The 66,523-nt window shown below is 39.6% G+C and overlaps 2 protein-coding genes across 5 annotated transcripts; one reads left to right on the plus strand and one right to left on the minus strand.

Annotated features, from left to right (window-relative positions):
* Positions 1 to 12,181: 12,181 nt before the first annotated feature.
* Positions 12,182 to 20,121, plus strand: LOC108712690. 2 transcript variants are annotated; one of them, XM_018255029.2, is made up of 2 exons: positions 12,182 to 12,277; positions 19,290 to 20,121. In XM_018255029.2, the coding sequence occupies exon 2, from the start codon at positions 19,369 to 19,371 to the stop codon at positions 20,077 to 20,079; it is 711 nt and encodes a 236-aa protein (XP_018110518.1). In that variant the 5' UTR covers positions 12,182 to 12,277; positions 19,290 to 19,368; the 3' UTR covers positions 20,080 to 20,121. The 2 variants fall into 2 exon arrangements, with proteins under 2 accessions (XP_018110518.1, XP_018110520.1); XM_018255031.2 differs by having other exon boundaries at positions 19,293 to 20,121.
* Positions 20,122 to 22,285: 2,164 nt separating this feature from the next.
* Positions 22,286 to 43,960, minus strand: gpat4.S (glycerol-3-phosphate acyltransferase 4 S homeolog). Of its 3 annotated transcripts, XM_018254478.2 has the most exons (13): positions 43,644 to 43,958; positions 37,197 to 37,967; positions 37,007 to 37,076; positions 35,198 to 35,489; positions 32,509 to 32,583; positions 31,524 to 31,613; positions 30,547 to 30,640; positions 30,349 to 30,464; positions 29,536 to 29,591; positions 29,321 to 29,406; positions 28,786 to 28,914; positions 23,374 to 23,453; positions 22,286 to 23,290 (listed from the first exon to the last, which is right to left on the minus strand). In XM_018254478.2, the coding sequence occupies exons 2-13, from the start codon at positions 37,359 to 37,361 to the stop codon at positions 23,182 to 23,184; spliced, it is 1,362 nt and encodes a 453-aa protein (XP_018109967.1). In that variant the 5' UTR covers positions 37,362 to 37,967; positions 43,644 to 43,958; the 3' UTR covers positions 22,286 to 23,181.
* Positions 43,961 to 66,523: the final 22,563 nt, after the last annotated feature.

Consider the following 66,523-nt stretch of genomic DNA (forward strand, 5'->3'; position numbering starts at 1 on the left):
GATGAGGATGTTGTGGTAAAGTTAGAAACGGTAGAGGATGGGGTGTGCTGTGTAAGCCAGTCAACTACCTCTTCAGCATTTTGGGAGTTCAGGGTCATTGCCTTTTTAAAACTGGGCAATTTCCTAGGGCCACAGGATAGCATAGCAGCACAGCCCCTAGTGCCTCTGCGTGGCGGCCTGCCTTTGCCTGGCATTATTTTTCAAACAACAACAACAACAACTCAGGTGGTGTTTCTGGAGACGGTATTATTATTGATATTTAGACAGATTGTGAAAAAGCTCACACAGCTAGATGGCAGTTGTTTGAAAATGAAGAACACACTGGGCAAACAAATTGAAACAATGCCTGCAAGGTCAACGTATACACTACTACAGCAGGGGATATGGAATATATTATTGCTGCTTGAAAAACGTCACTCAGGTGGTGGTTCTGGAGACGGTATTATTATTGATATTTAGACAGAATGTGAAAAAGCTCACACAGCTAGATGGCAGTTGTTTGAAGAACACACTGGGCAAACAAATTGAAACAATGCCTGCAAGGTCAACGTATACACTACTACAGCAGTGGATACGGAATATATTATTGCTGCTTGAAAAACGTCACTCGGGTGGTGGTTCTGGAGACGGTATTATTATTGATATTTAGACAGAATGTGAAAAAGCTCACACAGCTAGATGGCAGTTGTTTGAAGAACACACTGGGCAAACAATGCCTACAAGGTCAACGTATACACTACTACAGCAGTGGATACGGAATATATTATTGCTGCTTGAAAAACGTCACTCGGGTGGTGGTTCTGGAGACGGTATTATTATTGATATTTAGACAGAATGTGAAAAAGCTCACACAGCTAGATGGCAGTTGTTTGAAGAACACACTGGGCAAACAAATTGAAACAATGCCTGCAAGGTCAACGTATACACTACTACAGCAGTGGATACGGAATATATTATTGCTGCTTGAAAAACGTCACTCGGGTGGTGGTTCTGGAGACGGTATTATTATTGATATTTAGACAGAATGTGAAAAAGCTCACACAGCTAGATGGCAGTTGTTTGAAGAACACACTGGGCAAACAAATTGAAACAATGCCTGCAAGGTCAACATATACACTACTACAGCAGTGGATACGGAATATATTATTGCCTGCTTGAAAAACGTCACTCGGGTGGTGGTTCTGGAGATGGTATTATTATTGATATTTAGACAGAATGTGATAAAGCTCACACAGCTAGATGGCAGTTGTTTGAAGAACACACTGGGCAAACAAATTGAAACAATGCCTGCAAGGTCAACGTATACACTACTACAGCAGTGGATACGGAATATATTATTGCTGCTTGAAAAACGTCACTCGGGTGGTGGTTCTGGAGACGGTATTATTATTGATATTTAGACAGAATGTGAAAAAGCTCACACAGCTAGATGGCAGTTGTTTGAAGAACACACTGGGCAAACAATGCCTACAAGGTCAACGTATACACTACTACAGCAGTGGATACGGAATATATTATTGCTGCTTGAAAAACGTCACTCGGGTGGTGTTTCTGGAGACGGTATTATTATTGATATTTAGACAGAATGTGAAAAAGCTCACACAGCTAGATGGCAGTTGTTTGAAGAACACACTGGGCAAACAATGCCTACAAGGTCAACGTATACACTACTACAGCAGTGGATACGGAATATATTATTGCTGCTTGAAAAACGTCACTCGGGTGGTGTTTCTGGAGACGGTATTATTATTGATATTTAGACAGAATGTGAAAAAGCTCACACAGCTAGATGGCAGTTGTTTGAAGAACACACTGGGCAAACAATGCCTACAAGGTCAACGTATACACTACTACAGCAGTGGATACAGAATATATTATTGCTGCTTGAAAAACGTCACTCGGGTGGTGTTTCTGGAGACGGTATTATTATTGATATTTAGACAGAATGTGAAAAAGCTCACACAGCTAGATGGCAGTTGTTTGAAGAACACACTGGGCAAACAATGCCTACAAGGTCAACGTATACACTACTACAGCAGTGGATACGGAATATATTATTGCTGCTTGAAAAACGTCACTCGGGTGGTGGTTCTGGAGACGGTATTATTATTGATATTTAGACAGAATGTGAAAAAGCTCACACAGCTAGATGGCAGTTGTTTGAAGAACACACTGGGCAAACAAATTGAAACAATGCCTGCAAGGTCAACGTATACACTACTACAGCAGTGGATACGGAATATATTATTGCTGCTTGAAAAACGTCACTCGGGTGGTGGTTCTGGAGACGGTATTATTATTGATATTTAGACAGAATGTGAAAAAGCTCACACAGCTAGATGGCAGTTGTTTGAAGAACACACTGGGCAAACAAATTGAAACAATGCCTGCAAGGTCAACATATACACTACTACAGCAGTGGATACGGAATATATTATTGCTGCTTGAAAAACGTCACTCGGGTGGTGGTTCTGGAGATGGTATTATTATTGATATTTAGACAGAATGTGATAAAGCTCACACAGCTAGATGGCAGTTGTTTGAAGAACACACTGGGCAAACAAATTGAAACAATGCCTGCAAGGTCAACGTATACACTACTACAGCAGTGGATACGGAATATATTATTGCTGCTTGAAAAACGTCACTCGGGTGGTGGTTCTGGAGACGGTATTATTATTGATATTTAGACAGAATGTGAAAAAGCTCACACAGCTAGATGGCAGTTGTTTGAAGAACACACTGGGCAAACAATGCCTACAAGGTCAACGTATACACTACTACAGCAGTGGATACGGAATATATTATTGCTGCTTGAAAAACGTCACTCGGGTGGTGTTTCTGGAGACGGTATTATTATTGATATTTAGACAGAATGTGAAAAAGCTCACACAGCTAGATGGCAGTTGTTTGAAGAACACACTGGGCAAACAATGCCTACAAGGTCAACGTATACACTACTACAGCAGTGGATACGGAATATATTATTGCTGCTTGAAAAACGTCACTCGGGTGGTGTTTCTGGAGACGGTATTATTATTGATATTTAGACAGAATGTGAAAAAGCTCACACAGCTAGATGGCAGTTGTTTGAAGAACACACTGGGCAAACAATGCCTACAAGGTCAACGTATACACTACTACAGCAGTGGATACGGAATATATTATTGCTGCTTGAAAAACGTCACTCGGGTGGTGGTTCTGGAGACGGTATTATTATTGATATTTAGACAGAATGTGAAAAAGCTCACACAACTAGATGGCAGTTGTTTGAAGAACACACTGGGCAAACAATGCCTACAAGGTCAACGTATACACTACTACAGCAGTGGATACGGAATATATTATTGCTGCTTGAAAAACGTCACTCGGGTGGTGGTTCTGGAGACGGTATTATTATTGATATTTAGACAGAATGTGAAAAAGCTCACACAGCTAGATGGCAGTTGTTTGAAGAACACACTGGGCAAACAATGCCTACAAGGTCAACGTATACACTACTACAGCAGTGGATACGGAATATATTATTGCTGCTTGAAAAACGTCACTCGGGTGGTGGTTCTGGAGACGGTATTATTATTGATATTTAGACAGAATGTGAAAAAGCTCACACAGCTAGATGGCAGTTGTTTGAAGAACACACTGGGCAAACAATGCCTACAAGGTCAACGTATACACTACTACAGCAGTGGATACGGAATATATTATTGCTGCTTGAAAAACGTCACTCGGGTGGTGTTTCTGGAGACGGTATTATTATTGATATTTAGACAGAATGTGAAAAAGCTCACACAGCTAGATGGCAGTTGTTTGAAGAACACACTGGGCAAACAATGCCTACAAGGTCAACGTATACACTACTACAGCAGTGGATACGGAATATATTATTGCTGCTTGAAAAACGTCACTCGGGTGGTGTTTCTGGAGACGGTATTATTATTGATATTTAGACAGAATGTGAAAAAGCTCACACAGCTAGATGGCAGTTGTTTGAAGAACACACTGGGCAAACAATGCCTACAAGGTCAACGTATACACTACTACAGCAGTGGATACGGAATATATTATTGCTGCTTGAAAAACGTCACTCGGGTGGTGTTTCTGGAGACGGTATTATTATTGATATTTAGACAGAATGTGAAAAAGCTCACACAGCTAGATGGCAGTTGTTTGAAGAACACACTGGGCAAACAATGCCTACAAGGTCAACGTATACACTACTACAGCAGTGGATACGGAATATATTATTGCTGCTTGAAAAACGTCACTCGGGTGGTGGTTCTGGAGACGGTATTATTATTGATATTTAGACAGAATGTGAAAAAGCTCACACAGCTAGATGGCAGTTGTTTGAAGAACACACTGGGCAAATAATGCCTGCAAGTGCACTACTATTGGTGCACTACTATGAAGAACAGCAAACAGCACTGGACACGTTAAAGAACAGTAAGATAAGTAAAATAAAAAAAATATATATGTATATTAAAAAAAAAAATTACTCGGGTTGGTGCTGCTGAACTACTAGGAGCAGCACAGTAGCACACCAGTCCCACTCCCCAACACAGCTAGACTAATAGCACTGGGCTCTTATAGTAGCAAAGTAAAAAAACAAAAAAGAAAATAAAAGCAGTCCTTACAAGGACTATTGGGTTATTACAGCAGTCAGCAGATGAGATCAGAAGAGATCAGTGCCCACAGCAGCTACATACAGAGCACTGCAGTAGAAGGTAGATTACTAGCCAGCAAAGCTACCTAACCTAAAATGTCCCTCAAATCCCTGCAGAGTTCTGTCCCTCCAATACAGAGCAGTATCAAGTAGATTACTAGCCAGCAAACTTACTATCAACTGTCCCTCAAATCACTAACAGCTCTCTCCCTACACTAGCTCTTCCAAGCACACACAGGCAGAATGAAAAAACGCTGCAGGGCTTCAGTTTATATATGGAAGGGGAGTGGTCCAGGGGGTGTGGGGGTGGTCCAGGAGGGAGAGCTTCCTGATTGGCTGCCATGTATCTGCTGGTCTGGGGTGAGAGAACCCAAAATGGCGAACGTCGCGCGACGTTCGCGAACATTCGGCGAGCACGACAAGTTCGCCGGCGAACAGTCCGCGACATCCCTAGTAATGGAGGCAACTGAAATAGATATAAATGGCACAGGTAAAATAGCAGATAACAGCTGAGCTCTATGGAACACCATTCTATTCGAAAGAGCTTATCTGCTATGTAATGAGTTTATTGGAAGCAAAACAATCCAATTGGGTAATTAATATTTAAATACATTTTCAAAATAATTATGGTATGGAGATCCATATTACCAGGGTCGGGGGGGCACCGGGTTACTAACCTCCGGACCCCCCCCGCGTGCATGCGCAAACACCGGTGTGCACGCCGGCGCATATGCGCCCTAAATGTTTCCTAAATGTTGGGAGGTATGAAATTAGAATTTGCTTGGGCCGGGCACAAGGATTTGGATGAATCCTGCTGAAAAAGAACAAATCCTGGTCAAATCCCAAACCGAATCCTGAATTTGGTGCATCCCTAGTTTTCTGCCTATGGATTGTAAGGAACCATACATGTTATGGGGATACCGGTAGTCTCTCTTACCTTAAACAGTTCATGGAATCAGTTCTTCTGCATGTCTCCTGGCTGTTCAAATAAAGGAATATTATTATAAAATGAAGGACCGGCATACAATAGAGATATATACAGTAAAGCAAGTTATTCTGATACAAATGCTCTAAGCAGAGCTGCCATCAGAAATCACGGGGCCCAGGACAACAAAATTTTATGGGCCCCCTGGTCTCTGACCCAGCGCGATCCAAAGCCCCACCCCTGATCCCGCCAACCCCACACCACAGTAAAAAAGCCACACATTCAAACAGTAAAAACATCCCTCCCCCACAAGTTAGAAAAAGCCATTGGTAGTCAAGGCATCCCTTCAGGTTAAAAAAATGAATTGGTGGCCAACCCCCTATCAGTTTAAAAAAAAAAAACAATTGGTGGCCAGGCCCCCCTTCCAGTTATGTTATAAAAAAAATGTTGGTGGCCATAGGCCCCAACAAGTTAAATACCATTGGTAGCCAGACCCCTCACACACAAGTTAAAATAAGCAATTGCTGGCCAAGGCCCCCCCCCATTGTCATAGTGAAATATGATTGGTCAGATATAATGGGGGGCAGGGGCTGTGAGCAAAGAGAGTTTTCCATGTTCAAGTGAATGAATTTTTGTAACATTAAACAACATGTGATGTCAAAATATGCTGTAGGGCCATTACATGTAATAGACAAGGCAACTCATTCACTGCCATACTTTCTTCGCTACATCACTCTCCCAGAAAATCCGCCACATGGCAGGCATTGCCCTAGTGTTGGAATTGTTGTCATAGCTAGATAGATAGATCCCGTCTGCCCCCATGTAGATGAACCCACTGTGCGATACCGTTCAGTTCCTTCCAAGCCCTCAGCTTCTTACCATGCCCACTTTCTGCATCATCTTATCACACGCGCTCCTGGGAAACCTGACCGAATGGAATGCGCCGTAAGCTCTTCCTTCAGGATGGCATGCTCGCAATTAAAATAAAGCTCTAATCGCAGGCACAGCTGCCAGCGTTGCTTGAAGCAATGGTTTATAACCTGTATCAGGTCCATTCAGCGGCGACACCTTTTGATTAATCGCAAAGGGGGCCATCAAATCCAGGAAGTTAACACCGCCGGGACCCCTTCGCACTTCAAAAGCCACCAGGCCCGGTACAGCTGTGCCCCCTGGCTCTAAGCATACAGAGACAGGGGCACAACTACAGAGGAAGCAGATCCTGCGGCTGCAGGGGGCCCATGAGTTATAGGGAGCCATGTGAGGCCCAATTAATTGGCAATTTCAACATATATTGATAAAATAGGGCAACCTCTGGATATGTTGGGGGCCCTAAAATTAATTTGCTATGGGGCCCAGTAATATCTAGTTACCCCACTGTTCAGAGACTTCTTCATGCCCGTGTTTGTTACTATATTGGCAAGGGAGAGTGTAGAAATATCCACTCTGGGGCAGTTTTATTACCCGGGAGTAAAGAGGGCTGTCATTTTGTGTTTTTAGTTTATTCTGGTCCCTGGAAACATGGGAAATACTGGATACTGTTCCTGTAGTGATGTTGTGTCTGCATTCTCTGCATTCATACATTCCAGTGTGATTTGGACAGGAACCCTCTTAGTTCATAATATATTTACAGATATAGGGCAACGTCAATGTATCAGCCATTCACTCATAGTTCAAGGAGTTTCCAGAACAGCAAATACAGTTGTGTTCAGAATAATAGCAGTGTGTTTAAAAGTGAATAAAGCTTAAAATCCTTATTATAACTTTTATTTGCATATACACAAATGCATTGGGAATCAAAACATGAGGAAATATGCATCACATTTGTGTTATTCTTTTACAGAAAGTGAAGAAAAGTGAATATTAGGCACAGTGGCGTAACTAGTTGTTACTGGGCCCCATAGCAAATTAAATTTAGGGCCCCAAATTATTTATAAGTTGGCCTATTTTACCAAGATATATTAAAATTGCTAATTAATTAGGGTCTCACTGGGCCCCCTATACTCCTGGGCCCCCCTGCAACCGCAGGGTCTGCTTCCTCTATAGTTACGCCTCTGATTAGGCTGTTCCAAGAAATAGCAGTGTCTGCATTCTTCTTTATAAACTCAAGCATTCACTGTATAAACTGAAAAATGTTTTTGCTTTCCTTTGAATGACTGAACTAATATTTAGTTGTATAAGCAGTGTTTCTGAGAACTGCTGCACATCTGTGTTGCATGGAGTCCACCAACTTCTGGTCCCTCTTACATTCCACAATTCTTCTGCATTTCTTGCTTTTGCCTCACAAGCAGCACTTTTGATGTCACCCCACAAGTTTTCTATTGGATTAAGGTCCAGGGATTGGGATGGCCACTCCATAACGTCAATCTTGTTGGTCTGGATTCTGGAACCAAGATGTTGCTCATTTACTGGTGTGTTTGGGGCTGTTGTCTTGTTGGAACCCCCATTTCAAGGGCATGTCCTCTTTGGCATTAGGCAACATGACCTCTTCAAGTATTTTAATGTATTGAAACTGATCCATGATCCCTGGTATGTGATAAGCTTACTTCCCAGCTATGCAGAACTCAAACAGCTTTGTTTATGACGATCCCTAAGCAGCCCAGACCACACTGAGCATGTGCACAGTCTTAGTCTTGGAAAGATGTTTAACAAAGTTACAAGATGGTGACCCCCTGGAGCGAACTTTGAATTTGTTTGATTAGGCTTGTGGTGCAGTAAGTTCATGTTTATATTTAGTATACAAAATACAGCATTTCTAGTCTTATTCTATTTTAGACTTTACATGCCCTTTAATAGAAAGATGAGAAATGAAAATTAGCAATAACAATAAATTTGTAGCCTTACAGAGCATTTGCTTTTTAGATGGGGTTAGCAACACCAATTGAAAGCTGGAAAGTGTCAGAAGAAAAAGGCAAATAATGATAAAACTATATATATAAAAAAAAAAAAACAATAATGAAAACCAATGGAAAAGTTGCTTAGAATTGGCCTTTCTATTACATACTAAAAGTTTACTTAAAGGTGAACCACCCCTTTAAATAAGGGCCTGAATTGAAAATTCTGTTTATTCACAGAATGAATGAGCTTACTAATTGAACTCCACAAGCTATTATGTGGAACACTGCTATTATTTTAAACAAGTCTCAATGAATGGTCCAAGGACACAGAATCAGCAGCATGTCATGACTGTTGGGTCTGTTGGGTTTCTATTACTCTACTACACCTACTAGTAAATTATTTGCCATGCAGAAATACAATATCTACCAAAACAGTGATTAATCAGGTTAGTGATGTCGGACTGCTATTATTCTGAACACAGCTGTGTTTGTGCTGAAACTTACCCTAACTGACCTCTTAAGCAGTGGTTTTCAGGAGTATCTCGGGACAAAGTAAACATTTGGATTTGGTGCCACAGCCTGGGATCAACTGTCCCCAACTTCACTTAAAGGGGTAGTTCACCCTCAAGTTAACTTTCAATACATTATAAAATATAATGTTCTTAGTTTTCGATTGGTCTTCATTTTTTTTTGTAGTTCAAATATTTTCTTTCTTCTTCGGGCTCTTTCTTTCTATTTGACTGACCTCGACAGCAAAACAACTATTATCTAGGGATGCATTTCTTTATACTTTTCTTTCTGTTTAGGCTCTATTCCATCTATTCTATTCCATGTTCTGGCCCTCATTCAAATCACTGCCTGGTTGCTAGGGTATATTCCAAACTGCTGAGGGCTGATAAATCATTCAGGGCGCAATCGGATCAGTCCAAAAAATTATTTCAGAGAAGTTGTTTTGCTAAAGCAAACCAATAATTTTAGTGCCCCCTAACATACACGGAGCAGAACATTACAGAAGGGCTATAGAAGTATATAAGAAAATTGGTATGAAAACAATGGAGTCTCTGGCAGGACTGGAACTGGAACTGCTAGGAAGGTCAGTAGAGTGATCCCTCCAAATCCAGGCTGTGGCCTGGGCCCATTGGCAGATGGAAGATTCGCCTGGCTGCAAGCAAACATTCTTTGCATGATCATTTACCTTAGCACATGTAGTTGTATAGGAGACCCACTCAAATAAATCTATTTTTGCAGAATAACACATGCTCTGATGTTTTGCAGATCAATCACAGCTGGACAGTGATTCTAATTTCCAAATCTCTCCATTTCTAGATATCAGGGGAGACTTTTCAGCAATCGAAGCTGTGCTGTGCTGTGACAGGTGACGCTCTCATAAAAAAGAGCAGTTCAGGTTATCTGCCATCTGCTTTATATCAAAGCAAATCGATTTTCAACACATTTAAGTATACTTTGTTTTTGAAACATTTAGTCCGTGTTGACAGCTGTTGGCAGTATGTTCCCGTGACAGAGCCACTCACAGCTTGTTTAGACTTGTGATACTCAAGTAGACATTAAGGGGGTTATTTATTAAAGTCGGAATGCTAAAAACTTGAAAAAAACTTTTTTTTCCATTATAAAATCCAAAAAAAAACCCTCGCATTTTTTGAGATTTATTATACTCCAAAGATGGAAAAAGTGTGAATCCGAAAATATGCCACCTTAGACCTGCCAAGATTATATATAAGTCAATGGGATTTTACTTTTCCCCCCGATCTGATTAATTTGAGCATTTTTAACAATAAATAAGATCAAATCGTGGATTCTAGTGTGGTCAGACTTTTTTATTTAAAAAAATCTGTATAATTTGGATTTTGTTATACCCAATGGTATAGTAGAGAAGCTGAGGTTAGACTAAATACATCCATCAGCTCTTCACCCATATCATTCCTACTTATTTTCTGTGTGACCACAAGTAAGGAAAAAATACCCCTCTCTAAGTTGCCAGAAAAAATAAAATTAAGTTTTCTGAATCAACACTGTAGTATTATAAGTAGCCTTGTAGCTTTCCACTTTCACAAAGGCATCCAATCCTTTCTTGTTTCTATTTATTGTAACTGCCTGTACAGTCTGATTATAACTTGGACCGCTATTTCTCCTTATGCTTGTACAGGTATGGGATCCATTATCCAGAAAGCTCCAAATCATGGAAAGGCCGTCTCCCATAGACTCCATTTTATCAAAATAATTAAAATTTTAAAAATGGATTTCCTTTTTTCTCTGTAATAATAAAACAGTGGCTTGTACTCGATCCAAACTAAGATATAATTAATCCTTATTGGAAGCAAAACCAGCCTATTGGGTTTATTTGATGTTTGCATGAATAGCAGGTGTGAAGATCCAAATTACGGAAAGATTGTTGTCAGAAACCCCCAGGTCCCAAGTATTCTGGATAACAGGTCCCATACCTGTATATGCTATCTGAAAGACATATATGGGACCTGTTATCCAGAATGCTCAGGTACGGAATCGGTTATCCAAAAAGCTTGGAATTTCAGAAAGCCCATCTCCCAAATTCTCCATTTTATCCAAATAATCCAAATTTTTAAAAATGATTTCCTTTTTCTCTGTAATAATATAACAGTAGCTTATACTTGATCCCAACTAAGATTTGATTAGCCCTTATTGGAGGCAAAACCAGCCTGTTGGGTTTATTTAAGGTTTACATGATTCTCTAGTAGACTGAAGTTATGGAGATCCAAATTATAGAAAGAATTTACCCGGAAAACCCAAGGTTCCAAGCATTCTGGATAACAGGTCCCATACCTGTATATGCTATCTGAAAGACAGATATGGGACCTGTTATCCAGAATGCTCAAGGGGTTTTCCTGATAAGGAGTCTTTCTGTAATTTGTATCACCATAGTTTGAGTCTACTAAACAATCATTTAATCCTTAAATAGAATTGTTTAAACCCAATAGGCTGATTTTGCTTCCAATAAGGATTAATTATATCTTAGGTTGGATCAAGTGCAAGCTACTGTTTTATTATTACAGAGGGAAAAAAAAAGGAAGACAATTTTGGGAGATGGCCTTCCCGTAATTTGGAAATTTCTGGATAATAGGTTTCCCCCGAGATCCCATACCTGTATCATAAGATGTACAAATGCTTTCCATAATGTATACTATACATCAGCTGAAAAGAGGTAGAATAACAAAGTATATCATTCAAAAACATAAAAAAGGTGAAATGAAAATTTGAATGGACAATCTTTTATGGAACAGAATCACCATAAAATTAAGTGAAGGCAACGGAAATAGGATTAAATGGCACTGGTTAAATAGCAGATAAACAGATAAACTCTGTAGAACAACATTATATTCTATTGAGCTTATCTGCTATGTAACCTGATACTTTTCTTTTTTGAATGGCTGCCTCCATGGCTACATAGCAGCTTATTTATATCAACTATCGCGTCTTTCTGCAATAGGATTGTTTGAAACCAATAGGCTGGTTTTGCTTCCAATAAGGTTTAATTATATCTTCGTTGGGATCAACTACAAGGTACTGTTTTATTATTACAGAGGAAAACAAGGAAATCATTTTTAAAAATTTTAATTATTTGATTAAAAAGCAGTCTATGGGAGACTGGTGGCAACTTCACAGCTAGCATCGCAGCTACTCAGAATGTATGGATGGTGTTAGAACAACCAAGCCTCTTTATTGGCCAGTGAGGCTGTCAATCATAATATGGGCATAGCCAACTGTCAATGCATGAGAAAACACCATGATTTGCCAAACATTTCAACAGCCTATATCTGTGGATGTACTGATCATTTAGAAATGCAGTTTTGGCTGAAGGTAACCTCTGATTATGTTTTATTATTTTCATCCAATAGTCAGTTTGCATTGACCAGGTTAAGCTCTTTCGATGTGATTTCTGCTACACAGACCTTCTCATAGACAGCCTTTTGAATGCCATATGGTGAGAGAGAAATTGTATTGATTTCATTTATCCAGACACTAGATGGCATTAAGTGACATGTCAGGATCACGCCACATAAATAATAAGTTAAATCTTAATTGAATTACATTCTCTGGGATTTGCACCTAGTTTTCCATCCCATTTTGTTAAGTTTGGTCTTTGTTGATAAGCGATTTCTTGAGGGACTAGATAGTACTGCTACCTGCAGTGAAAAGCTTCAGGCTGGGTTGGTTGCTTTCAAGAAATTAGTTCTGGCTTGTTATAGAAGAGTAACTGAACTGCAGCAGTCACTTACAGTTTGAGACTACAATGGTATGACCCTGGGACAGTGGTATGAACCCGGGACAGTGGTATGACCCTGGGACAGTGGTATGAACCCGGGACAGTGGTGTGACCCTGGGACAGTGGTATGAACCCGGGACAGTGGTATGACCCTTGCAAAATGACAAGTACATAACATTTAATTAATTTTGAGAGCTGGCAATCTTTCAGATATATTGATGGTTGTACAAAGGGGATCGTTTGAGTAATAAAAAGTAGCAAATAACAATATTTGTTTTTTTAGATAGGGTCAGTGACCCCCATTTGAAAGCTGCAAAGAGTCAGAAGAAAAAGGCAAATCATTCAAAAACTATAATAGATACATGAGTTAGAGGGAAGAATAAACACTACTCAAATCCTATTGTACGTAAATTCTTTATTGACTGATCAAATGGATAAACATATCGAAATATGGTCCCTATGGCAGAATTATTGCAAATCCAAACAGTAAATGGCTAGCATAAAAGAAATGTACCAGTAATCTTCTTTCTTTTCCATACTTTTAAGGTAGTTTTTTTTTTTTTTCCCCTTTCTTTATTCTGTTTTAATATACTAAACTTCCACTCCCCCCCAAATTGCAATGTTAAAGTTGTAACTCGAAGGGTCATCTTAAACTTATCTACCATCATATTAAAACTGTTTAAAAAAAAAATTAAGGCTAATTGAAAACTTGCTTAGACTTAACCATTATATAAAATACTAAAAGTTGAACCACCCCCTTAAGAATGGATCCTGCACTGCATTGGGTGAACCTAAAGCTTCAGAATCACTTGGCCCATGCATAAGGCCCTTATTAATTTTTGGGGTATGTGATAGTTCAGAAAAGAACAGGATGCCAATCCAAAAGCCTAAAATCTCTGGTAAGTGTTGCTGTTCTACTATATTGTACCGCCTAGGCTGCTATACAATATGGAAAATTGCCGGGGTCACTGTCCTTGCTACAGTGACCCCGGCAATGCAGTTCCCCATTCAGCGAATGACAATTGGTTTAAATCGGTTTCAGGCGTGAGCTGGGATTATTAAACTACAAATCCAATAATAAAGGTGCTGATGGCACTAATTGTCAGAGGCTAAAACATTAGACAGATATTTGCATTACTCGTAGCCAGTGTGTCCACATGTGTAAACAATGCAAATCTATGACTGGAACTGTGGGAGGGGGCAAACAAATAATACCTGTAAGTCTGATGGGTTTGATGCCAATTAAACAACATGGGCACTGGAGCACAGCCTAAAAGAGATCATCTCGCAAGTCTGTTGCACTCTATTCTGCATTTGATACAGGCTTGGCTGCATTTGCTTCTAAACAGTGGTTCATTCCAACAGTCAGGGCAAATACAGGGTGGTAATATAGACAAATAGGAAAGTATATCATTCAAAAACATAAAAAAGGTGAAATGAAAAGTTGCTTAACAGTGGACTTATTTTATGGAACATTAACACCAAAAAATGTAACTTAAAGGGGAAGGAAACCTAGTCGGCGCAAACCCCCACCCCCCCTCCCGTTTGTTGCCCACCCTCCCTCCTCCCCCCTGGCCTACCCGTCACGCTGGGCAAATGCCCCTAACTTGTTACTTACCCTTCTGCGCAGGTCCAGTCCAGGGAGTTCACAGACGACATCTTCTTCCACGCGATCTACTTCCAGCTGTGAACGGCGTTTTGGCGCATGCGCAGTAGGATCATTTCGCCGGTACGGATCTACTGCGCATGCGCCAAAAGTCACGCGCATGCGCAGTAGATCGTACCGGCGAAATGATTCTGCTGCGCATGCGCCGTTCAAAGCAGGAAGAAGATCGCGTGGAAGAAGATGTCGTCTGTGAACTCCCTGGACTGGACCTGCGCAGAAGGGTAAGTAACAAGTTAGGGGCATTTGCCCAGCGGGACGGGTAGGCCAGGGGGGGAGGAGGGAGGGTGGGCAACAAACGGGAGGGGGGGTGGGGGGTTTGCGCCGACTAGGTTTACTTCCCCGACCCCTTTAAGTGAAGGCAACTGAAACAGGAGTAAATGGCACTGGTTTAATAGCAGATAATCGAATAAGCTTTGTAGAATACCATTATAGTCTACAGAGCCTATCTACTATGTAACCTGATACTTTTCTCCTTTGAATGGCTGTCCCCATGGCTACACAGCAGCTAATTTATATAAACGATGGCAGTGTTCCTGCAGTAAACACATCAGTACCAGTGTAGGGCGACAGCACATTACATTTTAATTATTTACTGGTGTTATTGTTCCTAAAGGACATGTAAAGCCTACATTTTCCTACCTTGTATATAAGTTGGGCATATCTTACCCACCCAAGCCACATCATTTGTACTGCATATACCTCCTCCATTTGCCAGCACCACCACATTTTCCTAAAACAAATAGCAGCTCTCACCAGGTGGCCATTTTCCCTCTGACACATCATCAGTAACATTGACATGTGCAAACATGACATGTATGCATACACAGGCACAAAATACTTTGATAAAAAGTTCTGCTGGGGTTGAGCACTGTAATGGTTAAGCTGAGCTCAGGAGAGGTGGTTAGGAAAAAAAATAGGATCAGACAGCTAGAGTTTCTATGGGAACCAGCAATGCTATCTCTTCATTGGCTGTTAGACTGGAGGGTGTGTTTAGTGATCTAAACTGAGAAGAACTGAGCATGCTCATAAGTCAACAGCCAAAGTAAATTCCTAATGGAGGGGGCAGAGTGGGTTAGAGGAGGAGAAGGAATTCTATGTGATTAAGGGGATGCTGCAGCCTTACTGTTAACCTTTTAACAACCAGAGTGGCAGGTATCTAAAGATTTCAAAGCGGCTGTTTACTGATTTAATTTTTGTGGAGGGGGTTTACATGTCCTTTAATATAATTTCCGCTCAAGAATAATGGTTTCTTTAGGTCAGTAATAGTCTTGCGGCCTTCCACATGTTGTTAACCTGCCCAGAGTGCCCAACAACAGCTAAGGAATGCTCTTAAGTTCCCTGTCCTTGCTCTGTGCTGATAAATATGTGACTCCAGAGTTAATTGACTAACATCTATGTGATTACATTAAAATCAGATTTCGAATTTGACTATTTCCAAGGCAGCCATGAGTATACAATGCATGCACGGAGAAAGAGCACCATGTAGGGATTAAAAGAGTTAATAGGCAGGGATTTGAGTCTCTGACTATTACAAAGGGGGAGACAAATGTACAGGGGGTCTAATGTCTAATGATGCTGTTAGAGCGTAACTCACCTGGTCAGATAGACATCCAATGTTGGCTGTTATGAACATGACTCTCGGTCTCTCCATGTCCCCTAGTCACTGGTCAGGGCAAATGGACACAATGAACGAAGAACTGCAACAGAAACAGAACATCATGACTAACACAGATATATAATATATTTGTGTGTGTATATATGTGTATATTTATATATATATATATATATATATATATATATATATATATATATATATATATATATATATATATATATATATATATATATATATATATAGATATATATATATATATTGACAAGGAGCACAACCTAAACTTATATAGCAACTTGCCTGGGGTGCTGGTAAATAAAGTGACATAGTACCACACTCAACAGGAATACACCCGTTGAGTGTGGTACTATGTGACTTTATCTATATATTTTTATCTATATATATATATGGTTTTAAAAATAGTGGTGAGCACAAATTTCCCTTGTTTGTTATAGTTTATACAGGAGCAGTGACCAGCTCCATGTTGTAGCTCCCACCCTTCCCAACTATAGTCAGGTGATCCCACTGGTGTCTAATAAAAGGGCAGCCAAGTATGGAGGTTTACTTTGAAAGCAGCTAGTAAGTTGCAGGTAAAACCTAGTCCCTTTGTAAAATGTATAATGAAGCAATAGAATTCTTAATGAATCAGATGAAAATTAATCGTAGGACTGGCCAGATATGGGATGACTTTGACGTAGTTGGCCAGCTTAAATATATTGCAATATATGGACAAACAATCCCTGTTTTGTTTAAAGGGTAAGGCATTTTTTAGTAGCAGTATACACAAAATGTCGCTGTCTTTAATATATTGATAATGGGTTGAGTGCAGAGGACTCTTGTGTTTGACTATATATATATATATATATATATATATATATATATATATATATATATATATATATATATATATATATATATATATATATATGTGTGTGTGTCAAGGCAGAGTCCTATCCTAAGTGAGAAACAAGTATTATATATATATATATATATATATATATATATATATATATATATATATATATATATATATATATATATATACACATACAACCTCCATGTTGCCAGCACTCTCGACCCAGGTTTACTTGCATGGGTGCAGTGTCCCACGTATTTATCCAAACAAAAATGCAATAAGATCTGCACTCTCAGGACTTCTTAAAAGGAAAAAATTATTTATTGTAGTTAAAGTTACAGACTGACATTTCGGCCTGGTCCCAGGCCGAAATAATTTTTTCCTTTTAAGAAGTCCTGAGAGTGTGGACCTTATTGCATTTTGGTATATATTTATATATATATATATATATATATATATATATATATATATATATATATATATATATATATATATACACACAGGTATAGGATCCCTTATCCGGAAACCCTATATCCAGAAAGCTCCGAATTACGGAATGGCCGTCTCCCATAGACTCCATTTTATCCAATTAATCCAAATTTTTAAAAATGGTTTCCTTTTTCTCTGTAATAATAAAACAATAGCTTGTACTTGATCCCAACTAAGATATAATTTATCCTTATTGGAAGCAAAACCAGCCTATTGGGTTTATTTAATGTTTAAATGATTTTCTAGTAGACTTAAGACTTGAAGACCCAAATTACGGAAAGATCCGTTATCCGGAAAACCCCAGGTCCCGAGCATTCTGGATAACAGATCCCATACCTGTATATTTATTTACACACACGGGTATGGTATCCGTAGTGTCCATGCGTCAGGCCTATCCTAAGTGAGAAACAAGTATTTTATATATATATATGTAGTTACACACACAGGTATCCGCACTTATGGAAGTCTTGCCGCCAAAAATTACAACCATGGACTCTATTGGGTGAAAAGAAATGATGCACAATTTGTTGCATGTCAAAAAAAAAATGTTGTTGCAAAATGGTTCAGATTCACCATCAATAATTATAATCCAAATTGTAATCCACTTGGGGATGTTAACGATGTTCAGACACCTTCAAAGGTGCACAATCAAAATTTCAGTCCTTTCCAATCGACAAGACTTCTTACTGATCTTGGTCCCCTTGTCTCCCATCATACGCACTGATTAGTGTAGGAAAGATCTTTCCTACAATAATATTGGTGTGTCTATGGCCACCTTTAGGGGAAGAACACAAGACAAACAGATAATTAAGGCACAATGAAAGCAATATCCAAAGCAGAGGGACAAAGATATTTTATATGCAGCCGGGGTAAACTGAACACACTGGATAAAGGACACCGGTAACAGTTATGAGCTACAAAGCCAAGAAATGGTAACAAATAATATTCCTAGAGGCTGGAACAAGCACGAGGGCAGCGGAACTCACACAAGTGATCCAAGAGCAGCAGTCACGTCTCTTGGTCGGGAAACTCTCTGATTTCCTTGGAATATGGAAATCCCAGGATATCACTGCACTCATTTTTATGCCTGTTGCTCTCCTGTCAGCCCATTGATCCCTTCCTGAATCAGGTATTTCTGCCCCTCCCAGCCCAGGTGCCTCCAGTCTCAGGTGTCTTACTGCTTCCCTCTCCCTCAGTTACCCTGTGTATCAATGTCACTGCAGCGGACAACTAAATCTCTCTCTCTATCTTACATGAGCCCTATGCTTTTTCACAATGCAGAAGGGTGTGTGGTACATAAGTAAATGGCAGAACTATGTCACCCCTTGCTTCTTCTATTTCTATTTTATGAGGCTAGTATACTGTACATTGCTTTTCTTTTTTGTACCCAAGACTCTATTGTCATATAAAGGAGTGTCTGGTGATTGAGGAACAGAGGATAACTAGATCTATGCACATCTAAACACATACACTAACACAGGAGTGCCAATACATTGCTAATGTGAGGTCTACTTTTAGTGAGGTTGTCCCATTATAATCCCAAATACATCCATAATAGCATTTTTAGCATTTTGTATTGCTTAAATATTATATTGATTTATGGGTAAAATTATATTGCTATATTTAAGAATTGTATTATTTATTATGCATTATTATATTATTGATGATTTAATTGTAATATTATAATAATCATTTATTATTATTAACTATTTCCTATGTAACCTTAGAATAAATATCTGAATTAAACAGATAGGTGGTTTAGACAAGCTGAAGGTCTCAAGACTAGACAGTGCCTTGAGATCTACTGATCACCAGCTAAAGGTCTACTGGTAGATCCCGATCTACGTTTTGGGCACCCCTGCACTAACACAACTTCCTTAAAGCTCACAGTAGTAACTATTGTACATAGGATTTCTTGGTTTGGCTACTAGTTACACACTGTCATTACATACCTCACTAACTGCCAGTTTCATTCTTTTATAGCAGCTGAGTGCCAAGAAGGTGATGTAACAAACGATAAGAAGCAACTGCCCGCTGCTTCAGAGAGAAGAACAACATCAGGATGGCAGTCAAAGATACTGATGCAGAAACTGACACGCAAACTATTCAGGTAAAGTTTCAGGCCACAGGTTCAGGTTTAACCACAGAGGTTACTGTGAATACTCATCATGGACCAGGATATGCTGAAAACAAGATAAGAATCACATTGTCCTCTGCAAAAACATCACTACAATTCACCACCATGGAAGGTCCAGAGTGCAACATCGCCCCTTTGGGGAATGCCAGGAAGAGGAAAGCCTGTCAGATATCTCAAGCAGAAGAGCCTACATTCAGCTCCACACAGAACTTCCAGCCTGAATGCTATATACAGAAAAATGAGAAGTGTCACGGCTTTTTGCACAAATCCAAATCCCAGGGTTCCCCGCACCCTCTTGCTGATCAGCAAAGGGCCTCCTCTTCCACTGTTAAGACTCTCTGTAAAAATAAGAAGTCTTGGACAGAACAACATGCTAAAAAACCTTCAAATGTTCAAAAGGGAAAGCAGGGTAAGCAGACCAGGCCAAGAGTTACAAAGATGAAGGCTTCCTCGGCCAAGACCATCAATGAAGATGCATCGGAAGTGAGAAATAAAGATAATCCCGCTCCAGTAGAAGAACAAGTTACACCTGTACAGCAACACCCCACTGAGACATGCACTCACTTCCACTGCACTTATGAATATTCCAGCAATGCTTGGGGGCTGACTTGGTTCCTAAAACTCTTCTCTCGTTAAACCTTCCAGTTCCAGCTCATGCAATAAACACGGCAACAAGCACTTCTGAGTCAGAGTTTTTCTCAAACGCTTCATATTACGCTGGTGAGAAAGGGAAGGATACATTTTAGCATGAAGAGTGTGTGTATGTTGCCTAAAGCACCATATAAAAGCACGAGGCCGGAGGCAGAATGTTTTGAAACAGGTCATGGAACTGGTAGCTAGTGTCTGAACATTTGCAGCCAGCTAGTTGTTTTATTGAACTTTCTGGTTGACAGCGTCAATAAACCTAGCAACTAGACAGCAGCTTATAAAACTTCAGGTTAAAGAGAGGCACAACAGAAAGGCAAGCAGCCAAACCAAATAAAAAAGATACGTAAATAGAGATGACAATTTCAATTCATGTAACAATATGTCATCAGATCTTTCACTCGTTGGCATTTATAATAAGGGGAGCATTTGGCTGGGTCTGCTGCCTCTGACTGTGGCCCCTTGACCAGAAAATGTGAATATTACACCCAGATGCTGAATTATATTAGCAAAGGCTCAGCTGTTTAGCATTTCTGTCATCCCTCTCATCTCTGATTTAACCAGCATCCCATCATCCCTACCAACATACTCTGCAGCACTGTACATCATGTCACACATAGATTTCCTGTTTTAAATTAAACAATTCTATTGTTTTCAATGGTATCTGGTGAGATTTGCCCGATACAGAGCTATACAGCTATTTCTAGATATAATGTCTGCAATAATTAACAAAATGCAGTATAATCCCTTTATATACAGTTAAGCTCAGAATAATAGCAGTGCAAAATAAGCTACTGGTGTGTTTGGGTCATTGTCTTATTGAAACCCCCATTTCAAGGGCATTTCCTCTTTGGCATAAGGCAACATGACCTCTTCAATTATTTTGATGTATTGAAACTGATCCATGATCCCTGTTATGTGATAAATAGGCCCAAAGCCATAGTATGAGAAACATTCCCATATCATGATGCTTGTGTCACCGGCTTCACTCTGTACTGTGACTTGAATTCAGTGTTTGAGGGTCATCCAACAACCTGTCTGTGGCCCCTAGACCCAAAAAGAACAATCTTGCTTTAATCAGTACACAAAATGTCGCGCCATTTCTCTTTAGGCCAGTCAATGTGTTCTTTGGCAAATTGTAAGCTCTTTAGCAGATCTTTTTTCAACAATAGGACTTTGCGGGCCTTTATGCTTTATGCCTTTATAGCTTGGCTTCACATAGGTGTCCTCTAATTGTAACCATACTTACAGGTAACTTTACACCTTCTTTGATCTTTTGGAGCTGATTATTGGCTGAGTCTTTGCCATTTTGGCTTTTCTTCTATCCATTCCAATGGTAGTTTTCTTCCACATCTTTCAGGTTTTGGTTGCCATTTTAAAGCATTTGAGATAATTTTAGCTGAACATCCTATTAGCTTCTGCACTTCTTTATATGTTTTCCCCTCTCCAATCAACTTTTTAATTACAGTACGCTGTTCTTCTGAAGAATATCTGGAAGAAGCCATGATTTTCAGAAATGCACTATAACTAGCAGGCACAAAATTTGCTCCTTCCTTTCTTTAAATAAGGGCTGGAATTGACACCTGTTTATTCACAGAATGAATGAGATCACCAATTAAACTCGACACTGCTATTATTTGGAACAAGCTATGATGTGGAACACTGCTATTATTTGAAACAAGCTATTATTATTTGGAACACCGCTTTTATTTGGAACAAGCCTCAATGAATGATTCAATGACACAGAATCTGCAGCATGTTATGACTGTTGGGTCTTGTTGGGTTTCTATTACTCTACTACACCTACTAGTAAATTATTTGCCATGTAAAAATATTTCTACCAAAAAACAGTTGATCGGGTTAGTCATGTCGGACTGCTATTATTCTGAATACAACTGTAAATACCGAAGACTTTTTAGAGTTTAGCAGGAAAAGAAATGTTATGTGTAGATACAGAGCCTCATTTTCTGATGTTACTGACCCTTTAAGCAACTGCTCCTCATGCATGAACAAAATGACTACTATTCTGACCACCCAATACTCTATACACTCATATATAATGTCAATTGAAGTAGGTAGGCAGTACTCTCAGCCCTCAATAGGGCACGGCTGTTTAATCCAACAGTACAATCACTATCGATTTTACGTCAGTAAAGCATCATACATAAAAAAAAGAAAAAAGATTATTCAAAATGTATTTACTTTTTACAAGTTATTTTAATTTTTCTTTTTGAACTTTATAAAAACAAAACAAGTAATGGAGTCCATGCAGGACAGGGTGTAACAGACATAAAGGGAGGCACATGTCTGAATGAAGTTCTTGGACTTGGCGGCTTCATGTTGACCTATTTTAGGCTTTTTTTCTTTCAAGAGGGCTTGACTGAATAAAAAAAATCTGTCGCTTTTATAAAGAAAAGTAACAACTGTATGAGGTGTTATTAACTGTAACATAAAAATAGGTATTTTCTGCTTTGTAGAGCATGTTTGTAGATGAAGGGTCATGGCCACAGCACGTCTCCAAGCTTCATAGGATCACTCTAGACTTTCAGTGGCAGCTTCAAGGATGATAGGGATTGAATTCAGGATTTCTTTGTCCCTTCCATTTGTAGTGTGGGGCTAAAGCTCAGGAAAATTTCACGTCTTGAAACTGCACTGTAAATACTGCAGTTAACAGTTTTGGTTTCATTATCCATGTTTTATGGACCTTGGGAGTTCGCTAAAATAACAACTCCGTTGAGCTGCGAAGCAGTTCAGCCCCTTTGATGTAAGGGTTTTGTTGTTCTGAAATGGTCAACAGACTTGAGATACATAATAGTAAAAGGACCTGAGATATACACCAGCTCTTCTCCGGTCTGTTAGATTTTGGCACCAATCTATAGCCTTACTGGGTCCAATGATTTTTTTTTATTTTTTAGCGCCACAGTCCTTTGAGGACAGATATCCAGAAAAGCTCTGTGTTCTGACCTACTAAAAACAAGTAACTCTTAAGATTCCCTCAGCCATCACTCCAAGAACTGGGTTCCTGCAGTACTCCTTGCTGTAGATGCCCATGGTATCACTGTGGTTCAGGAGCCTATTTCCCAGTCCTGTAGCTCAGGATCGGCTGCGATTTTCCTGACTCCCAGCAATGATTCGGCTGTACACCTTCTGCTGCTCTTCTTTGTATGCGTCTTTCACCTTCTCACGTTTCAGTCCCCCATCCCTAAATTATCGCATTGGAGAGTGAGAGTTGCAGGAAACAAGATAATACAGTACTCAATAGAATAGGCAATATTACCAACTCACCATAGCAAATCAACAAGTCCTCCTTGGTGTGCAATGGCTGACTTCACTCGGTTAGCAAACTGCACAGCATCCTCATTCTCCTGTGTGATTGCAAACAGAAAAAAAGCATTGAGCAGGTGTTAAATACAGGGCCAAACATGCGCCTGCAGCTGCAAGTAAGAGATGCGCACAAAGGTGCCATTCAATGTCAAGAATAATTCAACCTCCATCCTTACAGCAATAGCTGCGGCAAAAAGGGGCTGAGGTGCATTGTGGGTAAAAACATCTTTGCCTTATGTACCTCGTCTTCCCTTAGTGAATGAGCCCTATACAGTGGATTTATATATTGCGCAATTCTTCTTACAAAGCAAAGTTATTCAAGAGATAAATGGAATATTAATAACAATGCCAATATCCACATTCTATCTGTACCGGGAGCTCATACTGAATGAAGGATTATTATCCCTACGGCTTCAAGGGCAAATAAAGCCTCCAATAGGACTGCATTAAAGGATATGTAAACCTTTAAAATAGTGACTATACAATTCATGAGTGATATTTTAAGCACTTTTTTAATTTACATTTTTTTTTTTAATTCAAAGATATTAAAGGATACATGTACTGTTAACATGAATGAATTTTACAACGGCGCCACCTGCTGGTCATTTTCCAACAGTCTGACCACCAAAAAGTCAAGGAAGTTGTCAGGAAAAAGAAAGAGGCTGCACTGATGTTCTTCTGCTTAGGAAAGATTTGAGAAGGGGTTCTTATTTTTTTCCTAACCAGAACATCAGAGCATAATCTTTCTTTCTCCTGACAAGTTCCTTGACTACTTAGTGGTCAGACTGGTCAGAAACTCACCAGCATTTCTATTAACAGTACATATTTAATAATAATATTATTGAAATATTTAAGTGGCTGTGCACACAGATGCAATTATAAATAATTACAAAGCCAGCAGTAGCTGACGGTGCATGAGATTAAGCAATACAAATCATTAGAACAAAAACAAAAGAATCCCAAATTGCACTCTGTAATTATAAATTCATGCAACAAATTTTTATTTAGCCGTTTGGTTTAAGTTACCCTTCACCACTCCATAGTTCAATAATGCAAATTGATTACTTAAAATGCACTGTTTAAATTTATAAATTCATCACTAAAGTTCATAGTTAAGTCAGATATTTTAGTTCATTAAATTCAGAAGTTCATAGTTTAGATCCATTTCTTCCATGAGTGTTTGTTCCAGAATTCATTTCACCAGTTTATAAATAGATAGAAAAGCAATGATCCTTAATTCATCTGTTAAAAACACAAACACGGAAGAGGAGAGAGGAGCTTATTGTAACAAGTTATCCAGGCTTTATGAGATAGGACACGCCAAGTCAAAGAGTTATAGCATTGGCCTTTTATACAGCCTGCAGCTCTGTGTTAATCCCTGTGAGCCGCACTGATTTCACAGATCCGGTGTAACTGGTTACATTGTTTCTAACGTAAGGCAATGAAACAAAACAGTTTCCAGTCTCAGAAAGATCAGAAGCACTTATTCACACGTGTTACAAAGTAAGGTAACAATTCTGCTGTAGGCAGTGTTAGAGGCAACATCAAAGGTTTAAATGCGCTGCATGCGCTTTTCTTTTGAGTTATCCACAACCATTTGTAAGTACTGGTATAACATAGATTTATACTCATCTGCCTCTAGTGCTCTGGTCAGTCCCCCGGATTTCTGACATCAAGATAGATGTAGTTTTCAAAGAGCGTGTTAGAAGCACGTTCCTCTTTGTCGTATCTCAAAGATATAATAGCCTTTTTTTTCTTCCTTTCTTTTCTGCCAAATCCCATGTGACAGACGATACTCTCCACTCTCCAAACGTGTTAAGCAGCCTACATATGTTTCGCCATTATTTGGCTTCCTCAGGGCATGCTGACATCATCAGAGTGCGCCTTTTTATGGGCTATGGGTGTATTTTGCATATCTTAATTAAGTGTCCAACAAAGATGATAACAATTTCACAAAAATTTCGATGGACTAGGAGATAAATATCTGGCACGTACAAAAATAAATCACACAACTTCTAGTATAGTATATCTTATAAAAATGGAAATGTGGCACTCTCTCTTCAGATCGATTCTTTTTCATTTACTTTTATTATTCAAGCATTTAGATTTACAAAAAAGCTCCAAATTTTCTCTCATCGTTCATCCCTTTGGGCCATAAAGTGTCCAGGACGTGTATCCATCTAAGCTCTTTTTGTAAAAGTAGTTTATCAACATCACCTCCCCGAATTCCCAAGGTGATTTGTTCAATACCATACGCCTTAAGGCTGCTACTGTTCCCATCATGTACATTATTAAAATGTCTAGCAACCGAACTTTTTGGGACTTTCGCCTTATATCACCTATATGTTCTAAAAGCCTAGTACCTAATGCCCTTTTTGTTTTTCCAACATATTTTAAAGGGCAAGTACATTCCAAAACATAAATCACACATGTAGTTTTACAGTTTATAAAGCTTTTTATTGTGAATTCCTGTGCATTTTTCAAGTGTTTGAATTTATTGCACTTCATCATGTATTTACAAGCTTTACAGTTACCGCACCTGTGGGACCCAATCACTTTGCTATTAAGCCAAGTGGGTTGTGGGTCTCGACAACAAATTTTACAGACAACTAAGGGGGACCGCTATGGGGGCTACCTGCGCCCCAACCTATGCCTGCTTACACCTGGGACGCTGGGAAGACAATGAAGTCCAGCAGATCCAAGAAGCATGGGCAGGACAACATGTCCTCCTGTGGCTGAGATATGTGGACGACATTCTAATTCTATGGCAAGGTACCATTGAATTGCTGATAAAATTCGTTGATGAGCTAAATAAAAATAATAAAAATATTAAATTAACTTTGAACTATCATAGTCAAGAAATTGCATTTCTTGACTTGCTAATTTATAAACAAAATGGGTTGTTGAACACAAAAACATATAGAAAATCAACTGCAACCAACACCTTGCTACGAGCCGACAGTCACCACCCCATTTCACTCATTAAAGGGATACCAATAGGTCAATTTCTTCGAATTCGAAGAAATTGCTCCGATGAAGAAATCTTCGAAACGCAAGCATGAGACCTGTCAAAAAGGTTTCAGGCTCGAGGCTACAGTGACACGATGATTAAACAGGGTTATTTGAGAGCAAAAACAGCTAATAGATCTCAACTAATTTTCAAGCAACATACAAAATTACCTGACCCGACATGCAGATTCATCACCAGCTTCAATTCCCAGTGGAAAGACATCCAAACAATTTTGAAAAAAACTGGGATATCCTAACAGCTGATCCAGACCTTAATGAATTAGTGGGCCCATATCCAAAGTTAACTGCTAAGAGAGCTCCCTCCTTAAGAGATAAGTTAACACGCAGTCACTATACAAACACCGAACGAGACCCACAACCCACTTGGCTTAATAGCAAAGTGATTGGGTCCCACAGGTGCGGTAACTGTAAAGCTTGTAAATACATGATGAAGTGCAATAAATTCAAACACTTGAAAAATGCACAGGAATTCACAATAAAAAGCTTTATAAACTGTAAAACTACATGTGTGATTTATGTTTTGGAATGTACTTGCCCTTTAAAATATGTTGGAAAAACAAAAAGGGCATTAGGTACTAGGCTTTTAGAACATATAGGTGATATAAGGCGAAAGTCCCAAAAAAGTTCGGTTGCTAGACATTTTAATAATGTACATGATGGGAACAGTAGCAGCCTTAAGGCGTATGGTATTGAACAAATCACCTTGGGAATTCGGGGAGGTGATGTTGATAAACTACTTTTACAAAAAGAGCTTAGATGGATACACGTCCTGGACACTTTATGGCCCAAAGGGATGAACGATGAGAGAAAATTTGGAGCTTTTTTGTAAATCTAAATGCTTGAATAATAAAAGTAAATGAAAAAGAATCGATCTGAAGAGAGAGTGCCACATTTCCATTTTTATAAGATATACTATACTAGAAGTTGTGTGATTTTATTTTTGTACGTGCCAGATATTCATCTCCTAGTCCATCGAAATTTTTGTGAAATTGTTATCATCTTTGTTGGACACTTAATTAAGATATGCAAAATACACCCATAGCCCATAAAAAGGCGCACTCTGATGATGTCAGCATGCCCTGAGGAAGCCAAATAATGGCGAAACATATGTAGGCTGCTTAACACGTTTGGAGAGTGGAGAGTATCGTCTGTCACATGGGATTTGGCAGAAAAGAAAGGAAGAAAAAAAAGGCTATTATATCTTTGAGATACGACAAAGAGGAACGTGCTTCTAACACGCTCTTTGAAAACTACATCTATCTTGATGTCAGAAATCCGGGGGACTGACCAGAGCACTAGAGGCAGATGAGTATAAATCTATGTTATACCAGTACTTACAAATGGTTGTGGATAACTCAAAAGAAAAGCGCATGCAGCGCATTTAAACCTTTGATGTTGCCTCTAACACTGCCTACAGCAGAATTGTTACCTTACTTTGTAACACGTGTGAATAAGTGCTTCTGATCTTTCTGAGACTGGAAACTGTTTTGTTTCATTGCCTTACGTTAGAAACAATGTAACCAGTTACACCGGATCTGTGAAATCAGTGCGGCTCACAGGGATTAACACAGAGCTGCAGGCTGTATAAAAGGCCAATGCTATAACTCTTTGACTTGGCGTGTCCTATCTCATAAAGCCTGGATAACTTGTTACAATAAGCTCCTCTCTCCTCTTCCGTGTTTGTGTTTTTAACAGATGAATTAAGGATCATTGCTTTTCTATCTATTTATAAACTGGTGAAATGAATTCTGGAACAAACACTCATGGAAGAAATGGATCTAAACTATGAACTTCTGAATTTAATGAACTAAAATATCTGACTTAACTATGAACTTTAGTGATGAATTTATAAATTTAAACAGTGCATTTTAAGTAATCAATTTGCATTATTGAACTATGGAGTGGTGAAGGGTAACTTAAACCAAACGGCTAAATAAAAATTTGTTGCATGAATTTATAATTACAGAGTGCAATTTGGGATTCTTTTGTTTTTGTTCTAATAATAATATTATCTTGGAATTAAAAAAATAAAGAACATACATTGCAAAAGTGCTTAGAATAGCACCCTCATCAATTTTACATTCATTCATTTTAAAGGTTTACTTATCTTTTAATGTCTGTCTGTATAGTTGTATAATATATTCCTGTACAGAGTGTGTGAAAGCAAAGACAGTTGTCCTGTTCACCTAATTACATCCCAAGGATGTCATGCCATGCACAAGTAGAGTGTTACCGGTATATACAATTTGAGTGTGCACTCACATCCCTTTGAATTTCAGAGCTAATAATCACCCACAGAAATACAATAACAAAGCAAATGTATTGCTTCTTATGTATGCGTACCTGGCGAGTCATGGGAGGCAGGTACCAAACACTACATACTATGGCCCAGCTAGTCATCATTCGTAGCAGGTAAGTTACCATCCCATTTTTACTGCTGTTCCAAAAGGCATCACCAAAACGGGGGTCATACTGGGAAGAGAAACATCAGTGATTGCTTTATATTAAACTCAAAGTACAGGTAGGGGATCTGTTATTCGGAAACCTATTATCCAGAAAGCTCAGAATTACAGAATGGACGTCCCCCATAGACATTTTATTCAAATAAATTTTTTTTTAAAAAATGATTTCCGATTTCTCTGTGATAATAAAACAGTAGCTTGTACTTGATCCCAACTAAGATATAATTAATCCTTACTGGAAGCAAAACCAGCCTATTGGGTTTATTTACTGTTTCCATGATTTTCTAGTAGACTTGAGGTATGAAGATCCAAATTACAAAAAGATCCATTATCTGGAAAGCACCAGGTCCGGAACATTCTGGATAACAGGTCCCATATCTGTACTAATCTTACTGCCTACAGAATCCGGCTCTTACCTTTATAGCTACTGGATACACCGTGGCTCCTATTTCAAAACTGCCTTTTTTGAACATCATAACTGAAGTATTGTTGATGCAAGTACCTAAAAGAAAAGAAAACAAATGTAGCGCGTGTATTCATAGCTCAGCTATTCTAACGTCCCTGTCATGGCTTCACCTGTACGATAAGTCATGGGTTAATAAAGGTCTCCTATTCACTGCTCCTGCCTTACCTTCGGGAAATATAAGAATAGGCAACTTGCTCTTGTCTTGCACATGATCCGTAAGCCTAAGAGGATCAGAGAGAGAAGAGTGGGAAATTCGGGAGGAAGAATTAAACAACAAGAGACTATGAAACCCAATAAGGAGAAGAGCACAAACTAGAACGAGATGCAGCACTGTAGAGAGGAAGGACTAAGGATTAACATTAACATGGAGATACTGGATTAGTCAATTGCAAAATTTTAAGAACTGAATGGATATAGTGAATAAAGTACCCCCTATTGTAAAATATATAGTGAATAAAGTACCCTCTCTTGTAAAATATAAGGATATATAATATAGTTTCATGACCATGACCACGAGTTTTTTATACAGGTCATGGAACTCCGAGGTAACTTCTTATATCCTCATATTTTAAAACTGGGGGTATTTTATTTATTATACACAAATTTCAGTGAATCATGTTATAAGTCACCCAGGAATTCCATGACCATATAAAAGTTTTCGGCCTTGTGCTTGTATATGGTCATGGAACTCCAAGGTTACTTCTAATATCCTTATATAAAGGGGTACTTTATTTAATACAAAAATGACATCACTACTCACCGTTTATAACTGATGACATCACAAGTCACCATTTATAAGGATATCATTTACAAGATATTCATGCCTTTGTGTATTATAGGTATATAAATGGAAGGAATAAAATAAAAGAATAATAAGCATTTTTATACTACAATAGAAAGATGGTCAGTTCTTCAAAATACAAATTACTCATTCCTTTCATTCATTATTGGATCACCAGTTTCTCTGTACATACTCACCTTTTAGCGACAAGGTGTCTGTCCTTCACCTCAGAGCGCTCAAACCAGACATGTGGACATGACTTCACCATGGCTCTTTGGATTACTCCCATCAAACCCCCGTGAACCTGGCCGACCTACAAAAGTGGAAAAATTAGTTCTGATCAAAACACAGGTAGTGATGATGGAACCGCCCACTAGTGTTCAGCCACAGCTCACCATAGCATAGTATCCATCACTAGCTAGAATGATCACATCGATTGGAGATGTATGATTGGCCACACAGATGCCCCCATTCCTGGGCCGATTCTCACTTTAAGGAAGAGAGACACATGAAAACCACGACATGCAACAATGACATGCAATAAAGGTTGTCTATCCAGGAGAGAGAGTTAAGCCACACTAAAAATTAGTGAAAGTAAAAATGATGAGGGTGCTATTCAAAGCACTTTTGTAATGTGAGAACGGTTTCTAATATTTTTCCTAACCAGAAGAACATCAGAGCAGCCTATTTCTTTCTCCTGACAACTTCCTTGACTACTTGGTGGTCAGACTGGTCAGAAACAGTTGGAACAAAATTAATTAATATTAATAGAACATGTATTCCTTAATATCTTAGTAATAAAAAAAACAAATAATGAATGCACATTTCAAAATGGGGGAATGTGGGGAGAGCAGTGACATATAGTAAGTGCTGAATGGAAAGTGAAAATAATTGTCTGCCGCGCCTCTATGCCTAAGGCAATATTTGATTGACAGCTGAGATTTTTAAATGAACTTACAATATTTATGAATGCTTTAATAAAAAATACAAATTGGATTTCATGTTTAATTTGAAAAGGACTTTTATTATCCAGATGTTTGTGTCTGGGTGACAGGTCCACTTTAAGAAAAAAGTCGAAAGTCTAATATTTGATCAAATGACTCCTCCCGAAAAAAAAACATCTAATGTCAGGAAGGCTATTAACATCTCCAAATGGCTCAACTGACCTCTGCCATTGACTTGTACATGAACTCTGCAGGTTTTAGGTGGCAAATAATCGAATTTGGACTGTTTCCATGGTCGAGGTGTGATACATCTCACATTCAAATTTACATTGAAATAGGGGAATTAAAATTCAAATGTGTGACTTTTTAAACCTAAATTCAAATTTACTATTCGACTCTTGATAAATCTGCCCCTTGGTGTAACATACCTTCCATGATAGGTTATAATAGCAGTAAGAGCACGCACACAGATCCGGTAACACATCAGATGAACATGCTTACTCAGAAACTCCTTAAACCTACAAGAAGATGGTACAACACTACATCACATATGGTCAAATGTTTTCGGACAGCCCTACTAAGATCTCAAGTGGAGCATTTTTTGCGGAGTTAAAAATTGCAGAAGCACATGAACTGTGTGTCAGAGGCATTTTTAAATGAACAAGCAGGCACACATAAACCATGTGCAAAGCCAGGTGTCGGCTGGAGAGAGATGTAAAGTCACTGAGATTACACTTAAAACGTATTCTCTGGAGTAATGAACTGAACGCCACCTTCTGGCAGTCTGATGGAGCAGCCCAGGTTTCCCTGAAGAAGGCTGGAGCTGCTTGGTTTGGGCTAGGGCAAGTTAATGCAGTAACATTCCCTACAATTTCTACTTTGAGGCAACTGTTTGGAGTAGAGAAACTAGAAGTGGTCGATGCACACCAAGGGGCAGATTTATCAAGGGTTAAAATTGAAAATTTGAATTCTAAATTCGTATTTTCGAGCTTTGTATAAGATCAAAACTGTCAAATTTATCATACTCTGGGACTTTAAGAACCCAAATTAGACTATTCGCCACCTAAAACCTGCCGAAATGCTGTTTAAGTCAATGGAAGAGATCCAGGGATCACTTTTGAGTTATTTGCAGCTTTCCTGACATTCAAGGTTTTTTTTGGAGAAAAAAAAATTCAAACCAAATTCGATTCAAGTTTGTTTAGAGTTTTCGGTCGAGAGTTTTAAAAATTAGATTTTATTAACAAATTTTGTTTGGTCGAATTTCAAGTTCATGGGAGTTTATAGGAGTTTTTTTTAAAAAAAAAAAATGAATTGGAATTTTGACCCTTGATAAATGTGCCTCCAAGTGTGATTTGGGAAGTATGCCAGTAATAAACTATGGATTATAGCAAGAGATAATTAACTTTAACATACCTTCCATTTGGCAGCAACCCCACTACAGTAGTACCGATAACCAGAAGGCTGACCCCTGTAATAGCGAGAGCAACTCTAGGAACAGGAGCAAAGAAAGACGGAGACTGTTAATAAAATTACCCTTATTATGTTCTACAGAAACATGCTGAAAGCAAATGAAAGCCACAATATTATGTACATAGAAGTTTAAATTTATTTTGCTAATTATTATTATTATTATTATTAGTTTTGCTTTATTATGCTAAGTACATAAAAGCCCAATGGGGGAATGTAATATGACGCGCAATCGCATAAACTGTTCGCAAATCGAATTGCGAGTAGTTTGCGCGTGAGAGTGGGTATGTAATAATTCGCTTTGCGACTGTTCTGCTACATTTGCAACTGTTACGCCGTTTCCCTCCACTTTGTGAACTTTTGTAATTGAGCTCTATTGCGCTGTTGCGCTATCAATGTAATAAAACTTCTTATCGCAAATTGCTTATATTGCGCTTGGTTTTTTAACGAGTCTTGTCTGTAGTCGCTGTTCAGTGCAAATGTTATTCGCAATCTAATCGCAATGTAATTGTGTTCACGTGACTTTGCTATCAGTGTTGTGAGAAGAAGGTGTATGTACAACTTTTGCAGAAAGATATTCGTGGAGCAATTCCACCGTTCGCATTGCGTACGTTTTTTCACTATTCTTCATGTAATTTAAAAATGTGGTAAAGTTATATGTGGTAAAGATATATGTCAGCATTTTTTTTATATGTGGTAAAGGTATATGGTTATTAGTTTTTTTCCAGTGAAAACATCTTTCATTGCGACTCATCTTATTTTTGCGTTTGCTACTGTTTTGTGCTTATGTAATATATCTGTGCGAAAAATTTTGCATTCCGCTTAGCGCAAATATACTCGCAAAAGTGCGAATGCGTGCTGCGATAACGCCAAATATTACATTTGGGGGAATGAGTGCTACAAGTCTGCTTTAAAATCAGGCGGAAAAAAAAAAAGCACATTCTTTTATATGTTTTGGCAGTGTACCCAGATCCAGGTATTCTGGAAAGATATGTGGAACTTCTTACACACTCACCTGGGCCTCCCGCACATAGCCAAACCAAATCTAAGTCTGCTAGGGATTACAGAGGAACTACCCCTTAATACAAATGACAGACTACTACTCCTAAAGCCGTTTGCCAAGATATTAACTTTGCTTCACTGGAAAGCCACGCAGGCTCTCTCAATCAGGGCGTGGAAACGGTTTGTCAACATCAACTTAAAGGAGAAATCAACCCTGTAGAAAAAAACCCCGTACCCCCACCCCACGTAGACCCCCCTCCAGTCTAACTGCCCCCCTCCCCCGGGGAAATGCCCCATACTTTATACTTACCCCTTGTCGCAGATTCTGGTATCGGACTTCATGGTAGCCATCTCTCGGGTCTTCGTGTCTTCTTCTGCGATTTGGTAATTTCCGTCCACTTCGGCGCATGCGCAGTTGTCCATACCGGCTCCAACTGCGCATGTGCCGACATACTGATCTCCCGAGGACTCGGAAGATGGATGCCGTGAAGTCTAATGCCAGAATCTGTGACGTAAGTATAAAGTATGGGGCATTTCCCGGGGGGCAGTAGGGGGGAGGGAGTCTATGTGGGGTAGGGGGTACAGGGTTTTTTTCTACAGGGTTAAATTCTTCTTTAAAGGGATAATGTCGTGGGAAAAAATGTTTTTTCTTTTTTTGTTTTTTAATGCATCCGTTAATAGTGCTGCTCCAGCAGAATTCTGCACCAAAATACATTTTTCAAAAGCGCAAACAGATTTTTTTTATATTTAATTTTGAAATGTCATGAGGCTAGACATATCGTCAGTTTCCCAGCTGCCCCAGTCATGTGACTTTTGCTCTGAAGTTGATAAACTTCAGTCACTCTTTAGGGCAGAGACAGACGAGAAGATTCGGGGAGATTTAGTCACCCAAAGAAGAGGTGATTTGTCGCTGGGCACCCGAACTGCCTCCCCGCCGGCTAGAATCTAAATCACCAGCGGGATGGCACTCAGAGCAATTCATTTTCCCGAAGCCTCCCGAAGTGGAAACTCGAAAAGAGAAATAAAAAGAAGCTGACAAAAATTTTTTTAAAAAAGTTGAAAAATATATCGAGGACTCTATAAAACGAAAAGTTTTATTGCCATGCCGCAGGCGACTTTTCATTATAGCCGGCGCAAGACAGAGGGAAGGGGTTCGGGGAGATTAGTCACCCCAAAGAACAGGTGATTAGTCACCAGGCGACGAAATCTCCCCGAATCGCCAGCTGTGCCCTTACCCTAAAGGAGGCACCATTTTGTGTTTGTTTTTGATTACGATTTTTATGTTGAACCTGATTACGAAATAGGCTCTGCTTTACCGTGAATCATTATCAGGAAAAATGACAAACTTCAATAAATCCCTATGCTATAAAGGAAACATAACGGTAAAATTGGTTGTCGGATGAATGTAAAATACAGCCCCAACTCACGACATCCCTCCCCACTTCTTCCCTCCCTCTTTTTTATTTTGCTCTTTCCTCCCCTCCAATAACAAAATATGCAATAACACCGCCACCTCCCTTTACTGAAGGAAACAAGATTCAAATAATTTGGAATAATTTTTTCTGGTCACAGGTCCCCTTTAAACTATTTTAAATAAACATTTAAAACCTAAAAAAACTGTTGTAGCAGTTACCTAAGGGGTAGTAAAAAGGTGTAGCGCACCAGCATGCCCAGTCCCCAGAGTACGGTGAGCCGGACACTGATGTGCTGAAAGTTGTAGTTGGTCCTAGTAAGTAGGTTCCATGTCTCCAGCTCCTCGGCTGAAAAACGTTGCGTCACCTCATCGTCCATGATGCTCTCCATGCCCTGTCGACAGAAGTAAAAGATGTCCGACAATTCAAACTCTGGCCTGTCCAAAGAGCGCCCATTGCTTCGAAGCTCCCAGATTCCTTCCTCAAGGGAAGTGCTCTCCTTAGCAATAATCCCTTGGGGTGAAAAGGTAAAATATAGGAGGATCACTATGCAACCAAGGAACAAACAAGATGAAAGAGAGAAATTAAACGGGTGCAGTGGGAAAATATTCATAGAAAATCGAACAGTAGAAAAGGTGATGTAAAAAAAAAAAAAGAAAAAAAAGAGCAGATGGTAAGCACAGAAATCAGAACAAAATAAAAAACAAATAAAAGAATAAGTTATGGCTGGCATACCTGGTTGAAATAAATAGAACAAAGAAGAAAACAACTTTGCGGACCCAATAAATATATTATCAAAGGGGTTATTCACCTTTGTGTTAAGTTTTAGTATGACATAAAGCGTGATATTCTGAGACAATTTGCCGTTGGTTTTCATTTTTTATTATTTGTTGTTTTTGAGTTATTTAGCTTTTTATTCTGCAGCCCTCCAGTTTGCTATTTCAGCAATCTGGTTGCTAGGGTCCAGATTACCCTAGCAACAATGCATCAATTTGAAAGAAAAAAAAAGACTGGAATATGAATAGGAGAGGGACTGAATAGAAAGATGAGTAATAAAAATTAGCAATAACAATAAAGGCGTAGCCTTACAGAGGATTTGATTTTTAGATTGCTGGAAAGAGTCCAATAAGGCAAATAATTCAAAAATTATAAAAAAAAAATAACTAATGTAGACCAATTGATTGCTTACAATTGGCCATTCTATAACATAAAAGTTATCTTAAAGGTAAGCCACCCCTTTAAAGATACTGGGGCTCATTTATAAACAGTGGGTAAATTTCCACATGGGCAGTAACCCATGGCAACCAATCAGATGATTGCTTTCAGTGCTCTACTTGCAGCTGGCTAGAAAAAAAAGATAATCACGGATTGGTTGCTATGGGCTACTGCCCAGGTGCAAATTTGTCCCACTGTTTATAAATGAGCCCCGCGGTTTATAAATGAGCCCCGCTGTTTATAAATGAGCCCGCTGTTTATAAATAAGCCCCGCTGTTTATAAATAAGCCCCGCTGTTTATAAATAAAACCCGCTGTTTATAAATGAGCATGATCCCCACTGTTTATAAATAAGCCCCACTGTTTATAAATGAGCCCCACTGTGTATAAATGAGCCCCACTGTGTATAAATGAGCCCCACTGTGTATAAATGAGCCCCACGGTTTATAAATTAGCCCCACGGTTTATAAATTAGCCCCACGGTTTATAAATGAGCCCCGCTGTTTATAAATGAGCCCCGCTGTTTATAAATGAGCCCCGCTTTGTATAAATGAGCCCCACTGTGTATAAATGAGCCCCACTGTGTATAAATAAGCCCCACTGTGTATAAATGAGCCCCACTGTTTATAAATGAGCCCCACGGTTTATAAATTAGCCCCACGGTTTATAAATGAGCCCCACTGTCATTTCCAAGCTATAATGAAATGCATAGCACACTTATGCATACAGTCCACATACACTTATTGCTTACACTATTTGTGACTATTATACACATCATCTATCCACACGTACACACACACACATATATATACATACCATTACTAAGAGGTTTATAGAGAGTGTGGCTTTTCTCCTTTATTCCTCTCTCAATACGCAAGGTCGCCCACTGCAGGAAACACATCACAAGGGGTGAAACGGGCATGAGAACAAACATACAACCTAAAGTTCAGATCGCTACAATTTATCTGGAAATCTACAAAGATACAGTCTCGTGAAGCAAACTCACCGTGAAAATACGAAGCAGCGTCTTCATATAGAGCCTGCGAATTCCAAACGATACACCAAATATAGCAGGCACGATGATGAACACCAGCAGAAGTGTGAACCACAGAGTGAGGGAGAGCCTCAGGAGGAGGCATAGAACACTATCAAATGGGAGCAGGGAGCTCATTGTGAGTGCAGACAAGAGGAGGAGCTAGCGGAGGGTTACACACTAAACAAAAATGAATGTTCTACTCCTCATTGCTGTAGTCACTTATTATTGAAGGATAGTTTTGAGAACATAATGGGAAGGCACTCTCAGTTACACAACCTGGGGACAGCAATTATCTGCAGCTTCTGCACTCTGTAGTAAGGAGGAGCGACAACTTGGCGACACTTAGCAGGGGATTCCTGCTGACAGTTGTGGAGAATACTGTCCCATCAGTGGCCTAAAGATAATGCTTCTTCTGCAAAGCTTTGGTGTGGATGCCTCAATGCGTCTTTAACGATTTCTGCCACAAGTCTGTCTGATTCCTACATGAAGTGCCTACCTGTGGTGTCCATTTTTTTTGTAAAACTGTCCAAGGCAGTGTTTCCCTATCTATAACTGCCAGCGTGCACTCACCGAGCCTTTATCTGACGTTACAGCAGCGAGTGAGAACTTTCCAGTCCAGTGCCTTTTTACCTAGTCTTGATACAGACATCCCTCGTGACCAGTGTTTGGGGAGTGTAGGGCTCCTCCCCCAGCTGGACTTAAGCTGCTTGCAGCAGTGCCACCCTCCTTCTTAGTGCCAACCTGTAAGAGACCGACACAAACAGCCAGCTGAGGAGCAGCAGCCAAGAGTCACGGTCAAAAGGAGAAAGATGAAGAAATACAAAGAAAGCGGAAACATTGAGAGCATAAGCCTGTTGTACCCTTATGTACGCCAGAGTTCATGTCATAAGCAGGGGAACAGATCATTCCATGCTGGAGTCACAATATTTATACTTGTTTGTACTAGTGTCACTGGGAACAAGTAAAGGCGCATTTTAAAAAGACACATTCGTCCCCAAAATACCCTGTGTTGTCCAGTTGTCTCTTACCATATTTACATAGCTTTCACAGAAGTTTATACTTAATATATAAATAGTGTAGCAGGAGTCATACCTCTAACTACATTAAAGGGATACTGTTACAGAAAAACACAATTTTTTTTGTTTGTTTGTTTTTTAAATGCATCAGTTAATAATGCTGCTCCAGCTGAATTCTGCACTGTAATCCATTTCGCAATAGAGCAAACAGATTTTTTTATATTTACTTATGAAATCTTAACATTGTGTCAGTTTCCCAGCTGCCCCCATTCATGTGACTTGTGCTCTGAAACGTCAGTCACTCTTTACTGCAAATTGGCGTGATATCATCCCCCCCCCACCCCCAGCAGCCTAACAACAGAACAATGGGAATGTAACCAGATAGCAGCTCCCTGACACAAGATAACAGCTGCCTGGTAGATCTAAGTACAGCACTATAATCCAGGTACCACTGAGACACATTCAGTTACATTGAGTAGGAGAAACAACAGCCTGCCAGAAAGCAGTTCCATCCTAAAATGCTGGCTCTTTCTGAAAGCACATGACCAGGCAAAATTACTTGAGATGGTGCCTACACACCAATATTACAACTAAAAAAATACACTTGCTGGTTCAAGAATGACATTTTATATTGTACAGTGAATTATTTGCAGTGTAAACAGCGTAATTTAGAAATAAAAACGACACCATAAAAATCATGACAGAATCCCTTTAAAGTAACTTTTTCTTCAAGGATATATTCACAGGGACCACAAATAAAAAATGTAAACTGCAGGAAAACTTAAAATCAAAGGTTCACTGTATTTACATAGCTTTCACAGAAGTTCATACTTATAAAGTGCAGCAATTTAAATGAACTATTCGCATATAAACGCTCTAAGCAACTTTTCAATTGGACTTGCCTTTTTTGCTTAAATCCAGCCTAAATCCGGCAATCAAAATCCAGAATGAGTGATGCCACTGTTTATATTTGGGACCTTTCCTAACCATCATCTATTCTGATTTTTAGGTTCATGCCTGGTTACTAGGGTAAATTAAGCGCTAGTAACCAGTCTAAGCAGCTGGGAAGTACAAGTTGCGAAACACTGGTATCAAAGACTTATAATGATCAGAAAACTGAAACTTCGGCACATGGAACAATTTACAAGAAGCAGCAAAAGGGGGGTATTTCACATACTAAAGAAAGTGCCACTGTCCCATTCTTTTCTATACAGGCTTGGGACCTGGGATTTTCCAGATAAGGGATCTTTCCGTAATTTGGAACTACACACCTTTTCTTGAGTGTACTAGAAAATCATGTAAACATTAAATAAAGTAATAATAATTGAAATTAAATGCATAATCTAAAATGTAATCATTACATTTGCATTATATATGTAATAAATTATGACTAGTTTGTGTTTTATCATATGACAAACCACGCCCCCCTTCCCTTGAAAGAATGGTCTTACTTGAAACTGGTCCCTGGGTCAAAAGGTTGGAGTAGGGGAATCGGTCACACTTTCAGCAACTTCCCGGTTTGTGAAATAACTCTACCATTGTATTGGTGTGAATGTTCTGCCATAATCTTGAATATTTTCACCTAATACACTTGTGTTTTCTCTGTTGTCCTAAAAATAAAGAGCCTGCCCCTCTCCAGCCAAGACTTCTATTGCCTTTTGTGGGAAATGGAGTCTTGGATGAAGGGGTAGCTGAATACAGGTATGGGACCTGTTATCCAGAATGCTCAGGACCTGTAATTTGGATATTCATACCTTAAATCTAGTAGAAAACTATGAAGATTTAAATTAAGAAACGATCCATTATCCGGAATACCCCAGGTCCTGAGCATACTGGCCAGTCATTTGACTTGGATGTGCTTTTATCAGAAAAGTTTTATACAGAAGTTTATTTACAACCTCCTTAAAGGAGAAGGAAATGCTAAAATTAAGAAAGTTTTATCAGATATAAAAATACACCAGTAAACCCAAAAAGTAATGCTGCTCTAAGTCCTCTGTCAAAAGAAACCCCACATTTCTTTCCTTCTATTGTGGTGCAGGCTAATAGAGCCGGCAGCAAAACAAGCCTATTGGGTTTAGTTAATGTTTACATGATTTTTTTAGTAGACTTAAGGTCTGTTAAAGGGCATGTAAAGTCTAAAATAGAATAAGGCTAGAAATTAGGGATGCACCGAATCCAGGATTCGGTTCAGCAGGATTCGTATTCGGCCGAATCCTTGTGCCTGGCCCGAACCGAATCCTAATTTGCATATGTAAATTAGGGGCGGTAGGGGAAGCACGTGACTTTTCAATACAAAAGAAGAATTTTTTCCACTTATTCGGCCGAATCTTTCACCAAGGATTCGGAGATTCGGCTGAATCTTAAATAGTGGATTCGGGGCATCCCTACTAAAAAATGCTGTATTTTGTATACTAAATATAAACATGAACTTACTGCACCACAAGATTAATAAAACAAATTATTTATGCTTTCAAAATTGGCTACAGGAGGTCACCATCTTGTAACTTTGTTAAACATCTTTGCAAGACTAAGACTGTGCACATGCTCAGTGTGGTCTGGGCTGCTTAGGGATCATCATAAACAAAGCTGCTTGAGTTCTGCATGGCTGGGAAGTAAGGCGGGGGCTCCCCCTGCTGTTCATATGATTGTTTCCCTGCTCAGCAGTTAGGGACCATATGACAATTCCTATCCACAGCAGTAAATGAAGGGAGAATTTCACTGCATACAGTCAGGTTTCTTATAAAAACTGTACACATTTTTTTATTACAGTATATTGGAGATATATATCTATTTCATTAAAGAAAGTAAAAATGGGATTTTATTTTTTTGCCTTTACATGCCCTTTAGTCCGCTGCCATGTCTTACATTGTACCAACAGTCTGAGACATCAGGGCAGAGAATAGAAAGGGAAAAACACTGCGGTCAATAGAAATACATATGCAGGTATAGGATCCGTTAGCCGGAAACCAGAAAGCTTTGAATTACAAAAAGGCCATGTCCCATGAACTCCATTTGATCCAAATATTTACAAATAATTTCCTTTTTCTCTGTAATTATAAAACAGTACCTTGTAGTTGATCCCAACGAAGATATAATTAATCCTTATTGGAAGCAAAACCAGCCTATTGGGTTTAGTTAATGTTTACATGATTTTTTTAGTAGACTTAAGGTATGAAGATACAAATTACAGAAAGATCCATTATCTGGAAAACCCCAGGTCCCAAGCTTTCTGGATAACTTGTCTCATACCTGTACAAATAACATGAACCATAGACATAGACAATTTGCAATTCATTTTTATTACAAAGTTGAATTTATTTTATTAGACAAAAAAAAAAACATTTTTTGGGTTAACATTCCCTTTAGTCCCCTGTCAGTCTAGATTATGGCAGTGTAGCGAAAATGGCTAAAACAGTAATTGAGTGTGAAATGAGTTAAAGTAGACATTTTATGTAAAAATAAGAATGTACCAGTGTGTTATACTCATTAAGATATAGAAGAATTGTGCTTTAAAAGGTAGTGTTGCTAATTTATTGAATATTTCTGCAAAAACCCTAATAATTCCTCTTTTCTCTTCCACTTCCTGGTTCCTGAATTCCCAGGCTGTGCAGGGGAGCCGGCGGCTCTCAGCTCACTGCACTGTAGGACAGGAACCAATCAGCAGCTAACAGGACCTGATTGGGAACTGGGCCTGTCTTTGCTTGTGTGACTGCAGGGCTGTGATTGGCTCCCCCCCTCCTACTGTGCTTCTGGCAGGGACTGTTAGGACACACCCACCCCTCATTTGAAACACAGACAGGGACCAGAGAACATCTATGAAGAGCTCCAATAAAGGAGCTATTTTTAAAGATAATATAAATTTTTAGCACCATGTAAAAGCAACACCATATACTACTTATAATTGCCAACAAAATTAGTTTTTTTTTTATTTATCCTATTCCTTTTTAAGGAAAGCTCTGTTTATAAGCTTGTCAAATAAGATGAAGGCAAATAATTCAAAAACTATAAAAAAGACAAAATGAAGGCCAATTCTATAACATTCTAATGGTTAACTTAAAGGTGAGCCACCTCTTTAAATTACTAAACTTTTTTCTAAGTCCCAGAAGGATGCTCTCAGGGGAATTGGGTGCAGCCGCCATCTACTTGTCTGCTCAATGGAACCCGTGCTCTGACTCATTTGTTTTCATAAATAAGCAGAGTACCTGCCCAGGGTAGCAAGTTAGCCATAAGTTCACTGGGGGTGACTAAGAACCCACCCAAAGTGAGTTTTGGTTTGACACTTCTTTAAAGGGTTAGCTTTTTACTCAGCAGCTCTCCAGTTTGCAATTTCAGCAGTCTGGTTGCTAGGGTCCAAGTTACCCTAGCGATAATGCTTCAATTTGAATACTGGAATATGAATAGGAGAGGCCTGAATAGAGAGAGGAGCAATAAAACGTAGAAATAAAAATAAATGTGTAGCCTTACAGAGCATTTGTTGTTTAGATGGGGTCAGTGACCCCTATTTCAGCACTGTAAAGAGTCAGAAAGATGGCACAAAAACTATAAAAAATGAAGGCCAATTGAAAAATTGCTTAGAATTAGCCATTCTATTACATACTAAAAGTTAACTTGGAAGTATTTAAGTTGAGTATTAGTATGTAAAAGAATGGCTAATTCTAAGCAACTTTTCAATTGGCCTTCATTTTTTTTTTTTTTTATAGTTTTTGAATTATTTGCCTTCATCTTATGACACTTATCAGCTTTCAGATGGGGGGGTCACTTCACCTAAAAAAAAAACAAATGTTCTGTAAGGCTACACATTTATTGTTATTGCTCCTTTTTTATTACTCATCTTTCTGTTCAGGCCTCTCCTATTCAAGTCAGTACATTGTTGCTAGGGTAATTTATACCTTAGCAACCAGATCACGGAACTTGCAAACTGGAGAGCTGCTGAATAAAAAGTTAAAAAACTCAAAAACCACAAATAAAAAAAATAAGAACCAATTGCAAATGGTCTCAGAATATCACTGCATACCTGATACTCAAAGATAATTTAAAGGTGAACAATATAATTTAAGTGAGAGCCTGGAGGCACAGGGATGGGACTTGAGGGCAGCAATAGAAAGAGTAGAAAGAGATAGGCTCATGTTCCAATGTAAAACTCCCTGGCCCAGGGCTTCAACCAGGCAGAAGAGTTGTACAACCAAAGGCCACTCACAAAGTCCCAAGCTAAAGTCAGCACTGCGAGTATCAGTAGAGTTGCCACCCGGCCGGTATTTTACCGGCCTAGCCGGTAAAACACCTGCCAAGGCCGGGGCCGGTATTACAAATTCACCAGCAATGCAATAGCCGGTATTTTGTAATACCCTTTAAAAAAAGCCCCTGGCCTGCCCCCAATTCGCAAAGATTGCAAAGAACTTACCTTTTTTCCAGCGCTGTGCGATGTTGCTCCGCCCCTTTTGCGGCACACCATGTAACTCCGCCCCCTTTTAGCTTCAGGAACTGGAGGGTAAGCGGAACATAACTCTCCCCGGTTCTTACCAAGTGACAGTTCTCGCCACCTACATTCAACCTTGGCGCTCCCGGCTCTCCACGTGACGTCAGCGACGCATCATCATTGGCGGGAGGAGGATTGAGTAGAGAAGAAAAAGAGAGAGAGGGAAGGAGCAGCCACCAGAGAGAGAGAGACGAAAGGCTAGAGAGTAGCGCGGCCAATGAGCGACCCCTTGTGTCAGAAATGCGGCACTACAAACAGAAAATCTTTTTGTTTTGTCTCACAGGCCTCATTTATTTAAAACAGGGTTTCCAAATGTCAGTATAACGTTCCCAAATGCCACTTTACCCCGCATCTTTATGGGGATTATGAGCCAGTTCTAAAGGAGAACTAAAGGTAAAATCGCTAGGGAGTGCCTAACAAATTGTCATCCAGCGGTTTTAGTTTTAGTTCTCCTTAAAGTGGATCTGTCACCCAGACACAAAAATCTGTATAATAAAAGTCCTTTTCAAATTAAACATGAAATCCAATTTCTTTTTTTTTGTTAAAGCATTCATAGCTGTTGTAAGCTCATTTAAAAATCGCAGCTGTCAATAAAATATTACCCTTTAAAGAGGTGGTTCACCTTCAAACAACTAGTTTGTTTCAGATAGATCACCAGAAATAACGACTTTTTCCAATGGATTTCCTATGTGTGACCATTTTTCTAATATTGAAGTGTAAAGTGTAATTTTTCACCTTCTGAAGCAGCCCTGGGAGGGGGGGTCGCCGACCCTGTAAACTGTTCTAAATGGATACATTTAGTTGATCAATTGTTATCTTTGTCCCTGCTGATCAGTAATGATGTGCGGGCCAACCCGATACCCACGGGACCCACAGGTTTACCTGCGGGTTTGGGTCGACCTTGCACTGTTCCTCGCCTTCAAATGCCAGCTTCCGGGTTCCGGTTTTATAGTCTCGCGTCTGCTCGCCCCGCCCCTTTTGTGATGTCATTGTGGCGTCATCGACGGGGCGGCGTGGGACTATAAAAGGACGCCGGAAGCAAGGGTGCCGGCAGGCATGGGCTGGAGCAGGGCGGGTTAGGGTCAGGTGCAGTTTAGGAAAACCCTGACCCACACATCACTAGTGAGCAAAATTTCTGGGTTTCATAACAGGCAGCAGTTAGAATTTATACAATAGTTGCTAATACTCCAGAGATGCTGCTGAGAAATTTATAAATGTAGCAAAATTGTAACAGTTTAGAGTCTGCCCCTGAATTACTGAGCTGCCAGACTCAAACACCAGAGACAGGGACATTCAACTTTAAACTTAGATTTTGGAAAAACAGTAAAAAAATAAATAATGAAATTAATTGGAAAAAAGTTATTGCTACTTTGTATTACTCATCTTTATAATCACCCCCTCTCCTATTCATATTCCAGTCTCTTATTCAAATCAATGAATGGTTGCTAGGGAAATCTGGACCCTACCAACCAGAAATTGCAAACTGGAAAGCTGCTGAATAAAAATCGAAATACCGCAAAAACCACAAATAATTAAAAATGAAAATCAGTTGCAAATTGTCTTAGAATATCACTCCCTACATCATACTAACAGATAATTTAAAGGTGAACTACTCCTTTAAAAATGCCAGGAGGACTGGATAATAATTGCTAACTATCCCGGGCTCGGCTGGCAATTTGCACTTCCCTGCCACAGTGCCCTTGTCTGTCATCGGGGTAGCTTACCTTTAATTTAACTTTTCACATGATATTCTGAGACAAAATGCTACTGATCTTCATTTGTAGTCCTTCAATTATTTAGCCTTTTTGTTCAGCAGCTCTCCAGTTTGGGATTTTAGCAGCTTTGTGGTTGCTAGGCTCCAATTTACCATTGCAACCAAGCAGTGGTTTGAATAAAAGATGAATAGTAGAGGCCTAAATGAACATACCTCCAAACTGCACCATTTTCTTTGGGACAGTCCCAATTTTGACAGCTCAACTCAGTCCAGGGTTTCTTACTGATTCAGTGACCAAATTCAGTGACCCCCATTTGAATACTGGAAAGAGTCCAAACAACTAATCCTAATATCTGTAGTTAAATGCCCATCTTTTACTTTTAACCCTTATATTCTCGCGTTATAACTACTTCTAGAATGTTACAAAGACCACTCTCCTTTAGGAACCCCACAAAGCTGACTTACTTGTGAGACTCACTTTTACATCTGGCAATTGGATTCCTCTTACTTACTCTTCTCCATAGAGCCCATTGCGTGCAGACCGCAATACAAAGACCTAATAACAATATAACAAAAGTGTTTGCAGACAAGTTAAACCTAACTACAACTGTGAAAGAGATGTTTCAGATGGGTGAGGCACAGGCGTTGGTTATGACTGACAAAAAAAACAGAACCTAGGATTAGCACATGAGGATCAACCCATGGATTTTCTATTTATATATAGTGTTAAAGTGTGTTACCATACATAAATACGTATGTTTATAAAAGGAAGAGTAAACCTTAAAAGTTTACTGTAAATTGCTCATGGTACTTTTCTTCCGTTTTAGAGCTATTTACATGTTTATTAACTTCCAATGTAATGAAATTTGTAACAACAGTACCACCTGCTGGTCAGTTCCAGTAACTGAAGAACCAATTCTCCTCTTACTCTCAGCCTCCCTGATATAGAAGAACTGCTCTGTGTTGGTTAGAGAGGTCACCACCTCTCACATTAATTATGGCCCTTTATGATTCACCTATGGCAAAAGTCAATTACCTGGGCTTTAGCTCGGCAAAATTCCCTATCCTAAGAGGTACGAGGCAGGGGTGCCCATTGTCCCCCTTATTAATTGCCATAGCGATAGAACCGCTGGCACAAGCCCTTCGTAATAACGACAAAATAATGGGTATAAAGGTGGGACAAAAAGAATACAAATGTGCCCTATACGCGGATGACATTGTTCTCACCTTATCCAAGCCTTTGACCTCTTTGCCATACCTTTATGAATTGTTGTCTACATATGCTACCTTTTCAGGGCTGGAGGTGAACCCTACTAAATCTGAGGCCCTTAGTATTAATCTTCCTAATCACTATAAAAAACTACTAGAGGTAAATTTCGAATTCCACTGGCAACCCAAAACAATAAAATATTTAGGTACGAATATACCCACGGAGTACACAATGCTGGCACAGGTCAACTGTCCAAAGGGTACATGCTATGATAAAATCTTGGGAAAAACTGAACCTCTCTTGGCTGGGACGAGTAACTGCTATAAAAATGACTGCTCTTCCCCTGCTATTGTACTTGTTTCGCACACTACCAACTTCCCCCCCTAAAGGCTCACTGAAGCCCTACAGAAAGCTTTTAACCGTTTTGTTTGGAATGGAAAGAGAGCTAGATTAAACTCATCTAGTCTCTTGGCACCAAAATGGGGATGCACCACGCTGGGCTCAGATTGAACAAGATTCCATGCCGGAAATCAACCTGAGAAACCTCCTTTGGCTCACAAATGTCAATGTAAAATCTTATAGCAATCCAATAATAGCCCATTCTATGAAACTTTGGTCCCAAGCAAAAGGGCCATATAATCTAGTTTCTCCCCATAAGCCTGCAATGTGTTTATTAAACTATGTGGATTTCCCCCCTGGTATGTCAGCTCGAGCTTTCTCTTGGTGGGAACAGTCTCATTTAACTACTATACATTCATTCACCCGGACGAACAAATTAGTGTCATTCCCACACTTGCAATCCACCTATAAAGCTCCCCAGTCTGAATGTCTGCGTTACAGCCAAATCTCACACTATATAAAGTCATTGCATGAAGGGTCTGTGATCACTCTTCCCACTGCTTTTTAGGGTAAGGACACACTGGACAATTTGTCGCCAACGTTTTTAAAAAGCAAATCGCGGCGACATATCGCTCGTTTTGTCTCTGAACAAATACAAATGAAAGATGCCAGCTCCTGTGCCCACAGCGCGTTTGTGAATCGCCTGTAGCTCCAAAACGCACTGAGACCCTTTTCCGAGCGATTTATCAGAAATAGCATGTACTTAGAAAAGCACTGAAATCTCCTAGACACGCACACACATACAGATAAGTAGCAGCAATTGTATTCAAATTACAATGCGAACGCAATGATGCAAGAACGCAAGAACGTAAAGACGCCAGGTTACAGCGGGAAGCACAAACCGTTTCCGGTTTGGGTGGAGAGTAATGGGATACAAATCGCTCTGTGCCAATAGTCGCTGTGAATCATCTGTTCAAAAAAGACAATCGTCTTGTTGCCGCGATTTACTTTTTTAAAACGTTGGCGACAAATTGTCCAGTGTGTCCTTACCCTGAGAGGTTATGTTTACAACGTTTACCTAATAAAGGGTCATTATCTTATCTATATGACAATATGATTCACATGGCACCTACTAAATCATTAAGATTTGTAAAACAATGGGAAAAAGTCTTGCAACAGTGTTTTGATGATGATACTTGGAATGGCATATTTAGAGACACTGTGAAATGCTCGGTTAATGTATTAATACAAGAGACCTCTCAAAAGGTCTTGCACCAATGGTACTTAGTGCCTGAAAGACTTTCCCAATGGTACCCGACCTCTTCCATGTTGTGCTTTAGAGCTTGTACTCGGAATGGTTCTTTTTTGCACGTTTGGTGGGACTGCCCTGTGGCAGTACGATTTTGGATCAGAGTTTACTCAATGATAACTAGTGTAACAGGTCTCTCACACCCCCAAGTTAAATAGACTTTTCTTCTCCGTAAAAAATACTTTTCCAACTGTCTGGAACATTACTATGATGGTCAGGAAGGATTTAGTAAATGGGGACAATATCAAACTGCTAAGAATCCCTCTGGATATCCCCAGGGTAAGACTGGGCCTGTGGGACACTGGAAAAGAACCTAGTGGGCTCCGGATCTTGTGGGCCCACCCAACCCAGAACCTCTCTCTACAGAAATGATCTTCTGGTTGCGGCAAAAATTGCACCGGTGGGGAAGGTTGGGCAAAGGGCCCGGAGGGGGGCCCTGAGGCAGCAGCCCCGGTGGTCCCTGGGCCCCCTAGTCCAACCCTGGATTCCCCAGTCTAATTTTTTATAATCTGTCCTTCAGTAAAATTTACATCACCAAATAGCACACATCAGTATGCTTCATTTGGAGGGCAGTGGTGATTATCTAAAGAGACGTTCAATCAATAGATGGAAGAATCTTCCATTAGAAATGCAGCGTCGCCATTAGAAGACATTAGCACTAAGCAGCGGGCAATACATTCAATGAAAGGGGAGATGTCATTAATCAGATACCATGTTCAATAGGCAGAAATCAGTATCTCTCATTAGGAGTCGATCAGTAGACAATGGCAAAAAAAGATTCTGTATGTAATGCCATTAATTAGTTGTCTTAAGATTGTGTTAATAGCCTCCGGGGATACATTGCCATGTGATTGATCACCCATGATAATTAATATATGGTTCCTGACTTAAATTTTTGAAAGTAAATGACATATTTATTGGAGCTCCCCATAGATCCTCTCCAACCAGTATCAATTATTAAAGGAGACGATTTTAGAAGACTCTGAATCAAGGATCTGTTAATCAGAACTCTGGGGCTAGGAGACAAAAGTTCAGATCAACAAGAAAATGAATGAATAGAAAGAAAGAAAGGCTGACTTGCTCCATTATCTAATTGGCTTTAGAGCAGTATAAGACTACATTATATATTCCTTTTATAAACACTTTCATTTTTTGATGTTACTGTTCCTTTAATAACATGTTCCCTGGAAGTACAGTAAATTGCCGGCATTTGGACCATTAGCCAATCACAGCTTTGCATAGGGTAAGTTATCTTATCAACCCCTGTCAGATCCACCGAGCAATAGGTAATGGCAGGGCCGGAACTAGGGGTAGGCAGAGTAGGCACGTGCCTAGGGCACAAAGCTGGGGGGGCGCCAGGCACGTACCTGCTCTGTCGTCTACCCCATGTCCGGTCCTCTCACTCCCCGTCTTCCTGCACTCGATTGTTGCTTCTGCGCATGTGCGCGATTGACGCTTCTGCACACGCGCATGCGCGCCAGCGTCAACTTGCGCATGCGCGCTGGTGTCAACTTGCGCATGCGCACACTCAGCCGGCGCCGCGTCGACCCAGGTTGCCTAGGGCGCCTGCCCAGTGTGGCCCGGCTCTGGGTAATGGGGCTGCCCTCTCAAAAGATGGACATTGGCTGCCAAATTTCTGATTTGCTCTCCTGGACAGCCAGGGAAAGCCCAATAGCTTGTGATACCAGTAATGTTTATGAGGGAATGTTTATGAGGCAATTAAGGTAACTTTTATAGTTTCTTCCTTTCTATTTTTTGGGGTGAAGGCAAATATCATATGTCCCACCTTTAAAAGTAGATTGTACCAATAATTAGAAGTAAATGTTTGCTTATAATGAAGCCATTGCACAATGTAACTTATTAGTATACAACTTTTATTTGACTTTAACTCGGGCAGTGTTGCTCTATAGCAGTGATCCCAACCAGTGGCTCATAAGTAACATGTTGTCCACCAACTCCTAGGATGTTGCTCCCAGTGGCCTCAGGAACTTTTTGCATGCTTGTGTTGCTCTCCAACTTTTTGAATGTGGCTCACAGGTTAAAAAGATTGGGGATCCCTGCCTTACAGGCATGCTGGTTGGCAGATAAAACAGTCTCAGGAAGGAAGACATTTGGAAAAACACCTACTGATCTGAAGAAATAGGGATACAATCAGTGGTGCAACTAGATATTACTGGGCCCCACAGCAAATTATATTTCACACCCCCAAAATGTCTAGAGGTTGAACTGTTTTACCAATATTTATTAACGATTTTTGCACCGTGTTAGCCCGTTGAGAAAGTTATAGGGAAGAACTTTTGCTGTATATATGTCAGTGCCAACATAGCTTCATTGTAATCAGCTTTGAAGAAGGAACTGCAATGTTCTGAAAGCTTGCTGTGATTATCATCTTAGTTAGCCAATAAAGGTATCACCTTTACACGACTTTTGTTTTTGCTTCATATCAAAAGTTCTTCCCTATAACCAATATTTATTGAAATTGTATATGAATTAGGGCCTCATGGGGCCCCTATACCTCCTGGGCTCCCCTGCAGCCGCAAGGTCTGCTTCCTCTGTAGTTACTCCTGGATGCAATGGGGATTATAACAGCAGACTAAGGAGACCCACTGTGAATATCAGGATGAAGAGACCTAAAGGGGGTCCTGATGCATTTTCTAGGGTTTTCCAGATATGTGGAAGGGGGTGGTCTATACAGATAACATCTTGTTATACCTGCTGGATTAAATAAGCACTGTAAACAAAGGGTAAATAACCCCCAGAGTGTGAGCATGCAGGTGCCTATGTTGGGTAGGGTGGGTGGGTGCTTATTCATTTGGAACCTCTTTCAACCTGTTTTAAAGAGGTGGTCAAACTTTCAGTTAACTTTAAGTATGTTATAGAATAGCCAATGCTAAGCAACATTTCAATTGGCCTTCATTTTCTATATTTTATAGTTTTTGAATTATTTGCCTCCTCCTTCTGACTCTTTCCAGCTTTCAAATGGGGGTCACTGACCCCATCTGTCCTGTAAGGCTACATTTGTATGGTTATTGCTACTTTTTATTACTTGTCATTCTATTCAGGCCTCTCCTATTCATATTCCAGTCTCTTATTCCAAGCAATGCATGGTTTCTAGGGTAATTTGGACACGAGCAACCAGATTGCCGAAATTGCAAACTGGAGAGCTGCTAAATAAAAAGCGATATAATCAGAAATAATAAAAAATGAAAACCAATTGCAAACCAACCAATTACATTATACTAAACATTAACTGAAAGGTGAACAACTCTTTTAATTGTTATCTATAAATTGCAGATTATCATTGCACAGCTTCGCTAGCATGACATTTTGGAAAAGGCTGAGTTAGGGATAGTTTGGAGCATTACAGAGCTGATGAGAAAAAATGATTAGTGTGACATTGGGCCAGAAAGGGATAAAGGAGGAGGGGGATAGAGAGAACCTGAACGTGCAAATGAGATGGTTGTTACTGTCGGCGTGACACGTGGGAAGTCAGGTTACATAACAAGGAAACTCTATTATGAGCTAAGAGGCTTCCACACATTAAAAGATTAAAGTCCCTGTGCACATGAACCAGACCTTCCTTCAACCTGTCTGCAGCTTGTTAGGAATCTACTGTATGACTCACCACTCACCAGTCAGCGTCGGCTCAATCTCTGTTTAGTTTATCTCAAGGAAATCAATCATGCAATTGCCAGTTTAAATTTGGGCATATAATCTCTCTCTCTCTCTCTTTCTCTCTCTCTCTTTCTCTCTCTCTTCAACCCAGTCATCAGATTTTGTTTTGTATTGGAGTCATCTCATTTATAGTTTGTTTAAACGTTAACTAATCTGTTTTCTGGTGTCACTGTATGTACGGTATGCCTATAGTCCTGCGGATAGGGATGACATATCAGAATTTTCAAAAGCATTTTAGTTTCTGATTTAATGATTCGTTTTCCAGATATCGGATCTTTCCTTAATTTGCATCTTCATACATTAAGTCTACTAGAAAATCCTGTAAACATTAAATAAACCCAATAGGCTGGTTTTGCTTCCAATAAGGATTAATTGTATCTTAGTTTGGATAAAGTACAAGCTACTGTTTTATTATTACAGAGAAAGGTAATGATCTTTAAAAATTTTGATTATTTGGATGCAGTGGAGTCTATGGGAGATGGCCATCCCCTCATTTGGCGGTTTCTGGATAATGGGTTTCCTGATAACGGATGCTATACCTGTGATATAACAAGTGCTTGTAAAATCAACTTAGATAAGGGAAGGAAGAGCGGCTTTATCATAGAAACATTCAGCTATATCAAGGGAATAATTTTCTGAATTTTTTTTAGATTTACTGCTATACATAATAATGTTTAAGGAATTGATCTTAAAGGGGTGGGTCATCTTTATACTTTTAATAAGTTTTTTAATTATTTGCCTTTTTATTCTGACTCTTTATTGCTTTTAAAAGTGGGTCAATGACCCCATCTAAAAACAATTGCTCTGCAAGGCTACAAATGTACTGTTAATGCTACTTTTTATTAATCATCTTTCTATTCAGTCTCTTGTTCAAATCAATGTATGGTCGCTAGGGTAATTTTGGCCCTAGCAACCAGACTGCTGAAATTGCAAACTGAAGAGCTGCTGAATAAAAAGCTAAATAACTCAAAAACCACAAATAATTAAAACTGAAAATCAATTGAAAATTGTCTCAGAATATCACTCTCTACATTATACTACACTTTAAAAGGTGAACAACCCCTTTAAAGTCATTTTATTCACGAGCATTAAAAGTGTCCATTTGGTATAATAATAACATTAGCCATATAACACATTTGACATACGGTAAGTAGACATACATGCATGCATATTTTCTTATATATACACACTTGTATACCTTATTCTTGTGCAATTAACCACTGTGGCCTCAAGAGGGCCCTATGGGTGTGGGAATACAAGTATATAGAAAACATAGCCACCTAAAGCGGATTTCCTATCCCTCAAAATGATTTGCCTTACCTGTGTTTCTTAAAAAATGGTCCTTGCACATTCCAGCCATGTTTAACTATTTCCTTTGCTATATTGTTATAGAAGTGGCGAGTGAGAGATGAGTGTGATAATGGATTTAGGGCAATGGCACACAGCATTTTGCAATCCTCAATTTCCAGCTTGGGCAGTAAAAATCCCCAAGCCGTGTGACTTGTGCTCTGATAAACTTCAGTCACTCTTTACTGCAAGTTAGAGTGATATCACCCCCTCCCTTTCCCCCCCCAACAACAGAACCATTTTTATTATTATTAACATGTATTTATATAGCGCCAACATATTGCATAGCACTGTAAATGTGATTATACAACTAAATCACATGAATTATATATATAGAACATATGGAGTTACATACATCACAATCAATACCGGTACAAAAGGTGAGGAAGGCCCTATGCAAAAGAGCATACACCCCTAAGGGAAGGGTGTAATACACAAGGTGTGGGAGTGGGCAAGATTGAATTAAGTGATTAAGTGGGTGAGAAATGTGGTACTGTATGTGGTGTTGCGTTTGGTAGTTGAGCAGAGTGAGGGTAGGGTTCTCGAAAGAAGTGCGTTTTAAGAGATTTCTTGAAAGCAGAAAGGTTGGGAGAAAGTCGGACAGACCGTGGGAGAGAGTTCCAGAGGAGGGGTGCAGCCTTTGCAAAGTCTTGAATGCGAGCATGTGAGGAGGTAATGAGAGAAGAGTTGAGTAGCAGGTCAGTAGAGGAGCGTAGTAAGTGGTTGGGTGAGTATATAGAGATGAGTTCAGAGATGTAGGGTGGGGCAGAGTTATGAAGTGCTTTGAATGTTAGAGTCATTAATTTGAATTTGATTCTGAAAGGTATCGGAAGCCAGTGCAGGGATTGACAGAATGGCGTGGCAAAGGAGGTGCGGTTGCTGAGGTGTATGAGCCTCGCAGCAGTGTTCATTATGAACTGGAGAGGTGACAGTCTCTGGAGGGGAAGGCCAATTAAAAGAGAGTTACAGTAGTCTAGACGGGATATGACGAGAGAGTGAATAAGGATTTTGGCAGCATCTTGGGTGATAAATGATCGTATTTTGGATATGTTCCTTAGGTGGAAGTGACATGATTTAATAAGTGACTGGATATGAGGAGTGAATGACAGGGCAGAATCTAGGATAACCCCAAGGCACTTGGGGAGAGGGGGTGATAGTGGAATTGTTAGCTATGATGGATACTTCCGGGATGTTACTGGTAAACCTCTCTAAAACGGAAATGGTTCTCTTTCCTCCAACTAACGTTGGAGGAAAGAGAACCATTTCCGTTTTAGAGAGGTTTAATTTAAGGTAGCGTTGCAACATCCAGGTAGAGATAGCGGACAGGCAGGAGGTGCACAATAGGAAGGTAACCAGAAAACAGCTCCCTAACACAAGATAGCTGCCTCGTAGACCTCAGAACAGCACTCAATAGTAAAAATCCAGGTCTCACTGCGACAAATTCAGTTACATTGGGTAGGAGAAACAACAGCCTGCCAGAAAGCAGTTCCATTCTAAAGTGCTGGGTCTTTCTGAAAGCACATGACCAGGCAAAATGACCTGAGATGGTGCCTACACACCAATAGTACAACTAAAAAATACACTTGCTGGTTCAGGAATGAAATTTTATATTGTAGAGTGAATTATTTGCTGTGTTAACAGTGTAATTTAGAAATAAAAACTACATCATAAAAATCACAACAGCACAACAGATTCCCTTAAACTATTCTACCCAGAGCCTCAAATTTCTATCCTGACCTTGGATGTTATCAGGTTCCTTCCTCAGAGGTCAATGTCAGCCTAGTTTTATTCTCCCTGCTAAACTGCTACACTCTTGATCTTTAATCCTCAACAAAGTTTCATCCTGTTTGAAAATGAGATTAGTGCTGTTTGTGACTGCTGAACTGCTTCAGAAAGTGGATTAACCCTTTCAATGCAAGGGACACCAATTATGGCCCACGAGACCAGGACCAAAAGGATCTGTATTTACAGGGAATAAAGTACATATACAAGTACATAAGTAAATATTAGTATATTACAAGTCACTAGAAATCATCTCTGAAGTGCAGACTTGTAGTGCAAGTGTACACAAAGCTGTGTGTGTAATTTTAAGAGGGTCTTGCACCATTACATGCCATCTCCTTGCACATACAAATACTTGCAAGAGCACCAATACACCGGCATGAGTGACCATTGCTTTTGAACAGCAAACAACTCAGTTGCCAATTTCTACCATTCAGTATGAGGCTTCTTGTTTGGACAAGCTTCCAGGCTCTCTGCAATGCTGCATAAATACCCTTACAGGGCTGCAGCTAAAGCATTCAAATGGGCCTAATCCCGAAAAGACAGGTTTACATTTTTATTTATTTATTACATTTAGAGTATTTAACCATAACCTACAATACACAACCCATCCTAAAAAAACGCATGGTTTAAAAGTTTGACCTTAAGATTAAGTGCTATATACACATGAAACGCGTAAGGCTGTTGTAAAAATGGTATTAATAAAGGGGTTTTTAAAACTTTTTTTAACTACTTTTTCTTGGATGGCCTGTTTTGTTAATCTTCAGTGTGCCTAATCCTTTTTGCATTTTAACACTGGCTGAGGGTCTTGGGCTAGAGCACCTGGACCACTTATAACACTGGTGACTTACTGATTTAGGATTGTGTTTCGGTGTCTCCCTTCACCTTTCCCTGGTTTTAAGGTTTCCCAACATCCTTTCTGCACCAGGTGTAGAAATGTAGGGAGTTGTGTGCTTCTCTGGCACTATTTCAGAGGGTTAGTGTAGTGAATCCTTACCCTGGTGGTCCAGTGGTGCAGCAGGGACGGCCGCCGCGCTGCTCCATGTCTGGCGCCATCTTTGATTCCTAAGGGCGCGCCTCCTTGTTATTTAAAGGCGCAGGTGCGCTGGCGTGATGATGCAAGCGCGCATTGGCGCCAAATTTGAAAAGTATAAAAAGCCTATAAAAGCCACAGGACCTTGCCCATGATAGGAGTTTGTTCTTGGTGCTTCTGTGCATTTGCTATCCTGTTCTTGAACCTGTTTTGATTCCTGTTGTGACCCCTGCCTGGCTTTTGACTATTCTGACTTCTGGATCCTGACCCCTGCCTGAATACCGACTACCTCTTCTGCTTAACCCTTCTGATTGACTTCCTGGTTTGACCCTTGCCTGCCCGGCCTGATCTGACTACTCTTTTGCCTAATGCCTTGTACTACAACCTTCTGCCCAAAGACTCTCGCTAACAGTCGTGCCCCTCTGCCTAGCCAGAACATCTAGCCTTGCACCTCTCGTTTAAGTCCTGGTGGCATCCAAGTAGCTGAGGGCTCCTCCCGAAGCCAAAGGCGGTCACACTACAAGTGAAGCACGAGCCGAGACCAGACCGTGACAGTTAGTGATGGGATTGTAGCACTGGGAACCGCACCCTTAATCTCACTAACATAACCTTAGCATTAACTGTGTCCAGAAAAGGTCCTGATCTGATTGCTACTGAGAACTTAAGCCCCATGGAAGAAAATGGTAATGGTCATGTGTATGGCTGGGCTGGTGCATTAATGAATAGATTTACAGTCCTCCAGCTGGTTAGATCCTTCAAAGACATGAACATGGCCTCAGTGAAAGAATATTGCCCCAGGCAATGACAGTTAATATAATTACAGTAAACATATGGGCTTTTCCACTGACTAGACAAGTAAAAGCAAGCCTGAGGCACTAGTGCATGTCTTTCATAGAACGCAAAATATTTACCCAAAGGGCCTTTCTCAGTAGAGTCACATATCAACCATATATCAGCACTGCCTCCACTGTCAGCAGCTGTGGAAAAATCTGAAATACTTAAGGGTTATAATTATGGGCCAGATCCCTACAGGAGAATCCAGTATGCGTGAGTCAGCACAACAGATAAACTGGGGTCATATTTGCACACAAAAAGTCTACCAGTAATAAACCTTAAAGGGATTCTATCATGATTTTTATTGTTTTCAATGTAAATAATTCATTTTACCATGTAAAATTTAATTCCTAACCCAACAAGTGTATTTTTTTAGTTGTAATATTGGTGTGTAGGCACCATCTCAGCTCATTTTGCCTGGTCATGTGCTTTCAGAAAGAGCCAGCACTTTAGGATCAAACTGCTTTCAGACAGGCTGTTGTTTCTCCTACTCAATATAACTGAAGGTGTTGCAGTGGGACGTGGATTTTTACTATTGAGTGCTGTTCTTATATCTACCAGGGAGCTGTTATCTTGTGTTAAGGAGCTGCTATCTGGTTACCTTCCCATTGTTCTGTTGTGGGGGGGGGGATGGTATCACTCCAACTTGCAGTACAGTAAAGGTTGACTGAAGTTTATCAAAGTACAAGTCACATGACTTGGGGCAGCTGGGAAACTGACAATATGTCTAGCCCAATGTCAGATTTCAAAATTCTGCTGGAGCAGCACTATTAACTGATGCGTTTTGAAAAAAATATTTTCCCATAACAGTATCCCTTTAAGGAAATAGGGAATGGCCATGAAAAATGCCAAATCCTTAAAAGCACGAGGGCCCTCCGACACCTATGCCCACTGGGAGTTTTCCTGGTATTACGGTGAGCCAGTCCAACACTGGGCCTACCTGACCAATATTTGGAAGAAAACCTCCAGTTGTCAATTGAGAAGGTTTTGAAATCTTGTTGGGAGAGAATCACATGAGCTCCTTGATGTGGTCCTTGCTCTGACTCACCCAAGGACCAAACGGTTAAATGAACCCAATGTGTCCACCTTTACAAAAAGAAGAAATGTACTCTAAAATAAACTTACATTTCCAGTTACATGCCCTCCATTAGGTCCTTTAACCTTTTGATCATGCCTCCAACCCCACTAATTATTCTTTCAGTCACCTTACCATTATCTCTTCAACTGTCTTAAGGAGTTACAGCAGGTTTGGTGGTTGGTTGGAGATGCTAAAGGATATTGACCAGCAGTTCTACATTACAAACAAGCAGCATTCCCCTACCAGATAAATTGCCATTCATATCTACAACTGCCACATCAAACAAGACCCTCATTATGCCAGGAGGACAGAAAGCCCCTTTCGAATGTTAATACCATTGTTTAAATATAAATATTAATTACATATAATTCCATATTTTATCATTTATTTTATCAGGCTGGTCAATCGTGAAATAACTCTTTGGGCTTCAAGCTACTGTAGTTAAATTCCTCAGTACGATGAGTTTGTCCTCAGTGACCCTTGATCAGTTATCTTGACACAAATTTTATAAACATTCTGAGAAGTAGACAGTTGGAGAAAGCCTGAGGGCCCACAGCATTTCTTTCATGTAGCCCTGACTTATTTTTAACCACATTTCCCAGTACATATCAGCTGTGGAATTAAATGAATACCCATGTTCCTAGCTCAAATCAACATTAATGTGACCGTTCAGAGAATTTGTTAATATTAGTTGATACTGCCATTAATACCATCTGTTGAGTCAGTGGCAATGAAGTGCTCTCAGGTTAAAGCCTTAAAACAATAGAATAACAAATAGAAATCAAGTGGGATTTCTATATCAGTATCAAGTGCTGCTGTTCTGTTTGAAAATTTTTCTAGTCTGCATTACAAATGAAGTCAATCAGTAGAACATCTGCCAACTGGCTTCTTCCTTATCTAGTTAAACTCATGGCAATTTGCAGCCAGTTGAAATGAATTCAGGACTGAACCCTGCAGCCTGGACATCTACAAAATAGGCTAAAATAGCCATGGTGCAATATCTGCATAAAAGCAAATACATTGTAAAACATACATCTAAACTAATAGCTATTTTAGTAACACAGCACATAATAACCTGCCCTATAAATAAATATGCATAAGGCACTTAGCATCCGGGGCATTTCTAAGGAAGCAGATTCCACATCATGTACCGTATGCTTTAATTGGACATGTAGAAATGTTCAAACATTTTGGTATCAAGAGCCCCATTTTCCATCCAAAATTTGGACAGGGCATCCTTTATCTTATAATTAGGTTATTATGTCAATGAAATTTGAATGGTGACCCAAATACCATTCAGGAATAGCCAAGACAGACATAAATATTTGTTCCATGTGCTTAATCTGACTGGCCTTCAGGATGCCCATGCTAAGGAAGGTATCATTCCTAAAGTTTGGAAACCACTGCACTTCAGGCTGCCCTGACCAAGGGACCAGTCCTAAAATTTGAGAACCACTGCCTTATGGAGTGTTTTTTGTTCTGATCCCATACTTGTCTTGTCTTTAACTTTGGGTTTGACTCATTGTCACTTACAATCTCATTTTTGCTTCTTGGTCTTCGTGGTCTTAGCTGTTCCCATCTTTGCAAAAGAGCTATGACTTCCATTTCATGTTTTTTTCCCAAAATGTTTTTATTTACCTTTACTTTGCAAATTTAGTTAACATATAACAAATAAATTTAAATAAAAAATTGTTAAATACAAGTCAAATTGTAAAAATCAGGAGTAAGAATTAGCATATCTAAATCTTATCAAGGTGACCATCAAGACATTTCAAATATACCTCTATCTTTCTGGGAATATGAACAACTTTGCTGTTTGCATAATGTAGGTAGTATGCAGTAGTTACTAGTATCTTTATTGTTGCATCGAGTGACTTTTTAACAGTCTGTTGAGGTGGTGACTCCTGGGGAGGCTCATAAGTAAGTTTTCTGCTCCCCGGACAGGTTTTGTGCCTCTAATTAATTCTGTTTTGTACCATGTGGTATGTTGAAAAGTTTGTATGGTTAGCTGTCTAGTTGTTGGTGGTAGAGTGTTTATGTAGGTTAGTTAGGTGTCAAAGAATGCTTTTGTGTTCTTTTCTATGTTTGTCAGAGTTTCTACCCAGTCTAAATGAAAAATATAATGTAATTTTTGTTGTACTAGAGCAGGGATCCCCAACCTTTACAACCCGTGAGCAACATTCAGAAGTAAAAGGAGTTGGGGAGCAACACTAGCATGAACAATATTCCTGGGTGCCAAATAAGTTCTGTTATTGGCCATTTAGTAGCCCCTATGTGGAATGTCAACCTACGTTAAGGCTCTGTTTGGCAGTACATCTGGTTTTTATGCAACCAAAACTTGCCTCCAAGCCTGGAATTCAAAAATAATCACCTGATTTGAGGCCACTGGGAGCAACATCCAAGCGGTTGGAGAGCAACATGTTGCTCGCGAGCTACTGGTTGGGGATCACTGTACTAGAGAGATAGGTGGGGGGACTAACTTTCCTAGCTGCCACTGCTAGTCATTCTGCTAGGGCTTTTTCTGATCTAGAAGTATTTGTGTTCAATGAAAATTTGCTAAATATAGACCAGGCAGAGGTGATATACATTGTTTTTCCAGATAAGTCTTTTCAATAACTGGCGATTTTTTGAATGGAATTTTTTGATGTGTGGACACAACCATATCCCATTTCATCTTTACATCTTTATTTAAAGGAGTACATTTTGTATCTTATTTAATGGTTGCCTGATTTTTAAAAGTTGACCTTTTCATCCCTTCAGTTTGGAATGCTAAAAAAATAGGTTGCAGGGAGATTGAATTTCAGATTCTTGGTATCATCCAGAATATAGCATTCCTCAATTACATAATGGTTTCTTCTCTTATTGGTGTTTAGTTCAAATCATAAAGAAGCACTAGCAGGAAATGTTTTCTCAATATTCAAACATATGTCAAATGCCAGTTATACACGGTTTTCATCTTTTAACAGACTGATTTTGTCCACATACCCTATCGAGTACTCAAACTATAACTACTGGGCACACACAAGGCCTCATGTACATGGCACAGGATCAGAAAGATGAGGATGTACAGGGACAAACATGGAGGCATGGATCACTTCATTGTCATAGCACCACTATCGTTTCTAGCCCAATCCTTTGTCAGGTTTTAGTCCTTATTTTCCCTAGTTCAACCTCTACTCAACTCTTAAACCCTCAGCTCACAGTCTCAGTAATTATCTCATCTTATAGGTGATGACGTGTGATGTGCTTTCTGCCATTTTAAGCATACTGTAGACAGCAACATGCTAAAAGAGTTCAACAAGCTGCGGGATAGGGGCAACCAACCTTAGGTACTCTGGCGAATCCTCTTGCCCTATCAATTGGCAGACCAGTTATGTAAATGTAATTGTTGTATAAGCTTTTAAATGCCCAGTTTGTCTCTTTGAATTCCTTTATATCATCTTCACCATCTCCAGCTATTTGCAAATCACAAGCCAGTGACACAGCATAATACTAGTGGAGTGTGACCTCAATTTGGCAATTATCTTACTGATGCAGACCCAGTGCCCAGGGACAGTTATTAAGAGACAAATCATTTAAACAATCTGCTGACTGTACAACTAGAAAAAAGCCTGAGGCACCACAACATTGCTTTCACGAGGCCCCAACTTATAGTAAACCAAAGGTCCTTTCCTTGTAGTTGAAAGCCATATATCATTACATTGTCAGCTTTAAACAAAATTACATGGCACATAACAGACCATACACCTGTTTTACACTAGACATACAACATAAAGAACGACAGTTAATGGCCCTATTACCCTCCAAAAAACACCATATCAGACTGGTAACATTTATCAAGCAAACTGAATAAACTAGTTTAAAAGGGAATTACATAGTTACATAGGACATTTGGGTTGACAAAAGACCAAAGTCATGTTAACCCCTCCAAATTACCAAATTACCCCCAGTTCATATATATGCAAATACAGTACCTACACCGACCTATCTATACATAGTATAGGTATGGGATCCGTAATCAAAAAACAAATTATCCAGAATGCTCCGAATTACAGAAAGGCTGACTCCCAAATTTGTCAAAATACAGTACCTTTTACTTGAGCCAAACTAAGATATAATTAATCCTTATTGGAAGCAGAGCTAGCCTATTAGGTTTATTTAATTTTTACATGATTTTCTTGTAAACCCCATTATGCTAGTCTTATCCTGGAGGAGTATGTTTTCTACTATCTTAAATTAACACACTCTTTGTGTGCAGCCACCAGGAAATGCCAAATGTTCCTATAGATAGTCTGCTACCTCCATCCAGAACTTAAGAATCACTACCTCCATCCAGAACTTAAGAAGCAATGGGCACTCCCAGAACATATCGTAAAATGTGGCATCTTTATGATCACTTTTGGGGCATCTGTAGGTCTAGCAAACTTCCTCAGAGTAACCAGCGTGAGGTATAGCTGGTGAGTGAATTTAAATTGGATAAGTTGGTCCCTGGTGGATTTTAGGAAATCATAAAGACCATCTGTGGCATCTTCCCAATTGTTTAAGTCCAGTGCCAGGACATCGGCCTGTCACATTTGTTGGGCTCTGTCAAATAGAGCAGGAAAGTAAACAAGCAAAGATCTATAAAGTCTATATCTTATATCTCCTATTATCCAATAGGGTCTCTTCAATCCTTTGGGTCAATATTTCTTAAGTTGACAAGTAACCTTCTGTGTTGTACTTTATCAAATACAATATCATATTCCAATCACAACCACTGCCACCCCAAATTCAAGGCTCCTGCTCACCTCCTCATAAAAAGCATTCAAATTAGTATGGTAAGAAACAAAGCTGGCATGTTCAAGTATCTGTCAAACTAATAGTTTTGAGGCTAAAACTGGATGCCTTTTTGAATAGCGGTGGCACATTAGCAACTCACACCTTTCCAGATCTTAAAGAATCCTTAAAAATTAAGTAAAGAGGTTTGCCAATCACAGAGCTAAGCTTTAGTAAGGGAGTTTAGTACCCTGGGATGAATACCATCCAGTCCTGGACCTTTGTTTATCTTTACATGTTCTCGTCTTTTTTGATTTTCACCCATCCGTCAATTGTTACATTATTAGAATTGGCATTTATTAGCTGGTTCCTCAGTTGTTTAAACTTAAAAAAATAACAGTTCAGAATATCTGCTTTTTCCCTGTTCTCATCAGCCAAATTATATCAGCCTCTCATAATAAGGGTTTCACCCCTTCTTGCTTCATTATTTTACTATTTGCATATATAAAAATAATTTTGTATTCATTTTATTCCTTATTGCATTATGCTTTTCCATCTCAACTTTAACTTGCCTGATATTTTTTTGCATGATTTATTGACCTCCTTGTATCTGATAAATCTTTCAGCTGTCCCAGATAACTTGAAAGCCTTAACAGTACATTTTCTCTTTCCCACCTCAACAATTCTGTCGAACTACAAAGGTTTTGTTTTGTGACCATGTTCCTTGCTTACAAGGGGAATATACTGACGTATATGTATAAAGCAGTATTTTAAAGACATCCCATTTTTTCATTATACTGGCAACGTCTGCATATCTCAAAAATTTGTGTTTTATTTTGTCCCTTACAGTGTCTGCAACATAATCCCAAAGGAGACCACATTATGATGAAGAGGTTGACCCACTTTCCTAAAAATTAAATAAAGTTGTTTTATTTAAGGCAATGGTTAGCTCTGCTGCCTTAAAGCGCTGGGGTCCTAGGTTCAGTTCCAGTCAGGGTGCTCTCTGCAAGGAATTTCTATGTTCTCCCCTTGTCTGCATGTTTCCCCCATCCAAAAACATATTGACGGGGCAAGCACCAATTTATAAATACTGTATGCTGGCACTGTAGAAATAAAGGATAATAAGCAGCATAAATCTCCCCATATTGCTATTATGTCAGTGCATATATGACCCCCCAAACTAAAAAATCTTCAGAATGGACCAACATGCACCATCAGCTGTGAGCATGCTAAGCCCACCAGCAACCTGGGTATAGTTATGCCACTGGGTGCAGTATCCTAATTAGAGTATATGTTGCTGCACTCCATGGTTTTACTTTATGAGATCCCTGTGTATGGAGTCATCTGCGCATCAGGCTGCTGGGTTACGACCTACATTAGCCCATTTCAGTTCTCAAACTGGTTAGACTGTTTGAAGACATGAACATGGCCCCAGTGACACACAAAGGGCCCCCAGGGCCAGTCATTATGACAGTTACTGTATATGAGCCTTCCTGCAGATCAAGGACAAGCAGAGCAGCCCAAGGCCTAGCAACTACAGTTGCAATTCTGGAAGCAGTTTGGCATTGTCTAGCTGAAATAAGCACAACTTCCCTGAAAAAGACATTTTCTGGATGGCAGCATATGTTGCTTGAAAACCTGTATATATCATTCAGCATTAATGGTGCCGGCCCAGATGTGCCAGTTCCCTATGCCATTTGCACTAATGCACCTCTATATCATCACAGATTGTTGACTTTGGTACTGGTTTTTCATTGCATGGTAGAGTTTTTGTGGATGGAGAGACTAACTGCTTTTACAGACAATGGTACTCCTGCACCCATGCAGTAATTTCCACTACAGAAGCATGCCTGTTTTTAAAGCAGTGCGTCTGAGGGCCCAAACATCACGGCCATCCAATATTAGCTTTCGGATTTGTCCCCAGCCTACAGAGATTTCCCTGGATTCTCTGAATGTTTCATGTGACTGTCTATCATAGATGATGAAATCCCTAGATTTGTTGGATTTTTACATTGAGGAGTTATTCGATATTTACCCATACAGTGGGATGTCCCTCACCAGCTTTACTTCTGAGAGACCTGCCTGAGCTGCCTTTCTGGGATCTGCTCTTTTTATACCCAGTCAAGTTACTAACCTGTTGCCAATTGGTAAATTTTTCCACTAGTTTTTATTTTTAGACATTGCACAACTTTTGCAGTCTTTTGTTACTTCCAGTGTTGGACTGGCCCACCGGGATACTGGGAAAACTCCTGGTGGGCCCAGATGTCAGTGGGCCCTCATGCTGCTAAACATTTGGCCTATTTCATGGCCATTCCCTATTTTTATGAGAACAAATAGGCTAAATATAGAAAAATAGAGTATAGTATGTAAGGAAAAGAGTTTTTGGGTGGGCCCCTGGTGTCCCAGTCCGACACTGGTTACTTCTCTCCCATCTTTTTTTAAACAAGTTGCTGACTTCAAATTTAAAACAAAAAAGTTTCTTACTTTCAATATATCATGTGGTCTTAAATTTAAATGAAATATAGGGTTTAAACGATTTGCAAATCACTGAATTCTGTTTATTTACATTCTATACAGTGTCCCAACTGTTTTGGAAATGGGGTTCTGGGGTGCATAGTGAGGCACTACCCTAACCCTCACTTTCATGGGGCACACCACACCCGGACTAGCAATTTGTGGATTCTGGCAAATGCCAAAAGGAGTACTGTAAGATGCCACTGACACACTGTCGTAGATTAGCAGAAGCAGACCCTGGGGGCCATGACCACAAGGGGTGTTTTCTTAATACAGAATATTACGGATTTCTCTGACACGATTTCCAAAATATAAAATATTGTACTTTATTTAATCCATTACAATTTGTCAGCTAAGGTACAGTGCATATATCACACTGACGAGTTTCATGCCCTAAGGCACTTCCTCAGAGTGTTACAGATTTTTTAAAAGACACAACTTTATAGCAACCGTAATTACAAACAATGCACACTATGTGATTCTTAAAGGTAGCTGGAGGATGCTGGGAGCTGTAGTCCAGTTAAAGAAAGCATTGAAAGCTGCTGCATTTCTCGCCATAGGCTTATACTCGAGTCAATACGTTTTCCCAGGGTTTTTTGGTAAAATTAGGTACCTCTGCTTATACTCGGATCGGCTTATACTCAAGTATATACAATATGTCCCTACACCATTACGTAGTGTTACAGAAAAGTCATACTTTAGCCAGACCTTGCTAACCCCTCTCCATGTTGATCCAAAAGATACATGGGCTCATTTATCTACACTGGGCAAATTTGCTCATGGGCAGTTACCTATAGCAACCAATCAGGGATTAGCTTTTTGAAGCCAGCTGCCAGTAGAACATTGAATGCAGCAATCTGATTGGTTGCCATGGGATACTGCCCATGGGCAAATTTGCCCAGTGTTGATAAATGACCCCCACATTGTCTAAAGCAAATGAAAAGGTTTATTCTAGGGATGCACTGAATCCAGGATTCGGTTCGGGATTCGGCCATTTTCAGCAGGATTCGGCCGAATACTTGTCTGGCCGAACCCAATCCGAATCCTAAATTGCATATGCAAATTAGGGGTGAGGAGGGAAATCGCGTGACTTTTTGTCACATATCAAGTAACTAAAAAATGTTTTCCCCTTCCCACCCCTAGGATTTGGTTCGGTAGGATTCGGGGGTTCGGCCGAATCCAAAATAGTGGATTCGGTGCATCCCTAGTTTATTC

Source organism: Xenopus laevis, chromosome 3S, assembly GCF_017654675.1.
Source record: "Xenopus laevis strain J_2021 chromosome 3S, Xenopus_laevis_v10.1, whole genome shotgun sequence".
NCBI classification, from domain to species: domain Eukaryota; kingdom Metazoa; phylum Chordata; class Amphibia; order Anura; family Pipidae; genus Xenopus; species Xenopus laevis.

Excerpts from the sequence above, each read along its gene's own strand:
- gpat4.S (XM_018254478.2), bottom strand. The coding sequence starts at position 37,361 with ATGAGCTCCCTGCTCCCATTTGATAGTGTTCTATGCCTCCTCCTGAGG. Across the intron at positions 30,465-30,546 it reads GTGATGGATACTATGCTATG|GTCGGCCAGGTTCACGGGGG; the intron begins GTGAGCTGTGGC and ends CCACTTTTGTAG. Across the intron at positions 29,592-30,348 it reads AGACACCTTGTCGCTAAAAG|GCTTACGGATCATGTGCAAG; the intron begins GTGAGTATGTAC and ends TGATCCTCTTAG.
- LOC108712690 (XM_018255029.2), top strand. The coding sequence starts at position 19,369 with ATGGCAGTCAAAGATACTGATGCAGAAACTGACACGCAAACTATTCAG.